This window comes from Vigna radiata, chromosome 5 (genome assembly GCF_000741045.1).
Source record: "Vigna radiata var. radiata cultivar VC1973A chromosome 5, Vradiata_ver6, whole genome shotgun sequence".
In the NCBI taxonomy this organism is placed as follows: Eukaryota; Viridiplantae; Streptophyta; class Magnoliopsida; order Fabales; family Fabaceae; genus Vigna; species Vigna radiata.
In genome coordinates, this window is record NC_028355.1 from 18,743,035 (window position 1) to 18,807,053 (window position 64,019).

General features: G+C 30.2%; 6 protein-coding genes across 7 annotated transcripts; 1 reads left to right on the forward strand and 5 right to left on the reverse strand.

Annotated features, from left to right (window-relative positions):
* Positions 1-13,405: 13,405 nt before the first annotated feature.
* LOC106759680 lies at positions 13,406-17,122 on the reverse strand. The gene is made up of 5 exons (XM_014642971.2): positions 16,684-17,122; positions 14,621-14,683; positions 14,388-14,450; positions 14,204-14,272; positions 13,406-14,102 (listed from the first exon to the last, which is right to left on the reverse strand). The coding sequence occupies exons 1-5, from the start codon at positions 16,984-16,986 to the stop codon at positions 13,869-13,871; spliced, it is 732 nt and encodes a 243-aa protein (XP_014498457.1). The 5' UTR covers positions 16,987-17,122; the 3' UTR covers positions 13,406-13,868.
* A 5,378-nt stretch (positions 17,123-22,500) lies between these two features.
* LOC106762002 (cellulose synthase A catalytic subunit 8 [UDP-forming]) lies at positions 22,501-27,914 on the forward strand. Its single transcript, XM_014645670.2, has 13 exons — positions 22,501-22,747; positions 22,883-22,959; positions 23,035-23,086; positions 23,170-23,317; positions 23,427-23,699; positions 23,964-24,309; positions 24,461-24,598; positions 25,159-25,284; positions 25,366-25,578; positions 25,821-26,055; positions 26,151-26,350; positions 26,478-26,831; positions 27,043-27,914. Exons 1-13 carry the CDS (start codon positions 22,570-22,572, stop codon positions 27,628-27,630), a joined length of 2,928 nt encoding a protein of 975 aa, XP_014501156.1. The 5' UTR covers positions 22,501-22,569; the 3' UTR covers positions 27,631-27,914.
* A 1,486-nt stretch (positions 27,915-29,400) lies between these two features.
* Positions 29,401-32,448, reverse strand: LOC106759692. 2 transcript variants are annotated; one of them, XM_014642994.2, is made up of 3 exons: positions 31,843-32,448; positions 30,978-31,694; positions 29,401-29,796 (listed from the first exon to the last, which is right to left on the reverse strand). In XM_014642994.2, exons 2-3 carry the CDS (start codon positions 31,625-31,627, stop codon positions 29,577-29,579), a joined length of 870 nt encoding a protein of 289 aa, XP_014498480.1. In that variant the 5' UTR covers positions 31,628-31,694; positions 31,843-32,448; the 3' UTR covers positions 29,401-29,576. The 2 variants fall into 2 exon arrangements, with proteins under 2 accessions (XP_014498480.1, XP_014498479.1); XM_014642993.2 differs by having other exon boundaries at positions 30,978-32,448.
* A 3,716-nt stretch (positions 32,449-36,164) lies between these two features.
* LOC106761950 (shaggy-related protein kinase eta) lies at positions 36,165-40,949 on the reverse strand. The gene is made up of 12 exons (XM_014645582.2): positions 40,772-40,949; positions 39,680-39,772; positions 39,497-39,556; positions 39,143-39,415; positions 38,981-39,055; positions 38,473-38,529; positions 37,942-38,082; positions 37,757-37,807; positions 37,568-37,663; positions 37,409-37,492; positions 37,178-37,279; positions 36,165-36,799 (listed from the first exon to the last, which is right to left on the reverse strand). Exons 1-12 carry the CDS (start codon positions 40,784-40,786, stop codon positions 36,704-36,706), a joined length of 1,143 nt encoding a protein of 380 aa, XP_014501068.1. The 5' UTR covers positions 40,787-40,949; the 3' UTR covers positions 36,165-36,703.
* A 2,399-nt stretch (positions 40,950-43,348) lies between these two features.
* Positions 43,349-47,276, reverse strand: LOC106761949 (nucleobase-ascorbate transporter 2). The gene is made up of 13 exons (XM_014645581.2): positions 46,824-47,276; positions 46,608-46,705; positions 46,110-46,286; positions 45,792-45,892; positions 45,553-45,628; positions 45,379-45,438; positions 44,922-45,106; positions 44,719-44,815; positions 44,366-44,511; positions 44,193-44,284; positions 44,024-44,101; positions 43,777-43,937; positions 43,349-43,670 (listed from the first exon to the last, which is right to left on the reverse strand). The coding sequence occupies exons 1-13, from the start codon at positions 46,912-46,914 to the stop codon at positions 43,458-43,460; spliced, it is 1,575 nt and encodes a 524-aa protein (XP_014501067.1). The 5' UTR covers positions 46,915-47,276; the 3' UTR covers positions 43,349-43,457.
* A 7,305-nt stretch (positions 47,277-54,581) lies between these two features.
* Positions 54,582-62,390, reverse strand: LOC106759750. The gene is made up of 8 exons (XM_014643081.2): positions 61,824-62,390; positions 61,671-61,731; positions 59,752-59,987; positions 56,353-56,554; positions 55,477-55,608; positions 55,273-55,367; positions 55,086-55,204; positions 54,582-54,911 (listed from the first exon to the last, which is right to left on the reverse strand). Exons 1-8 carry the CDS (start codon positions 62,160-62,162, stop codon positions 54,845-54,847), a joined length of 1,251 nt encoding a protein of 416 aa, XP_014498567.1. The 5' UTR covers positions 62,163-62,390; the 3' UTR covers positions 54,582-54,844.
* Positions 62,391-64,019: the final 1,629 nt, after the last annotated feature.

Here is a 64,019-nt window from a genome sequence, read left to right on the forward strand (position 1 = left end):
ACCCATCCGGTCATCAATATAAACAATAATTATGTTAAAAGATATTCATATATATAACAAGTGATACTTCATCGATTATTTTTTAATGACAAAAAAACCATTTATATATTATGTATTATTTTTTAATAGGTGTTTTTCCCGTAAAAAAATTGGCATTCGTCATTCTTATCGTTTTTCATATTTTTCTAATAATTATATGCTACTTTTTTCCTTTCATTCTGTAATTTCTTTCCAGGAAAGAAATGGGGCTTTGTATTTTATTCGAAAAAAATGAAATATAAAAATAAGATACTAAAAATATAAAGATTGTTATTGAATGAATAAAAATATATATTGTACGTGTAGTTTTGTCCGAACAAGCTAAAGATTGAAATATTATGTTATTATTTTAATTGCAAGTAATTTTTTTCATACCCTACGTAAACTAGGATACGCATATTTAAATAATAATTTTTTATGAAAAAATGTTTAATTTTATATGTTGAAACATTATTTTAAATTTTAAACGTCTTTTTTTAAGTTTCAATCAATATATCCTTTCAAGTAAAATAAGGAAAACGAACGTTGTTATACTAAAAATATAAAATAAAAACTATTTATTATATCTGTTTAAAAACTTGAAAGGATGTAAATGTTATTTAAGTAAAAATACAAAATATTCCTATTTTAAAATTAAAAGAAATATGAATATTATTAACCGTGATTGAAATTTTCTCTTTTATATAAAATTAAGATGTATATACGTTTTGACGGAAAGAAAAGTCACTAGTCTCTTTTATAGAGGTAAAAGGCAAATATATTTTCTGGTGAAGAAATGGTTTGGTGATTAGTGAGATGACTTTTTTGCTTGTCTTTGTATTAATATTAACATGTAAGTTTCTTATTTAAATATTTCAAAAGGATAGTCAGTGTTATTAAAAATTTAAAGATTCTTTTCAACAATTTACCATGTAATAGTCAAAATAAAATAGTTCTTCATTGTGAATAAGAAACCGAATTACTTTATGAAATTGTAACTTTCCCCCTTGAATAAACTTTTATAATTTTCACCAATACAACAGTCAAAGTGTGTGATATATATTATATTTTTGTTTAATTTAATATTTATAAATATGCAATTTAACAATTAAATAATTTTTAAATTATATTAAAAAAATCGTTTCTTAATCTTATTTGTGTGACCTCTCAAACTTAAATTGAAACTATTTTCGACATAATTTTAGCGATCAAAAAATTTATTGATAAAATAATATTTGTTAACAGATTTTACAAATGAAAAAAAAAAATTGTCGATAAAATAGATTTTATTAAAAAATTTAAAGATTTTAATTATCAATAAAAATATATCTTAATAATAAATCTATTAGTAAAATTGATCAAATAACTTAAAAATTTTATCACCATTGAATATTTCTATCAACAAATGTTATCAATAAAATGAGCGTAAATATTTCCACTTTAATTTTTACCTTGTAATAAAATTCATTAACAATTCAAAATTTATTATCATCGACGAACTTTTTTTTATACTTTAATTTTGACTGTAATAAAATTTTATTTAAATTTTGATTATAAGTAATGTAAACGTAGTTTTATTTAAATTTTGATTATATAGAAGATTAAAAGCTACGTAGTGATTTTATTTTGAATATTTTAACAACATTTTTTGATAATGTTTTAATATCATTTACGTGTTATTCTGTGATTGGTTCATGTTGGTATTTATGATTATTATTATTGATTATGGAATAACTTTGAATCATTAATAGAATGATACGTAAATAATGTTAAAATATTGTAAAAAAAATGTTGTTAAAGGATATTGTCTTTTTATTTTAGGTACATTTTTCATTAAGATTAAAGGAGTGACGTTCCTTTTTATGAATTTTGAAGTTTAAAAAAGCTTGAAGAAAATGACAAGGAGAAGGAGAGGGTAGATGAAAGCTTGTGATTCAGTCATTTGTCTTGTCTAGACACACTACATTACACACCACACAACAACTCAAATCGAGTCTTCATACATTGGAGTTTACGTACGACAACAACCAAAAAGGTCGGCAATCTTTGTTCCATTACGCGGCATATCTTTTTTTCTCATGCAAGAAACAAAGGACGTACCTAAAGCTTCTTCCTTTCACATCAATTCTTACATTATTTTAAACTTACACGCACTCTTTACCATAATTCTCTTTCAAATTAAGTAATCTTATTTCACCTTTAAAACTACTCAAACAGTATCAAATATTAATTCTACTTATATCAATTTTTCATAATCATAAATATAACCACATTCATTCTTGCTCATTCTTATTCATTACCTCTTCTTTTATGTATCTCTCTAATTTTTTATTATGTGGAGAACTATACTAGATTTCGTTGATTTCTAGGTCATCAAAACAATTTTATATGCTGACTCCTATTTTGGCTGTAAAAACTTCTTCTTTCTACATTCATTCTTAAGCATCTGATAATTCATATGAATGAACGATTAACTTATATTCATATACTGTCGTATTATAAATTAGAATTAGCAATTTAAAAAGAATAAATTTTTTATTGTTTCAATTACTTATTTTTTTTTATAGTTTAACTACGTTTTTCAATTACTTATTACAGCTAATTTTTTTATGGTTTAACTACATTTTTCAATTACTCATTAGAGCTAATTTTTATAGTTTAACTTCTGTATTTTTTATAGTTATTTATTAGAAATTTTGAAAATATTTTACTGTGTAAATAAATAGATTATTTTCTCACTATTTTATTTGTAAAAAAAATAAAATCTAACTATGAGTTTGTGTCAACTTTTTATTCTGAAATCACCAAAATATTGAATAATCTATCAACACTAACATTCTATGACGTTGAAATGCTGGGTCACACGTGTGAAACTGTTAAGTATGGAGAATTCTTGTTCCACCACGACATGTTTGTATTTGCAGGTGTGAATGTGAAATTGTGTCATGTTAGGTTTGGAATTGCATGTAGCTATAAAATGCATAATTTTACTTCTACGTTTTAATTTTGAATAGAATGAGATTGAAGTTTTTTTTTTTTCATTAAGTTTTTTTGAATTTATAATAAGATCATTTTAAAAAATTATTACTTTTGTATTGTATGACCTTGGACGGGCCGAATCAACCATCAAGGAGGGACAACCGATCCCAGTAAGTCGTTGTCAGCAGTAGCACGTGTTATCCAATCAAGACAAGTGTTACTTAGAGACGGACTAAACAAATGATCTCTAGTAGTAAAAATCCCTGAACTTCGTTTCTAACCAGGGTTACATGCAAGAATTGCTTAATAGATAATGGGTCATAATTGTGTCGTAAGTAGGATTTCACTAATCACAAACTCATCTATAAACTAGTAAACAAAAGTTGAAAGTAAAGAGACAGATGATTGCATTATTACAAATTTAAGTATTTATTGTAATCCAGTCGAATTGAACACTGGCTTGAGTTGGAGAATTTTTGACAAGTACTTCCAAACAATTTAGAATACAAACAAGAGAGAACTTTGACTAAAACCATTCAAAAATACCGAATGAACTTGAAACAAAATGCGAAAGAGTGTTTTGTGAATATCCTCAACCTTATACCCAAAACAACTTTTACGTAAAAAAATTTAAATTAAAATTTTTCATATTTCAAATGTATTTGTCAGCTCCTTCTACAAAAATAACCATACTTTCTTTTTCTCCATTTGAATTATATAACTCGTGGTTAAATAAGTTAATAACCAGTGACCATTTAGTAATTTATTTATTGAAAAAGCAAAAGTCAGTTTGTTATTGATCCATGCAAAATGCGAGTAATCAAGGCAAATCTATTTCGACCTAAGTAAACTAAAATACTTAATCTATCTATATTTTTCATTTTGAGTGTATAAATGGATCCACATCCACTTTGCATTGTCAACTCTAATGTTTAAGTTTTAAATAAATATTTTATTATCATAGTAATATTAATTTACATCTTCAAAGATAAAAACGACCTGTCACATGTCTATTATGATCAATTTAAATATTATTATGATTAATTTTCTCAAATATATTAACTTTTAATAATGTTATACAATAAATATATATATATATATATATATATATATATATATATATATATATATATATATATATTTGGTAAATAGAAAAGTAATTTGTGGTGATTGGTGAATTTGTTGTGCCGCTACTGAGTAGTTGTAGGATTTATAACATTTTTTTTTTAAATTAACCAATTAGTTAATGTTACTTCACATCACATAATTGAATACTCTTATTTGAGTAGTATTTAAAAAAATAACGAACTTTATTATCATTACTAATATGATTTTTTTCAGTTAAGTTAACGGTGATAATGCTATTATAGTGACATATAGAACATTCATTGTTTAAAAATAAGAACAAATTGAAAGAAAATACTGTAACAATAAAACAATAAAACAAAAATGAATAAACACTTATTAATTAACATCAATATATATTTAACACTTATTTTATATCAACAACCAATATTAATCTTATTTATATAGTACAATTTTGTGTTTAACATATAATAACGACCGCAAATAAGTTTTAATTTAGAGGTTCAAACTAATACTTCTTTTTCTAAAATGTGTGAAACATTATCAATTTAATCTTTAAAATAATGGAAATTTTGGCTTAATTTCTAAATGTACGAAAATGATTTAATTATACATTTGTTATTAAATTTTATAAAATTATTTGGGGATTAAAGTATAATTTTAAAGATTAAGTTAATATTAAATTCCGGAAACATTTTACTTTTAAGTTAAAGTGGATGGTTTGTAATTGTTTAACTAAATTTGACTACACGTGACACCTAATTGACCATTTAACCTAAATATATCTAATATTTATTATTTAAAAAATTGAAAAGTAATTTGAGAAGTTATCGCATGCGAAACACCTAGCAGATGCTCTTCCTTTCCTTTGACGGATAGCAACGTAATCAACGTCAATCACACCAATGTCAAACACAGTCCAATCAACAAAAACTAAATGCTCATTTTTTCTAACCACATCATTTCCTTTTCCAAAACGTCTATTTAAAATTATGATATTTTTACAATTTTTTTAAAAATTTTTGACAACTTATTTTATTTATTTATTTAAATTTATTTTAAAAAAATATTTGAAATAAATCAATTACAAATCAACGTACATATGTTATAAAAAAATTATTAGAAAATGTTGATAAAAGAACCTTTTCTATTAAAATTTTTCACAAAATAGTTAAAACAAAATTTTTGTCACCAGTTATCACTTATATGATAATTTACATATTTTTATGACGTTAAAATAATATATACATTTAATCACTCTTTATTGGAAATTGTGAACCTAGTACTTATTACAAGAATAGAACAATTCAAAAGACTAATTTATTAGGTAAAATATTTTACTTATGTGAGAAATCTTAATATTTTCACTCTTTCAAGGGGTTAATATAGAGAAAAAATATATATTTTAATATTTTCCTGTAGGTGGTATGTTTTATTTTTGGTTTTGTAAATCTCACTTTCAAATTATTCTGATTTGGGTGTGTACTTACGTTGATATCATAAAGTCTTAGAAGGGATGAAGTCATGGTCAGTGTATATGTCACTTTTATAAAATATCAGGTTTGGTATATCTGAAGGATTAGAATAATCCATATTAGTTAGTATATGATAATAAAAAAACAATGTATAAATTAGCACTTCAGGTAAAGAAAGAGATTGAATGATGAAAACAACTAAAAGAGGTTTGGAAGAAAAGGGAAAAGATGATACTTTTTGAGCAAATAGGAAAAAAAAGGAGGAAAGGAGAAACAAATGAAAAAAAAGAGAGAGACAAGGAAAAGGAAAAAAATTAGAAAACAAAAGAGGCATAGGAGAAAAGAAAAAATGAATGAAAAAAAAATTTAAAAAAAAAGTGAGGAAGATGTAATTACATATATGACCTTTCTTCTTTTACGATTTTAACTAAAGTTCAGAATTGTTTTTTTTAATCTTTTTGTGTGGTCTGTTTATATGTATATTTATTCATTTTATTTATGAAATTAAATATAAATTTTATCAATATCTTAATAATGAATTTGTAAATAAGTGATAATTTATTTTGTCTTGAGATTACATTTTTACTATTGAAAAAAGAGATTCATTTGCAAATGATTTTTCGATATTCAAATGAATAAGAAAATTATAATATTTATATAAATTGTGTATATCAATATCTATAAGAGTTTGAGTTTGATTTAAGTTATATTGTTTCATATAATATTTGGAGATTGGTTCAAATACTGTTTCATATAATGTTTTCAAAAGGTATACGTAGTTGGGTAAAGCAATGCTGATCAAGGTGAAAAGTGGAAAAATGAATATTAAGTTGACTTACACTTAAATATTTGGTTTATGTTCAAGGTGCAATTGTAAGTCAAGGTCCCCTTTTATCTATCTAAGGTGCAATAATACATTGATTTCTTTTTAATTTTTTTTTCAAAGAGAGACACGTTACAATCATATGTATATGAATATATTTTGTTTTATAAAAGAAACTTTATCAACACTTATCTATCGTCGTTTAATTGGCAATCCCAGTAACTCTTACTATCGATCATCTTCAAAAACTTGGATTAGAGAGAGAGTTTAGCCATGTTTAAGTAGAGAAGAAGAAATAGAAGAGAGTGTTCAACTAGAAATAAGACCAAATTATAATATATAAGTAAGATGCAAACCTCACCTTACAAACCGATTTTGTAAGGTTGAGTTAGGTCTAAACTCACTTTCTAATAGAGAGTATTGAAATAGTGAGGGAAGATTGGTGATTATTACAGGCTCTTTGAAAGAGAGGATTGGAGGAAGAACGAGGACAAAGAAGGAGTTACAATCAGGAACTTTGGACTGCACTGTTTGAAAGAAGCATTTGAATTGTGTGAATAGATGAATGAATGTGTGGTGGTCTTGAAAACTTTACATTACCTCGTTCTTTGTTTTATGCCCATTTACGTGTACGCTTTTTTAAGGTGCACTTTGTCGCGGAAAATGATTGTTGGGGTCAAAGCTAAGAAATGCAAAACGGTATATATTATATTATTATCTGAATGGGCTGAAAAAGTGGTATCCATCCAAATAATGGTGTTTGAGAGGGTTAAAAGAGACGTGCATTTTGTTCTTTTATCATAACACCAACCAATCGCAAGATGCTCCCTATCCCTTATCCTCTATATATATCTATACAATTCATAAATTACTTTTCTTACGTAACTTCCTTTTCTCTTTCAAACAAACAATAACATACTATTTTACTACACTCAGTCAACATGATATATCATTAATGTTTTCTCAGCTTCTTAGGAGAATTGATTGATGGGATGATATATGGAATAATTTAGAACGATATTTGATAAGGTAATAATGTTTGCAAGTTTTACATAAGAAAGGCCCCCCCTTCATTGCCACCATCTCATGTTCCTTTGCCTCCAAATTAGGCTTTCCTCAACTCAATTCCAGGACCACAAAACCACTCACAACCACTGTTTGGACCACTTTTTCACTCAAAATATTAATAATAAATATATCAAACATGACAGATTCATATCACTAAAAATTTCAAACTTGTGAAGAAATTAGTTTTAACATGTAGGATATAAGGGTGTAGCTGTAGGAATAGGTAAGGGACCAAGTGTCCCACCAGGTAATGTAGGTGACATGATAGATGAAGAAAAAGAGAGTATTTATATTTCATAATAGGAGCAAGCATGCATTCAGACTATATATACAGATGAATGAATAATCATGTGTCTGGTCGATGGAATTCACTGTTTTATTTTCTTCCTTTCAATTCTATTTCTGTTTTTGTTTGCTTTCTTCCAACTATAGTAGTTTTGATCTTCGTGTTGCATGTGTTTTTTCACGTCTTGTCACACCAATTTTCTCTTCTTTTTTTTTTTTTATGAAATAGAGAAAAAGTTAGAATCATCAAATAATAATATATATGTAGAGAGAGAAAGGGTTGAGTTGTTGAAAGTTTCTGTGATTTGAAATTACTATTGTTCTCTGAATAGGTTTTAGATCTAAATTTGACTATTGAGATCCTGGAAGAACATAGGCTTGTGATGATCATCTTTTCGTACTTTTGACCAAAAACTGTTTATTATTAATGGTTATTTTTTTATTAGTGAGTAACTAGAAAGTAATAGTATAATGGATGATTGTTATGTGAAATAGGTAAGTGGTGAATGTGAAAAGGGGGAGTAGGTAGGTGAGATGATATAATAAAGAAATAGGTTAAAAGAAAGAGAAAGATGAATGTGAGAATGGTGATATTCCTTATTTGTATAAGGAACTAGAATAGGACGAAAAGGGATGGTTGAGAGGAAACAGTTATACTTAAAGGTATACTAATTGGTAAGTATGCATTTGTAGGGTGAATTGGACATGCAATCACTTTCAAAAGTGTGCCAAAGTACCATATTTTCTATATTCTTTTGGGTCACTTTCTTTCTTCCATTTTAGTTACATGCCCTTGTTTCCCTTCTCCCAACCATTCTACAAATTAAATTTAACTCATTTTCTATACTCCTTATTTTAATCTCACATCATCATTCATCCAATCAAATAAGGCCCATAACCACTAATCCAGCCCATCAAAACAATAATACAAAATGGCCAAGTTAGGTGAAAATTGAAAATTTACTGAATCGGATAAAAATATTTAGTAAACTCAATTATTGTTGGACTAAACCCCTGTTAATTTGGTTAAAAAAATTGGGTGTTGCTCCCTACACCTCCCCAAGTGGGATCTATACCTCTCTAGTATTTTAATTTATTTCAAAAATATTTTACACCTTCTCACTATTTTCTTTTATTCCAAAAATACCCTACACCTTCCCACTATCTTTAACAATTTTTTTCTTTCTCTCTCTACATTAATGGAGCATTTACATGACTCATTAATTGAGCATTTACATCACTCAAATTTGAACTTGTGATATATTTTCTTAAATAAGTTTGATTCAGTCTTATTTTTGTTGTTGAATATATTTTTTTCTTTTCAAATTACTTAATAAATAAATGGTAAAATTTTGTTCTAAATTTCTAGAAAAATGTTTATATATATGTGTGTGTTTTTTTTACATATAATATCTATAATTTTTAACATTATATTATGTTTTAACTCACCGACATGTTTGACTCAAATAACATGAATAAAATATTTAATTTATTAGATAAATAATATAAAAATATTATTAAATACTTAAAATATAAAAAAAATTATTTGTTAAAGATTTAGAATTTATTTAGTTCTTTTGTCATTATAAAGTTAGTATATAATAATAATAATATATCATTATTTACTATTAATATTATTATGTTTATTATTTTGTATTTGCATCTAACTTTTAATTTTATAAAATGGAAATGGTGGAAGTACTAATATTGAAGTTTCCTTTGAATTTTATGTTAAAAATTATAGATATTATATGTAAAAAAAACACATATATATAAACATTTTTCTAGAAATTTAAAATAAAATTTTACCATTTATTAAGTAATTTGAAAAGAAAAAAAAATATTCAACAGCAAAAATAAGATTGAATCAAACTTATTTAAGATCATAAGTTCAAATTTGAGTCATGTAAGTGCTTCATTAATGAGCCATGTAAATGCTCCATTAATGTAGAGGAAAAGAAAAAGATTGTTAAGGATACTAGAGAGGTGTAGGGTATTTTTGGAATAAAAGAAAATAGTGAAGGGGTGTAAAATATTTTTAAAATAAATTAAAATAGTTAGGAAGAACAGGTCCAACTTGGAGAGGTGGAAGGAGCAACGTCCAAAAAAAATTAAACTAATTAAAGAAGTTAAAAAAAAAAAATACTGGTTCATTCTGGTAAGGTATTTGGCCCAATAAGGAATCAATAAATTGTCTTGTGAACATAATGATGAGAAGGTTAGAAGAATCTCGGAGAATTATATGGTTTTAATGATTTATGTCGGCACATAAAATAATTGTATTAATTATTTATTAAAAAGAAAGTTTCATTCAGTAATTATTAAGGAACGATGTTGAGTATAGGTAAGTGTATGTCTCTAGAAATGGTTTTGGTAGGTAAAGAATAAAGAGTGATTAAAATTAAATCGAGATTACTTCGGGTGCCAACAATATTTTATTTTTAAAAAAATTACTTCATTTTATAATTTTTTATAATATTAATATAAAAAGATAAATGTAAGGATTGTATTATGTTATTTCCACATGATTTAAAGGGGCTTCATATATTTTCCAATGAATTGCAGTGCGATAATCATAACAGGTTTCTTTAAAGTAATGATGATTCAGACTTTGAAATTTAGTATATAATTAATTTCAACTACATAGAATAATTTCTTGAGTTGGGCTTCTACACTTGTAATATACTTAATTTTCTGTTGATTCCTCAGATTTTATTTCCTACACCCCATCATTACTAAATACACTTTCATACTAATAATAAAATATTTTTCCTCACAGGACGAAAAAGAAAGGAAAAATGGTGTGAAGAAGAGGTAGAACTTTGTTTTAAGAAAATCTCTACGAGAAGTATTTTATGTATTTAAAAATGTTTATTCTAGAAAATTTATTATGGAAAACTCATTCTCAAAAGTCTTATATATATTTTGGAGAGATTATTCTGAAAAACTTATTTCAAAATGCATTTTTACACGTACCAAAAACCTGGTTCCACAAATCTTATTTCAAAAAGTCATATTCCAGAAAATTTGGAAATTTGGTTCTGAAAATATTTTAAATTAAGAAATCTAAAAGTCACTTTTATGAAGGGTATAAAGGCCGTTTTAAAAATTAGAGGGGTGAACAAAGCAATACTGGAAGTGCATAAATAAATTGTTAGGTCAATGAATCATTAATGCTTACTTCCTGTACTAAATTTTTTTATTCTTGCACCTTAATAAATTTATAATCTCCAATCTAGCCTTTGATTAAATAATATTAAAAATATAACAGAAGTTTTCAGTGTTTTGAAAGTCATTTTGAAATATAGATGTATTTCCATATACGAAAGTGACTTCTACAATTTTCGTTTTGGAAATTTGTTTATATTCCAAATTGAGATTTTCAGAGTATAAAAATTTGTATAGAACAAGTGTTCGAAAAAGTAACTCTGGCCTGAAAATACCTTCTCAAAATTTCTTTTTTATATTTTGAATGGTATTTCGAAATATATTTCTAATATCTAGAAATATTTTTTGAAACATCCAATTTAGAAAAATATTAAAAATAAGGATGCAGGGAGTTTTGTTATTTTTTAATGAAGGATAATTTGGAGAATATCACTTTAATGGGAGTGCAGGAAAGAAAAAGATGGAGGTTGAGGAAGAATTATCCTTAAAGCTTACGACTGTAGCCCATTTTGGGAACAATTTTAGTCCATTATAAAGTGCGTTACTGTATTTTTTTTTTTTAATGTGAAGTTAATTGAAATCATATGAATATGAAGGAGTAAAAATTGCTATCTAATTCATATGGTTTAACACGCTCAATTATATTAATATCTAAAACATATTATGAATAATATTAATTTCCATTACTTTTATGATTTGGGCAATGTTGTTGGTCATTACAGTTAACCTCCAAGAGTTCCACTTTTAAAAAAATTAAAATGTTTTTTAAAATTAGTTAATTTAAGTACGAGTTAATAAAATAGTCAACTGGTAATAAACAAAAATTATTCTATTAAATAAAATACGGGAGTCATTATAAACAAAAAAAAAGTCAAATACCCCAGAAAAGTGTTAACCACGACAGTCCAATAATATCAGAGATCATAGAGTATTGTTTTTCATTTTTTAAGGATTAAATTAAATCAAAATAACCCAACTTGATTAAATTTTAAATTTGTTATAAATTTGGATATTTTTGATTGATTGAGTTTTACATAAAGCTTGTCTTGCACTTCAGAAATGGAAGCGTCTTAGGCAAACTCAGTTTCTTTAAATGGGAGAAAGAATAAGAGATAACACCAAAACTCACCAACAATTTTTTTTTTTTTTCTGAAAAGAAGTGTACCAAAATCCCTCTAAATTATTTGGAAATATTTAAAAAAGAAATGAATAGAAAGTAGGATATGGGAGTAAAGGAAGCAGCAAAGAAAAGAAGCAGCTTCGAAGATGAGCCAAAAGTGATTGTTTTTATTTGTAATATATAAAAGAAGAGGTTTAAATCCTTGTTTCCTGGAAGTTGCTTAGAGGTAAAGTACGTACTATTATGAATTTGGCGGTAGCTTTTGTTGCTGGGGACCCATAAAAACTATGTAATGAACTTTTGGATTGTATTTAAAGTATAAAATGATTTTAAATTGTATTATATATTTTTATTTTGAATTGTATATAAAATTTAACGTCATTTTAAATTGTATTTAGATTGAATTTTATTAAAAATATGTTATTTTTTTAATTAAAAAAATATAATTAAGTGAATCATTAAGATAATTTATTTATGATAAATTAGGTTGAATTTAAATTTTTAAATTCACTGATAAGTAACCTTGATTAATGGGCTAGACTGACTTGGTTAACCCGCTTTTCCTCGCTTCCAAAGCTTAACAAAATAAAAGAATAACTAACATCATTAGATTATAATATTATAATTTTAGGAAATGATTATGATGAACATCTTTAGTCAGTATAAACACTACTACTTTACCAAGAGCATCAAGCAAAAACAAACATTATTTTTGCACAGAATACTAATCAATTAGAAAACTTGTCTTCTATCAGAAAAATTAAATTCCATTTTATACAGTCACAACCACCAAAGAAAACCTTTAGCTTTCCAAATCTCGAAATAATTTACAAATAAACCCCAAATGCTTATTTTAAAATGCAAATATCTAAAATATTGTTTATAGGTTGCAGGGTTAAAATTGTTAATACCAGATTCTATATTATACGCCGTATGTATCGCATCCTAAACTTTTGGTGATATTTCTAAAAAAGATACATTGTGGGCCTCCAATTTCAATCATAATGAAAATAGTTATGCAATGATTGATCCCACAAAATTTGTAATTGAAATTAGACGTGCCCTCAGTTTCAATCACTTCAAATTTCGAATTTACAAAATAACGTCGAAAACGACTTGGTTTTATTGTTTTGGACATACTTTTTTCTTCACTTAAGCGTGGTTAAAAGTATGTAAAAGATCTAACCTCACAAACAACCATGGTTAGCAGTTCCCTGTACTGTATACAAAGAAAAAGTAAGGGACCACTAGTAAAAGTGTGCTGAAATTTACGAGGTTAGATCTTTAATAAAGTAAAAGAGTTTGGGCGTGTCGTTTATCAAATAGAATAATAATACACGGCGCCACCATGGCAGTGATGAATAATCCTACAGAAAAACCACATCAAGTGAACCCATCCATTATCTGTCCCTTCAATTTCCAGGAGAGGCATGAATGGCACATGATTTTTTATAAAAGAAATGAAGGAGCAACCAATAGAACTGATGAATAAAAATATAGAATTGTAGATTAATTTTAGATACCTTCTAAAGGGGGAATCCAAGTTATTTAACCTACAAAAGAATGGTACATCTTACAAGATTGAAGAATTCCGAAAGCTTTATAAGAAATTTCGGAATGGGCGGAACCTGCAACCTTAGCATATCTCTACTCTACACCCTAATTGCCTACAAGTACCAAAGAAAATTTTCCCATAGAAACGTCTCTGCCGCATCATGTTCTCCACTGATTTTCTATTGGATGGCCTGTACATTTTTTCAGCTTTCTTTCCCCAAACACAAACAGCGCAACTGTTTCAAGACTTCTGCGCTCTCAACTATCAAAGCAAAAAAAGGTCTCCACTCATTCAACATAGAGCGTCAGTGCAAGAAACATCATCCGATGGCGTCATATTTAGATCCGGTATCAAGAAAAACCTTTCCCCGGTTGATTCTGATGCTTGTGAACGAGTATCGTCTTGAGTGGTACGTATTAGGGCCACCGTAGACACTATTCTCTGATGGGGTTGACCAGCAACCGTACACTGTGGTTCAACAGACGTTGAACTCGGATTCTTCTGAGATTTTGATCCGATATCGAGCTAAAAATTCAAAAAAGAAAATTGAGGTTAAACTTTAATCCAATGTGAGGTCGATCGATTCACTATAAACATTAAAAAGTAGAGAGGGCATTTGAACACACCTTCATCCTCTTCAAACTCTCATTTTTAGCTCTCTCAGCCTCAAAATTTGCATTTATCGTTGCAATTTCCTGCAAAGCAAGAGTGATGTCAATATTCAAGAATCATTTAGTCCCAAGTTATATGTGTGCCAAACTAAAATAAATTTATAGTTCTGGAAAATATGTGCGAAGTCCAGGGAGATACCTTTTTCAAAGATATCCTTTCCTTTAGCAGGGAGCTTTCCTCTTCCTTTAGTTCAGCAAAGGTCTGAAAAACGAGTAAAAAACAGCTATAAGCATATTCGTACAACGTATATGAAGAGCGAGAGAACGGCCATGCCAACGGCTTCTTGACCCAGAAATCATTTACTACGAATATACGCTCTTTGAAAGAGAATGAAGGCAGCAATTAGTAAGATAATAAAGTGCAATTTTTACCTTTTTTCTTCTGCACCTCTTGGTTGAAGCTGAGTTGCCAGTGTATCCACTTGTGGCAGTGGCCTGAAAATTGGCGAAATGACGAAGGATTAGAAAAATAGTGACATGAGTAACATTCGATAAAATCATAGTCGAAAATAAGGGGGAAAAGGGAGCTCTGGGGTTAAAGGAAAACAGAAACACTCATCTGTAGCAAAGCCATATGGATAAGCAACAGAAGAATGTAAACATAAAAATAAAAGATACAAGTATCTCAGCATAAGAGCCAGAGAAAAGGGTAGAATAAGATGACCGAGAAGACATTGACGTTGGATCAAGCTGAAGTGAAGACGTATTATTAGCTTAGAAAGGTCGCTTGAGAGGGAGCTAGATCTTTAGTATTTATGATAAGAAATATTAGTAATTTATATGTAATTATTTAAATCAAGAAGTCGCTCGGCTCCATCAATCATCGCTGCCATCTGTTCGTGCAATGGGCCCACCGATATAGCCCATTCATGATTCTTGGTGATCAAAGCCCAACTTGGTGCCATGATTTATTTAATTTATTATAATCGCACAAAAACTGATGAATTGAAATTAAGATGTGATTTTGTATTTGCAAAGGGTAAGGGTAGAAAAAGAAATATAGGGATGAAGAGCATGGTGCACGCTCTGGAGTGGAGTGGGCCAAGGGGGGCGGAAATGCTGCGTGTCTTCCCATTTCCCACCCAACCGAATCCTAATGTATAGGATTTTAATTTCCCATTTAAGACACCAACTTTAACTACCATCACCCCCGTGATGCTGAAACCCCATCCACCTCATAATGGCACTGTGTCGCGGTGTTCTCCTTCTCTATCAAATCTCATTTCAACACACGAGAACCGCTTCACATCCACACCAACAACTCTCTCCCTCTCTATCTATCCCACATTCCTAATAATATACCTAAAGGATAACTAATTACCATTATTTTAATTATTATATAAATAAATACAAGCGGTGCTTCTAATAAAGACACGGGTGAATGTGAATTTTCCACTTCAGCTCAGTGGCCACCGGCAGAAGCAGAAGCAGAAGCGATGCAGCTAACTCAGGAGCTTACAGAAGTCATGACACTAACTTCAACGAATCGCAGGCCCATGACATAGCCAAGCAATCCTTCCACAGTCCACATTCGGTTCGCTCTTTTCTGAACAGTACCCATCCCCATCTAAATCATGGGGTCCACAACCCCGAATTTACATTGACCAAAATACCCACGCTTTCCACTGCTATTTTTTAACGACTTTTGTCCATGTAATAATAAATATTTAAAAAGGATATGTGTTCTCGTCTCGGTTACGCCCACCCGAGTGGCCAAATTATTGATTTTGTTTTTTCACCTCGTCAAAAGTAAAAAAGGGTACCGGCGGAATATTAGTTGCACCTGGAAGGGCGTTTTCGTCAATCAATGGAGAACATAGAATGACAGGAGGTACCCAAAACAAAAACAGGCTAGAACAAAACGCCGAGTCTTTGTTCCAGTGCCCCCACGAACATCCCCAGACATTTCCGTCACCACAATATCAACATGAACACCGAAGGAACCCCAAAAATAATTAAAACCAAAATAAGAACGGAAAAATCATCCTCCGTAACGACAAGTGACGACCACAAGTGCGCGGAGGATATTAATTATAATTCGATTTAAAAACTAAAAAGAAAAATAAAAACAGAAAAATTGACAGATTTGCCGTCATCGTCTGATGTCAGCGGAAAATCGAAAACGATGCGCGATTGGAAAAGAAAAAAAAAAGGAAAACAGTTAAAACTAAAAAACACCACTGGCCTTTGGCCTGTGAATAAGGAGGTTAAGGGCAAATTTGTCAGACGCGAAGGAAACGTCATGCAGAAGAAAAGAATGTTTCGTGAGGCACGCCAAGCCATCTGAACCGCCGATAACTACCACGGAGGCGGAGGAAGTTACGCGCACGCGCAGTCGTAACGGTGTTTGGGTGAAACAACGGAACTCCGAGCACACAAGAGAGATCAGAAGAAACGGAGAGAGAGGGGGAGGAATAGAGAGAAAGAAAGATAACCTTGGATCTGGCGGCATGGTGTTGGCGGCCGGAGTCTTCGTAACCGTCGGCGGTGGCGGATGGGGAGGCACCGCTGCTCCAAGAGAGCGGCGTGGTGGGACTGCATCTGGTAGAAACGGCGGCGTCGCAGCGAGAGACGGCAGCGGTGAGCCTTGATCTTGAGCGGGGCTGTTTGACCCCCCAAGAGAGAGGGGGGCGGTGGTGGTGAGATTTGGTGGAAACGGTTTGCTTGAGTCGTAGGAGAACTTGGACGACGACGGTTTCGTCCGTCATGGCCGCCCTGACCCAGTCGTCGTTCAGCATCTTGGGGTTTGGGTGATAAAAGTCATGAAATGGAGACAGTGTGGTGTGAGTGTGGCGTGTGTGCTTATAAGAGAGAGAAAGAGAAGGAAAGGGGTGGCGGAGGTATTGGAAGAAAAGATGAAGAGTGAAGGGAGGATAGGTTTATATATAATTTATAATAAAAGAGAATAATAATAATAAAAAAAAAAGAATAATAATAAACTAGAGAGGGGGTGAGGATATTGTGTGGCGGTGAAGAAGGAGGAAGGTTATTCTTGGTTGGTCGTTTGTTCTTAGTTAAAAAGAAAGGGTTGGGTCGTGTATGAGGGTGTGGCCACTGTGCCCTCTCACTCTTTTCTGCTCTTTTCTTCCTCCTGACCCCACCTACTCACATCTGGCATGCCGTTCCCATTATTCCCTTATTACTACTACACATCATTCAAATCCTTCTTTTTTTTCTTTTTAACAATATCTTTTTCTTATTTTTTTTTTCTATTTTCCTTTTCAGAACCAAACAGGAAAATATTTAATAATTACCTATATATTTTAAATGTGAAGTTAACAAATAGATGGTATCATTGAATGCACTATTGTAGTCTGAAGAAAACAAGTCATCCTATTCAGTAGGAACAATCACAAAGCTTTCTTTTTTATCTTACTATACTCGCTTCACTATATACACTACATGACATCATTAAACTAAGTTTAGTGTCAAGGTTTTAAGGTTGATCATGAAATTTCTCATGTAACTTTATTTTTCATTTTTTTAATAAGATTTTAGGTTATTATAGGAATTTATTACGAGGAAATCAATGAAATATATACCATTTAATTGTCATTTTTCGTGGAAAAGTCAGATTGACAGAAGCAAAAACAGAGGAAAAAAGTCACGATAAAATCAAGACGCCCTTAGACTAAAAAAATAGTCAAGGGTAATAGGAATCATGAGTTGAAACATATATACACCTAATTAATATAATATACGTATCATTAAATGTATTATAATATGACATGTATTTTTCTTTTTTCAATGTTCAATTATACTATGCACCCAGTAAAGTAAGAAATTAAATAATTCAAAAAGTATTTTATAAATTGAATAATGACTGTTTAAGAAAAGTGTTTGAGTTAAATTATTTTAAGCTTTTAAAAATTTAACTTTTATGATGTTTTTCTTTAAAATAAGTTATTTTAATTTGTTATTTTTTTCTATTTATAAGTATTTGGTCCAGCTGTTAAGTAAAACTGAAAATAAACTAACCAAGCTACCCTAAACAAAGCTATTTGCAATTCGTGATGTCTCATCCTTAAAGATATTATTTTCATATGCTAAAGAGATTTATTTAAACTGAAATGAAAATGGAAATAAGTAGCAAAAGTGAAAGAATAAAAATAAAGTCAGCAAAATGCCGTTTTTTTAACCTGTAACCAAAATTTTAAACAACCCTGTCAAGGGTAAATGTACGAAAAGAAAACCGTGAATTTAACAAAAACAAAAAAAAAAAAAAAACATGTAAAATGTGGGAGTAATAATTAGTTTCCGTTTGATAACAATCTTTTTTTTTTACTTTTCACAAAAAAAAGACGTGGAAATATACAATAATTATCTATCTTTGTATAAAAGTTTTCCATCTTGATATAAATATTTATTTTTTATTTTTCATTTTTCATTTTTCATTTTTAAATATTTTTTTAATTAAAATAATTACTTTATGAATTTTATACTTTAATTACCTTTTTTTTAAATTCATATTTTTTATATAACCATATTTAAATTAAAATCACCATACATGTTATAATTATAAACAAATAATTACTTTATATTTATAATAATAATATTTTTATTAGTGTTTTTTTATTATAATTGTTTGTCTGAACCGACCATATTTTAAAAATGTGAGTCTGATAAATTTCTTTATTTTTCATACCTAAAACAGTTTTTTTTTCTCCTTTGTGGATAGATGACAATTTATTTCAAAATATATTTCCAATTCAAATTAGTAAAATACTTCGTATAACAATTAATACAATAAAATGTGAACCTAAGTCATATATCTTAATAAATCTTAAACAACATACTACTTACTTATATGATAATTATAGATTTGTGGATTTTCATCTAAAAAGAATCAGTAATCCATTTATTTTTAATCAAAATATATTAAATGGATAAGTAAAGATCGATTTGTGCTCGAACTAATAACTTGTAACTAGAATAGAAGAGATCGATTTGTGATTAAATTATCGAACTAATAACTTGTGACTAGAATAAAAGAGATCGACTTGTGATTAAATTGGTAATAGATGACCTGAGTCGACTAATATTGGATCATAAGTTGTGTACAATACAATAATAAAACCATTTATGCATTTATTCTCATCCTACCATTTTAGAAAGAATAAATTATAAACTTTACGAATAAAAGTTTAAAAATTAAAATTTTTATCCGTTTTAAATTATAAAGAATAAATTTTAAAATAAAAACTTTAATGTACATTTATACTTATACCATAAAATTGGAAACAATATCCATTCAACATTGGATAAATAATAAAATATTATTCCGAAATAAAGAGGTAAGGAAAGAGGCAGTGGATTAATGAGAAGTTGTGAAAAGATTACATATAAATTTATATTTAGAAAGTTAAAAAATATGGTTAATATAAGAAAGCAGAAGAAAAGAGAGAGACAGTGGTGAATGATTGGAATGGAAGAGTGCATGACAAGCCTTCCTTTCGGCGACTTCACGCCTCATTGTCACCGTTGGGATTTGCACTACCCCTATCTCAAATTTATAATTATAATATTATTTTATTTTAAACAACTCTCACTCATAATTATTATTATCACTGTAGTATTAATGTAATTCTTATTTTAAACTCCTGTTTTTGCAAATCATGCTTTTTCCCTCTGAACAAACCTAACATTCCAAACCACATCTCCGCCACCAAGTTCCTTTCGGACAAGAGCTCTCATCATACTGTTTTCTTCAATTTAAGATTCCATTTTAATTAAAATATTTTTAAATTGCAGTTTTTCAAGTCCAGGTTTACCACTAAGAAGACGACACCCCCCTCGTTGACCCAATAAGGCCCAAATGAAGCCCAAGATATTACAGACAATTCAAGACTTTTTCTTGGATGATGCAAGAAGAAATTACAAGGTTCTATAAGAATTTGCTATGATATTTCTCCCTTGTTTTTAGGAGTCAGGTCCAACATTTTTGTAATGTAACAGTTGATTGGGTCTTGGATATGGTTTGCCTTCTAACCCAACTGGTTGCTCATTCATATGTACACGTGTCATGCCATAATGTGTACAATATGTCTATGAATTAATTAATACAACAAACACCGTTTATATATTATTAGTTCATTGGAAATTTAATTCTTTTAATTTTCAATACAGAAATTGCAGTATATAACTATGTTTTTTTCTTTTTCATTTTTTGTATCCAAATCAATCCTATCAGTTAATTCTCCAGTATTAAAACAAAGGGACTCCTAAATAGAGAATCACCATTTATTTTTCAATTTATACAAGAAAATATATAATTAGTATGTTACAAAGTTAACTCTAAAATAAAAGTTTATAACAAATAGTTAATGATGACAAATTTGTGCTGTATAGAGTACTCTCGAAAAGTTATGAATTTTAATTCATTAATATTGACTAATAATGTCGGCTGAGTCAATGTAAATTTATTCTTAATTGTTAATTAATTTTTAAGTAAAGAGTTTTGGATTGACAACATGACATTAATGTATATTTTTCTAAATTTATTTAATTTAGTATCATTAAATTGATATTAAATAAAATTTATTTTTAATATTAATTTAATTTACATGAGTGAAGTTTAAGTTAATGAAAATAAGTTAAGAAGATGAAAAATTCTCATAAAACACTTTTATCTATTTTTATCTTCAACAAAAATAAAACAAACAAAAAAGTATACTAAACAAATAAACTTTAAAATCCAAAGAGTTATGTAGAGAAAGTAAAGTGAGATCAAAATTTCTTGATTGTGGATAAAGAATAAGAATGTGAATGAAAGATCTGATTGTTGATGAAAGAATATAAGGAGATTTATTTAAAAAAGTGAATGAGATGAAGGAATTATAAATAAGAAGATTTGTCATTAAGAATAATTTACAATTTTTTTTTCGTTATGATGGAGAAACACAAAAATATGTAAATTAGTGTTAACTTAAGAGATACTAACTTAAATAAATATCAAAAAGATATATTATGGTAGTGTTGGCGACACCAATTTAAATAAATGATAAAAAAATAATAAAATTAGTCTTAATCTAATTATGATCTTAATTTAAATAAATATAAATATTAAAAATAAACAATATTTATATTTTTAATATTTATTTTAATTAGGATTAATATATTAACATGACAGCAACAAAAGACATTTTTTTATTTATTAAAACATTTAAAATAGTTAGTATTGACTTAGAATTGTTTAAACAAACTCTATTAGTATTTAATATTAAGTAAACTCTATTAAGATAGGCTAAACGGACACTAATTGGAGATTAACACCTTTTATTTATTACAAAGTTTACCTCAACTCATAATTGACTAAACCAACTCTATTCCTGTAGTGAACATCAACTTAACATGTATTCTACTTATAACAAAATTAAATTTAATAATAATTTTAAGTTTTTAATTTTCTTTAAAAAATAATTAACCTTCTTTTAGTGCTAGAGTCGGTTAAGTACAGAAAAAAAAAATGTCATATTTTTATCAATGTTATGTTTTGAGAACTAAATGTTTTTTCCTATTGTAAGTCTTGGAAAAATATATTTAAAACGAAAATTATTCTTGTTCGTGAAGATTATAGTTTCCCCCATAAATTGGACACGTGAATACTTGTATACTACTTACCGATATATATAAGTCGAAGTAGAAGAGTATCTGATTATAGCTTTCTTATCCAAATTAATGTATATGACAAAAATAGTGTTGAAAGGAATTCTTACCAAGAAATTGAAAACATCCCCTACCTTAATCCCTACATCTAAGCAGCTATATTATCCACACTAATTTCATCGCAACTAATTTGCTTTAACACAATTAATCTGTAAAATGAAGAGAAATATTAAATAAAAAATTTCTTACACAAAATATCCATCGATAAGATTACGAATAATGTCACATAAATGTTTATAATAAGGTGTAATTTGATTTATTTTATGATATTTCATAGCAGAGCTATTTTAATATATAAACTTATAATAATTCTTTGGTTGCTGGTCAGTGGTCGTGAGCTTGTAGTTTAAGAGTTGTTAGTTAAAGACGTACCCAGCACAACCGAAGCCTTCCTTATACTTCCCGCAATAAATTCAAATGTTTAATTTCTTGGTATGAAAAAAACACCAGACGTTGCTTCTCATCTCTCACTGTCTGTCTCTGAATGTGCCTTTGTGTGTGAGCTACACAACGAATGACACCAACCTCCTAACCTCTGAAAATGATTCCACCACATTACCATCAGAGACCATCCTCAATGACTTTATGCTCTTTCATATAAAATTCCATCAGAGCATACACTGAAAACCAAAGGGTCATTCGGAGAACCACCAAAGATGATGGAATCCGGTGCTCACTTCTGCAACTCTTGTGGTGAACAAGTTGGACATGATGCTAATGGGGAGCTGTTTGTGGCTTGTCATGAATGCTATTTCCCAATTTGCAAGGCTTGTTTTGAATATGAAGTCAATGAGGGACGTAAGGTCTGCTTGAGATGTGCCACTCCCTATGCTCGTAAGTGCTAACTCTCCAATGTCTGTTCCTTCTTTCACTTCCTAACTCAGTTTTACATAAAAAGTTGTACGCGTACTGGTTCTTTATTTTTGGCTGAAATAGCCTAAGGTTTTACTCCTTTTGTATATTTCATAGATAGAGCAAAAGATAATGATGACACCAAGGCTTATGGAAATCAATCCACTATGGCTGCCCAGATCGATGTTTCTCAGGTAATTAATTAACCTTATATATTTAGTGTCAAGTTGTTCATGTTTGCACTTACAATCTCTACTTGCATTATGTAGGATGTTGGGCTCCATGCTAGGCATGTCAGTACTGTGTCCACAGTGGATAGTGGTAAAGAGAGACTTGGCCTACACCTTCTAGTATAGTTTCTTTGGTACTTCCTTTTGATAATCATGATCTGTTTTTTCTTGTAGAACTTAACGATGAATCTGGGAATCCAATCTGGAAAAATAGAGTGGAAAGCTGGAAGGAAAAGGATAAAAAGAACAAGAAGAAAAAGTCTGCACCTAAGGCTGAAAATGAGGCACCAATTCCACAAGAACAGCAGATGGAAGAAATACAGTGAGTTCAATAATGCGTTGTGTAACGTATTTTCTGCAGGGAACAATACAAGATATGTATGTATGTATATATAATGATTTGCATGGCTTCATGCTGATATATTTTGCAGGTCCTCAGAGGCTGCAGCTGCTGAGCCACTTTCAGCGATTATTCCAATCCCAAAAACGAGAATAACACCATACCGAATTGTGATAGTCGTGCGACTTATAATCTTGGGTCTTTTCTTCCATTATCGAGTTACAAATCCTGTTGACAGTGCTTTTGGTCTGTGGTTGACATCCATCATCTGTGAGATCTGGTTTGCATTTTCCTGGGTATTAGATCAGTTCCCTAAATGGTGTCCCGTCAACAGGGACACTTTTATTGACAGGCTTTCTGCAAGGTAAATACACAAAGTTGTGCAACATTTGGAAACTTTGTTCCTTGTACTTCAAGATTTGAAATGAAAAATCATATTGAAATGGATTGAAGAATGTTCGAGTATTTCTTTCTTTCTTTGTCAGTTTAGATTTGTGAAAGGTGATCTATACAAATGAAATGAATGGATAATATACAATAAAATAACATCTAAGTTTAATTTGAGAGTGATATTCAGTTAGTTTATATTTTGGATGCTTGAATTTTCACTTCTGTTCTTTCATGCCAGATATGAAAGGCCTGGTGAACCCTCTCAGCTTGCTGCTGTGGATTTCTTTGTCAGTACAGTCGATCCTCTAAAAGAACCTCCATTGATCACTGCTAACACAGTGCTTTCAATTCTTGCTGTGGACTACCCTGTGGATAAAGTATCCTGTTATGTGTCTGATGATGGTGCTGCAATGCTGACATTTGAGTCCCTTGTGGAAACAGCTGACTTTGCAAGAAAATGGATTCCATTTTGCAAAAAGTTTTCAATTGAACCACGTGCACCTGAGTTCTACTTCTCTCAGAAGATTGACTACCTTAAGGACAAAGTACAACCTTCTTTTGTAAAGGAACGTAGAGCAATGAAGGTAAGCATTTAAAGCTCCATATATTTACTATGACCTCAAAGTCAGGACAACCTTGATAAAACAACTATAAAACATCTGACTTGCTATAATCACCACCCATTTTTTGTTCATAGAGAAACCTCTTCATGATTATCTTTGCCTTTTCTTCCAGAGAGACTATGAAGAGTTTAAAGTGAGAATTAATGCTTTGGTAGCAAAGGCTCAGAAAACACCAGATGAAGGATGGACTATGCAAGATGGAACCTCATGGCCAGGAAATAATTCACGCGATCACCCTGGCATGATTCAGGTACATTAATTCATTTTTTTGTGTGATCAAATCTCATTTCTGACATAGTCAGATGCCTGATTTCTGCAAATTGGCTACCAAATTATTTGGAAGGAGCAAACTTGGAAGTCTAAAACTCCAGTTTAATGGAATGCTATGCAAAGCTAATTATCTACTTTGTGTAAATTAACACATATTCAGCTTTCAATATGCTTTCTTGAATGTGATTAGTTTTTTAAAATTATTATGGCATCACCAAGTTAAGCCTTATGTATTTTTCTTCAATATCCACAATATTTGTTCTCACTTTTTCTTTTGATGAAAATGAGTGCTCCATTTGAACGTTCATAAGCATTTGGTTGTTCTATTCTTGTAATCATCACTCTATTTTGCATTCTGAGCAAATAATAAGAAGAACGTTTTGAGTGATTGTATGGAAAGTGAGAACCTTCTCTGTTTTTGAAATATTGACTAGTTCTATTGATCAATTATTGGAACAAGTGCATGCCATACTTCTATATGCATCTTCATTGCAAAAAAGAAAACTGAAATCAGAGCAATTTTCTGTTTGTCATTTGCAGGTTTTCCTTGGACACAGTGGTGCCCATGACATAGAAGGAAATGAACTTCCCAGATTGGTGTATGTTTCCAGAGAGAAAAGGCCAGGTTACCAACACCACAAAAAGGCTGGTGCTGAAAATGCACTGGTATGGTAGATACTTGAATTAATATTCTATACAAGGTCATTAAAATTTTATAATGGCTGATGCTTATTTGCATTTATACAGGTGAGGGTGTCTGCAGTTCTCACAAATGCTCCCTTTATTCTCAATCTTGATTGTGATCATTATGTGAACAATAGCCAGGCTGTTCGGGAAGCAATGTGTTTTCTGATGGATCCAGTAGTTGGTAGAGATTTGTGCTATGTGCAGTTTCCCCAGAGATTTGATGGTATTGATCGTAGTGATCGATATGCCAATCGCAACACAGTTTTCTTTGATGTAAGTTCAAAACTTCATTCATATTGTAGGCTCAGAATGGTTGAAAATTGAGCATCAAACAAGTATTAACAGCTTTGATGTGTTTTCTTTTTGGAATTTATCTGTTTCTATGTCCAGAAATTGTTTCGTTGTTAAACAATATTGTAATGGTGTTGAATAAAGTGCATCCGGTTATATAACTTGTATGAAGTAAAAATCATGGACACACATTTACAGTAGTTTCCGACATTGATCTCTTTCAGGTTAACATGAAAGGTCTTGATGGCATTCAAGGACCTATGTATGTGGGAACTGGATGTGTTTTCAATAGACAAGCACTTTATGGTTACAGCCCACCTTCCATGCCCAAATTATCAAAATCATCATCCTGTTGTTGCTGCCCCTCAAAGAAGCAAACCAAAGATGTCTCGGAGCTTTATAGAGATGCAAAGAGGGAAGAACTCGATGCGGCCATTTTTAATCTTAGGGAGATTGACAGTAAGCACAGTTAACTTTGTGAGTAAGTTTTACTTAAGAACATATAGCAGAGTCTTGAATAAGGAAAATGCTTCTTGCTTCTTTTTCTCCTCCAGATTATGATGAATACGAGAGGTCAATGCTGATTTCACAAATGAGCTTTGAGAAAACATTTGGTTTGTCCACTGTTTTCATTGAATCTACACTAATGGAGAGTGGAGGCCTGCCAGAATCTGCTGATCCATCAATGCTGATCAAAGAGGCCATTCATGTTATTAGCTGTGGATATGAAGAGAAGACTGCATGGGGAAAAGAGGTTACTCTCAAATGCCAATGCTCTTCACCAGTGATTGTTTTTGTTACCACTTAAAATATCATTCTAGCTGCAACTACTACATTTCCCTTTTTTACTTATTTGATCACATGTTTTTTTGGTTATTCAGATTGGATGGATCTATGGTTCAGTGACTGAGGATATCTTAACGGGTTTCAAGATGCAATGCCGTGGATGGAGATCAGTTTACTGCATGCCCTTAAGGCCTGCATTCAAAGGATCAGCACCAATCAATCTTTCTGATCGGTTGCACCAAGTTCTTCGATGGGCCCTTGGATCAGTTGAAATCTTCTTCAGTAGACATTGTCCCCTCTGGTATGGTTTTGCAGGAGGTCGCCTCAAATGGCTGCAGAGACTTGCTTACATAAACACCATTGTATACCCATTCACATCCCTTCCTCTCGTTGCTTATTGCACTTTGCCTGCAATTTGCCTTCTCACAGGAAAATTCATCATACCAACGGTAATTCCTTGACTGTATTTAAAAGTGCTACAAATTACTAATGCATGATAGTATCTATAGAACTCTAGAATATATATTTGTTGTTACTCATTAATCAGTCGTTGAATCCTTAAGATGAAATGTCATTATTATGCGTAATGTGTAATTACACAAGCAATGAAAAGAGTCTTGACAACAGACCAATAATGTAAAACTTGCTAATTTGATGCAGCTTTCGAACCTTGCAAGTGCCCTCTTTCTTGGACTTTTCCTGTCCATTATAATCACTAGTGTGCTTGAGCTGCGGTGGAGTGGCGTGACGATTGAAGCTTTGTGGCGTAATGAGCAGTTCTGGGTGATTGGAGGAGTTTCAGCCCATCTGTTTGCTGTGTTCCAAGGATTCCTGAAGATGTTGGCTGGTGTTGACACTAACTTCACTGTCACCGCCAAAGCTGCTGAAGACACTGAGTTTGGTGAACTATATATCATCAAGTGGACCACACTCTTAATTCCTCCAACCACCCTTATCGTTATTAACATAGTTGGTGTTGTGGCTGGCTTTTCTGATGCACTTAATGGAGGATATGAGTCTTGGGGACCACTTTTTGGAAAAGTTTTCTTTGCCTTTTGGGTTATTTTCCATCTCTATCCATTCCTCAAGGGTCTCATGGGTCGCCAAAATCGTACTCCAACCGTTGTTATTCTGTGGTCAGTGTTGTTGGCGTCTGTCTTCTCTCTGGTGTGGGTGAAGATTAACCCTTTTATCAGCAGAGCTGACAGTTCAAGCATCTCCCAGACCTGTATTTCAATAGATTGTTAAGTCACACACACTACCTACATAAAAGTTTTGACCATATCTCAAAATATGGATGATGATTGATGATCATTTGAGCCTCATTAGTTCTTTGCTGAAATGTGTAAGCATGTTAAAAGTAAGATTGTAAACATCCTTGTTACTTCTTTTCCATGCCTTGACGAATTTCTTGTGTAGAGAACAAGCATTGATTGATTGTTTTAATGTAAACTAGTCACTTTGCTTTCCACTTACATATTGGAATGATATGGACAAAATAAATATTAGAAAAATATGTTTTCGGGTTCTCATAAATATGATCAAAATTTAATTGTCATTCAAATTCCTTTTTTTAGTTCTCATTATAGATTTTGAAGTTTTTTTGAAAATAATTTCTTCTATTAGTTGTTGAAAATGTAAAATGTATATCATCACACACATATAAGAAATTATTATCATTATAATATCATAAATTAAACATATAATACAATACTTTTAATTTATGTTGTTATAATAATAATAATAATGATACACATATACATATAATGATACACATATAAAATACAGTTTTAATATCATATATATATAGTGCATAAGAGTTGACAGTGGTCAATAAGAAGAAAAATAAAATAAAAAATTGTACCATGTAACTAGACATAATGAAAGAAAAACTATTTTATCTTTTTATATAGTAGTATATTTAACTTTGAGGAATATACCAATGTGAAATGGCTCAAAAAAGAAATAGAAAATGAAATCTTAAACCGTGTAAAAATAAGAATATAAATAATCCAGGAAAAAAAAATCTATTTTAAGATTTTTAATTAAAGATTATGTCAATTTTTTTAATGTAGATTTGACTGATAATTTATTGTTAAATCTCTTGATGAACTTCTCTAGAAGATCCATTTTAGTATCAAAACTGAAAATTCATTTTAATAATAAACTCAAACCAATATAGTATGACAAACAAAATTTGTTCATAAGATCTCAAAATGTTCATCCTATTATGCTCAATATTCTTAATTATGGATTCTATTCAAAGGTCTCAGTCTCATTAGTTTTCACACCGAAAGCTAGTAAATCATCAGTGTCATATATCTTGGACCTAACACTCCACAATTTATATCTATGAATAACAATGTTACTCTTTCTCTACGACATCGCCTCCAACCTTTAATTACACGACAACCACCTCAAATTTTGACCAACTGTCATGTCGTAATTGCTGGAGTGGTCGAGCCTAACGAACTTTCCATCTGTAATTAGCCGACGAAGCCCTTGGATTATCCATCAAACCAGAGATGGACCCTCCAATTTTTGGACCTTTAGTTCTGTCTCTATTACAACTCATAACAATTTAGGAAGAGAAGTACAATTTGTTGTTCTCCTCTTCAATGCCTTCTCTTTTCTTCTTTTTTTAGTTTTTTTCTAATTCTAGTTAGCATTTATCATTATGTTATATTATATTAGAAATAAAACATTTCTATTTTTATAATTTTACTTTCCTGATCTTTATAAATAGCAGTGTCGTGTAAGGAAACGTTGATTACGAAGGGACATAAATCCACATTACCTTAATCCAAATTAAGTTTATATTTTAAATGCAAGAATTGGTTTATCTTACAAGAGTGAACTTGTAAATTCTATCATTTATTTCTTATAAAAATATTAAACATAGTAAAAAACAAGTTACAAACATTGCTTCCAAATATTTGTTTGTCAAGAGAAAATTTTGAATCAATTTAGGTAGCTAACCCAGGTTTCTAACTTTTACAGCAAAAATTTATGTACTTGTTTTGCAGCAAAAATCTTAATTTTTACAATATTATTGCCACCAAAAGTAAAATATACTTTCGCTGTGTGTGTATTTACCTCAGACAACACAAACAGACACTCCAAAGAATGTCAGAAACCAATCATTGGTAGGAAGGAAGAGTTGAAGGCAAAAATTATGTACTTCGATTCATGAGCTAGAACATATTTACACGAAAAAACCACGGCAGAACAAAAGCTATCACCAGGCATGCCATCAAGAAGTTACAAAATGGCTGTCCTCGCCAGCATCCAACAACTCGTGGGGATGAATTACCATCGTTGTCCATGAATCTTCTTTCATTCCACTCTTCTATAAACCCATTTCTGCTAACACCTGAAACATTTTTTGCAGGCTCTCCGCATATTTCACATAACCTGTGGTTTAAGAAGGTAGTTAATAGTAATAAAAGGTAGCACCTTTGCAGTCACTTGCTAGGACCACTTTTAAAATTGGTATTTATTATACAATAGAAGTATAACAGAGAGCAAAAGAACCCCAGGATCATGCAATGGAAAGTTTGGGGGAATCAGAATCATCCAATGGATAGAATGCAACTACTGTTACATTTCAGGTCAATGGGGACTGATCGATATATCCCTATAATATCTAATAAGAAATCATTTTGTGGGTGATAAGACTAACATTTCCTAATCTATGTCCCCTATGTCATCTGAACATGGAAACATTATCCAAAAGGATCTTCATCGAGACACTTATTCAAATATCAATGACCCAACAAGAATATGACAACCAAATTCAATAATTTACTACTTGCCAAACCGCGACTTCATCACTTGATGCATCTTATGGATGTCACGTAACCTCAATTCACAAACAATAGAAGAAAATTGCTAATAATGCTCATGCCTAATCCACAATCTTATACCCTAAAGGAGGAAACTCCACTGCGTGTTTGGATGCACTTCTCCAATTTACTCATCATAGAATCCTGATCAATATGCAAGGAATGGTTGTGTGGGTGAAGTAGTTATGATAGTGATTGGCCAACTACAGATATATCAATCGAAGCAAATAGCAGCACGCTATGCTACCAAGTTCACTAATTGTAATGGTGGTAAGCAAATTCAATGCCAATAGCTCAAACAGAGGAATCTTATGAAGGCAAAATCAAGCATAAGCCCAGTCATGGATCTGGAAAGGGTTTGAAGGAATACTGATTATGATATTGAAAAGTCCTACTTTTAAAATCCTGTTCTAATGTAAGAACACGTTCCCAAGGATGCCACTGACCTCTAAAGATCAAGACAAGTCAAGGAAAGACAAAGATAAAGCCTATCCAATATTATTGTTGAATTAAAAATGTTTCATATTATCAAAGCACTAGTAAACAGACACAAACACAGCAACAAAAGGGAAGAGGAATATGTGTTATCAGAAATTGTGCGAAACAGTATAAGTGACAAAAACTTATAATTTGGAATTCAAAATAAGCAGACAACATTTAAAAGCATCGATGCAAATCCTCAAAAAGCACACTAATTTTATTGTTGATCTGTAAAAACTAGAACCAAACTAATTTGACAAGAACAGATACCTGTTCCCCTTGAGCTTGAACCACGCCTCAGCACAGTGAACGTGCGCGATGCCTAGTTCATCTTTACATGCACAACCAAGTTGAATCAAATCTACTCTTGTAGCACTATTAGCAGTGCCAACAATTGTTACATCCGGTGATTGACCAGAAGTCAGATGGCAAATCCTACAAATTGTTTCACCTTCAGAATTGTCATATAACTTTTTGTGGCTGCTGCACTTTATATCAATCACACATGAACTTTTATCAGTTTCAGACACCTCTTTTGCTGCTTTCATGGACCCCAAGCTCAACCCCGGTTCCTCAACTTTTACTTCCAATTTCCTATTATCTTCATTCCTGTACTCAGTCCGAATAGACTCAATCACAATCACACTTTCAATCACTTCTTGATTAACCAAATGGTTTGAATTACAACTAGTTCCCTGATCAACTCCAGGTAACTTATCACTGAAACTTTCTCGACCATGCTTGTCTTGGCCCTTAACTTCCTCCTTTAGCTCCTTATCAGATCCTGAATTCGCATCGACCCGTCTCGAAGTTCCAGCTTCTTCACTTATACTATCGCTAGCAATTGCAACCCGTTCAACCAAATGACTTAAACTCTTGTCATGAACCGGATCCAATACCTCACCTCTATCTTGATCCATTGACAAGCCGTTCACTCTCAAGATACTCTTACAATGTCACAGTACAAACCCCACCTAAAAAAACTTTCTTTTTTTTTTTTAAATAAAGAGGATGAAAATGTGATCAAATGAAAGGAGTAACATACCTATCCTCCAACAACCCACTTCTTTGTTGGGGACACAATCTCTCAATATATTCTTAAAAAAAAATCACACTTTTAGAAGAAAATGTTAACCTGGGATGTCGCCTATGGGATGGACGACCTCACTGTCCAAGGAAACAAGCCCCCAAATAGACGCAAAGAGATGGGCTTTACTTCAAAATATTAAATTCCACAAACAGTTCATATCGTCTGACATGTTTCAATCCAACTCACGCCAGGAAAAACCTGCGTGATTAATGGGGGAAAATAGGAGAAAAATTAGGAAAACAAAGAAACTATAAAAAAAAAAAAAAAACAACAGGACTGGGAGATTGAGTGCAATGGAATCCTTAGATTATTTAGGGTAGAGATTCAAGAAAAGGAAGGAAAAAAAAAAGATGACTTTGTCTTTATTGGGAAATTTAAGAGAAACCCTGGTACTGTTGTACCAAGATAGATACGGATGACTGTACATTAGAAAAAAAATAGCATTTATTCACTTATTATTTAGTAAATTAATCGAATTGCAGAAATTTTGTGATTGAAGATAATCTGGGAAAAAGAGTTTGCAATGAGCAAGTGGGTGCACAGTGTGAGTGGTGTGGGTGGGTGAGCTTTGTCTACTTTATATGATAGATAGTGGCTTAAGCAGAAGCTCCTACTACATGGCTGTGTGAGAATATTTTTTATGGAACTTAAAAAATGGTAACAAACTACAAAAACATATTTGGACTCTTCCAGGTTTTACATAATAATGGCGACTACTACTGACCACTGGTCTGTTAGCCACACCGCAAATATTATCCATTTACTTTAATTTGTTGTGTTCCCTGTATCATGTTAATTTGTTGTTCTTTTTTGTTTGTCGTTAATTATTAGTCTTTATATGCGTCTAGTGTGTACTTATTGTTATATTTTAACAATGTGTACTGAATTATAATAGATAAAAATACTTAAATTTTAAGTTTTAAAGTAAAAAATATTTAAATAATTTTCACTCTTAAAACTAATAAAGTCTGACAGAAATTATAAAAGATGATTAAAGTAATTAAAAAAAAAAAAGGAAGAGAAAATCGTGATGTGTATTGGTAAGATATAGACGTTTCCAGCTATTGATAACGAAACACTTGGGAAAGTAATGGAAGGATACAGCCGTGTGACTGTGTTTCACGTTAATTCATTCAATCCCTTTGAACTACACTAATCATAAGCAATTAAAATTATATGACCATATAATGCGCAATGGAGATGTGTTTCTACGCAAACCATGGATAAGAATGTTCATAAACAAATTTATTTATATATCAAGTCAATGTTTTTAATCATCAAATTCTTACAAGTCAATGTTTTTAAGGATGTGTCTAAAAATATATTTGAGGGAAAGTAAAAAGATGTATTTAAGGATAAAGTTTTTGTATTTTTTTAAGGAATTTTGAGATAAATGTGAGTAAATTTGAATGAAATTTGTGAATGATTCAAATAATGTGATAAATAAAAAAATTTAATAAATTAAAATGTAAGATTATTTATTATTATAATCAAAATAATATTATTGTTTATTATTGTTTCAGTGTAAATTTTGTGGCACCGAGAGACTAACTTAGCAGACACGACTAGAGCGTGAATAGAGTGTGAGTGGAACGTATGTGGCTTTTAGTCCTGGTTCTTTATTTATAATTTCACATCAAGCTGATATTAACTCAATAAAATATAAACAGAATAAAATATAAACAATCTTATCTGAAAATCTGGTTTGTTGATTATGATCTGCTTCTCTATATATTCAATTAGATATTTTTTATATCTTCAATCAAATATTTCTGACTCATGTTATTTTCTGTTGGACTATTAGTCTAACCATACAAACGCTGCTCATTTACAATCTAATATTGTTGAACTCGTTTTGACAAGTACTGAATCTAGCTAAACCGATCTATATGATATTGTAACCGCTTAGTTATAATATCATATTATACAATTACTATTATAGTTTAATATTATCATTGCTATAATATGTTATAAGACAGAAAATTTTATTATGATTTCATTCGTAAATATGTTTCAAATAAAAAAAAGTTAATAGAAACAACGGGATAGCGTTTAAGAGAGATAATTTTTCTTTATGATTAGATGCATAATGCATGAGAAATCAAATATAGAAAAACAATTATTTATTGTCGCGAACCAAAATGACTCACTTCCTTTACTCTTTTTTTTTTTGTCGGAGAATGGCTGGGCCGAGACTTATGTGACCCTAGACTTTGAAAATGCTAAATGTATGGGCCCCATAATTAGAGAATCTTTCCTCGGTGAAAGAGATGTGATTTTTGGATACAAAAACTTTATTAAACAAAATCTAAAAAGTAAATCAATTTTTAAAATGATAATAAATAATTTTTATGTCAAGAAGAAAATAATAGCCTATTTTTTTAATTTTATTAATATAAAATATTTTATAAAATTATTTTTTACTTACACTAGGAAATATATACAAATCTCTATATCTTTTTTATATTTAACTATTAAAAAGACAATTATTTCCTTTTTTTTCTCCTTGAATTTATTCTTTTTTTTTGTTTGGATAAAATTTAAATTGTGAAAATAGGAAAGAAAAAAATTTTGGAGTTAACTTATTTAGATGTTAGCATAAAAAATTACAAGAGACAAGATAAAAATGTGTTATGTAATTTTTTAGTTTACAGGATAAAAAGAAAAAAAAAAGACTTCGCATTAGTCTGTCTCAATTATCAATTTAATTCATGAATGTTTTCAAGTCTTACTAAATCACTTATATTAAAAAAAAATCAAGTATTTTACTTTTCTTTCTAAGTAATTATCACAAATATTATTTGTACAATAGTATATTTGTAGACTTTATACTCACTCTTAAAGATATAAAGGTTACTACAAATCACAACATCTAAGGTAAACATATATAAAATATGAGTTATGATATTTTTTTTTTAAATTAAAAAACTATTTTTTAATTAAAAACACCGAAGAAGGATACAACAATTTACACAAAGCTTGGGCAATTTGTAAAGAGATTGATGATTAATTGTTGGTTTTCATGTTAGTAAGTGTTTTATTTATGAGTTTTCAAAAATATAATATAATAGTTGAAAGAGATATTGATGTCGTATTCTGTTGTTATTATTATTATTAATTAATTATATTATTAATCAATATATTTCTCTCACATATTTCTTTGATCATATAAGTTATTTTTATTCTTGAGTTATTATATATATATATATATATATATATATATATATACACACACACGCACTCATACTGAAGAGTGGTAATATGATAAAATACAACTCTTAAAATCAAGATCAATATATTATATAATATAATGAGTCTTAAAAATAAAATAAATGAATATCAACAAAACAATATATTTATAATGAAAGGTATATAAAAAAAACTATATTACATAATTTGTTGCAGTCAGTTTTAAATAAAAGTTGTATAATGATTTAGTAAACGTATTTGATGAATTAAAAGAAAGAGTCATAGTTACCAAATTTGACCACAAAAAGAGAGGTTTGAACAACATTTATGCCTTTCAAATCCACATTAGTTTACGTTGAAATTTGAATATTCGATTAAAGTAGTAGAATCTGAACACATCACATTCGTGTCTACAGTAGTATACTTAAAACAACATGCATAAAAACTTAAGTCTTAAAACAACTACTACATACATGGACAAATACAGAAAAATCACTTTCTCAGTAACAAAATCGAAGACACACCATTCTTCTATGGACAGACAAAATCCATGAAGACGCAAAAGCATCTCACGTACTGCAAATCTTCGATTTGAAACTGCACTTCTCACTGAGATCTTTCAGCCTCTTTCTGCCACTAACATACTGTTGTTAAGATATTCTCTGTAAAGAAACACTATCCAATGACATCTTTTTATCGGAAATTCTCATTTTGTTTGTTCCAATGAATCCCTCCTTATTTTTGTCCTTGGTAAGATTAACAGCTTATTTATGTTCACTGTACAAGCCTTTTGATCAGATTGGAATCAGTTCAAAGTCTTCCATCATTCTGTACATCACATGTTAAAACTCAACTACATGTCCGTTTCAGGAAAGTTCCACCCCACATATGGATGGGGAATTGGAATTGTATTCGTTCTCCTTAGAACTGAATTTTTCGTTGTCTGTTGCAGAAAATTCTTAGTCCTTGCCACTTCTGAAACACCTGTTTGCTAGTAGTTATATTTAATATAAAATAATTGAACAAAAATTATGGATTCAGTTACTTTATAGATTACATCAAGGTTAAAATTCAAATTCTACGAAAAAATTCAACGTTGCTGGTTATATTTGGAATATATATTTTGTATGTATAAATAAATGTCAATATAAAAATCACGAGAACTGATATTACCAAAAGAGCTAAAAGTTTCAGGAAATCAAATTCATGAAATAAATATGAAATTTGGAACATTAGAAAACAGCATTGAAGAAACAGATAGATAGCACATTACATTTCACAAGGAAAGGAACTGGGTGTGCAGCATTGCAAAATGAGGCACATATTAACATGAGGAAACCAAAGCAAACTCAACCAACAACCCCACCATCAAAACTCTTCTGGGACCCTTCTCCCCTCTTTCCAGCCAAGGCTTTTTAGTTTTCCCCGTACAGTTCAAGCATTCTAAGTTCTGATATGACCATTTCAGGTCAAGTATACTCCTACTATATGACATGTAGACTTCGACAATAAACAAGGCTATATTTTCCTGGGGAAATAAAGATCCACCGGTAGCAATAGAGAATCAAAAGGTAATACATATACTGACGGATCAACTGCAGCCATCCAGCTTCCCAAATCTCAGTCCCGATTCAGCTTGAAACTACATTGGCCAGGCCACAGAACATGGTATTTAGACAAAAATAATGGTATCCCACTATCACCCCTAAGCTTATCATCACGATCCTCCAAGATGAACAAATTGCAGCCCTATTTGCCTCTTCACATGGTCAGGTATCAGCTTATTAACAAGCTCAGGAGATGCTCCGGTTAACTGTCAAAAGGGAGAATAAAAAATACAGTTGCCCATCAGTTATGTTTAGCTTGGATGTTTATCAGGATTATGTAAGTATTGTTTTGTGTACCCTAACAGACAAACACAAAGAAAGCCAGTAAAGAGAACACTTCAAAATTTATTTTTTACACAGATGGGTTCAGGATGAGCATCAGTTGCCTGATGCATGAGGAAATATTCAGATTACCAGGCAGCCCTAAAGCATCTGTCGATGTACAGACCCTTATCAGGCTTCAAGATTTTTTTTAACTTTTTTTATAATTATTATCAATTCTATTCCTAGTCTTGAATTAGTCTGTACAAATAATTTACTAGCAGAGTACAAATATGACCCAAAAATATGTTTTAAGGACTTACTTCCTGTTTGAAGTTAAATAGAGGGGGGAATGGACGACCATTTGGCAGGCGAGCATTGGGTTCTCGGAGTTCATCAAAGAAAGGATGAGCACATGCTTCAAGCTGCATAACAAAAATATTTTTTTATAAAATTGCTTTGCAAGTTTTTCTAGATAACAACATTCACCAGTTAGTTTATCAAACTCAGGACAGATATAGGCTGAGATTTGAATAGGAGCCAGCCCCACTTACCGCAGTGCACCTAAGACTTGGGGAGTATTGCAATAGCCGAGATGCAAGATCAATGGCTTCTGGAGGCATCTTTTTGTGGAATATCTACACACAATTTCGAGGAGTTAGAATGCCAGGAATATTTCATGCCAATATATGAAAGAAGAGAAAATTATAGACCTTGTGCCATGGATGTGCTTTTATCTGTGGAAACCTAAAGTCATTGTAATTGGGATTCATACAGCGCACTTCCTCTCGAGTGGGTGTACCAAGCACCTAGAATACAAAATTTTATAAAGGTGACTGATGATGAAAAGGAATAATTACATGACTAATGAAACATAAAACACATGTTAACACCAATTGCACCTTTATAATATGTACGAGCTGGTCTACAGCATTTTCACCTGGGAATAATGGCTGCAAAAGTTCAAATTGTTTCAGATAACTCACAGGGAGCAGATAATCAAGAGAACATTTACATCACTTTGTGATAGATTTACATTATAGTATTTAGTAATACAAATTAATGAAAACAAATCAATAACACAGACCTGGCCCAAAAGAAGTTCAGCAAGGACACAGCCAGCTGACCAAATATCAATTGAACTTGTATACTCAGTGGCACCAAATATAAGTTCTGGTGCTCGATAGAATCGCGAACATATGTATGATATATTAGCTTCACCTTGGACCTGATGAGACAAGATTGACGTTTAGTAAATGATCCTCAATAATACATAACTGGAAAGCATACAGAACATAACAAAAACCTCCCAAAATTTTAAAATACTTTCTTTCCACAAAGAAAAATAATCAAAATGCTTAATACAATATAAAAATAAAAATCTTAAAACAAAGCTTCAAAGCTTGATGTTGACCTGACCAATACATGAACACAAGGGACTATAATCAAAAGAGCATAAAAATCAGACCCTCTTCATCCAAACTGTCAAAACTTCAGGGCAACTAATAGATTATTGGTTGACACTAAGTTATCACGACATCAATATAAAAGATGATGATGCCTGGAAAAAATGGACAAAATTTAAGTACATAAAAGCAAAATAGGGAGTTCAACGTACTAGAACTTTTGCACTTCCAAAATCGCATAGCTTCACTTGGTGTGTAAGAGGATCCACCTGGAATGTACACAGAATGACATTTAAGCCATAAATAATTACTACTTGCAAGAACGAACTGACATATATAGGGTGCGTATACAAGTGAGAGGAGCAAATCCCCAACCACATAATTCAAATGAATGGTCAAGATAAAAACTAATTAGCACAATCTTAACCATCCATGTATGATTGTATAGCCAAAATTAACTCCTCTCACCATATTACACAGTGAGAAAGCCAGTTTTGTAAGTGTGAGATTAGAGAGAACAAATTTGAGCCGTACAACAATAAATGAATGGATAGGATTCGAAGTTTTTTAAAGTCACATGACCACATAAAATAGTCATGTGATTTTTTTCAAAAACTCAGATGACTCAATATTTATTTCTCAAACCATCACAAACAAAAAGGCTCTTCATTAGATACACCCGCATACACACACAGGCACAACAATGGCATATCAACAAACCAGTATATTTTGAGGCTTCAAATCTCTGTGACAGACTTTGGGAACAGTGTGGATATAGGCCAACCCCCTGAAAATCTGCATGCATTTAACAATCTTGTAATATCAGACACCGAGCAAATAAATCAGAGATATTCATGAAATGCCAGAAAGTATGCAGCATACCTGATACATGTAAAGTTTGACATAGATGATGGGCATTCTCTGATTAGCATTGCTATAGTGTTTCAAGACTCTATACATGGACTCTGGAACATATTCCATTACCAAATTAAGAAAAAGTTCATCTGTACTTGTAGTGGAAAAGAAACAATGCTTCAGAGTGATCACATTTGGGTGATCCATCACACGCATTAACTGCAGTTCACGATTCTTGTATCGCCTGTCTTGTAAAACCTTTTTAATTGCCACTGCTTCCCCAGTTTCCAAGCATTTTGCCTAAGAAAGTAATGATCAGCACGAGGAAAAATAGGTAGAGATAGCAAGAGTAACGAATCTAGTATTGAACAAATAGCATACCTGGAAAACAATTCCAAACGACCCAGTTCCTACAACCCGTTCTGCCATGTAACTAATAGTCTGGAAGAATCATTGAACAAGGCATTAAACTCACATTCGAGGAAAAGTGTCGTAAAGGTGCTTTCAATAACCAAGCAAAAAATCTAAATAAGACATCATATCAGGGATTTACAAAGATAATACCTGTTTAGGTTCCCCATTTTTGCCTCCAATAGTTGTAGATATGATGTGACCAGTGAGAGAATCATTGCCATTGATGACAGAGTTAGACATCTCCTGTTAAAATAGTCATGTTTAAAAGAAGTTATAAAAAATATAAGAATGTTAACCTTCTTCACAAAATATTTCAAAATGGGTTTGGTTTCAGAAGGAAGCTAAAATTTGGAAGAATATATTTAAACAATTAGCAGACATTAAAAAAAAAAAAAAAACACTAGGTAAAGACTAAGATCATCTACATGATACAAAATTAAAACATCACATTTCAACAGTTCATCGAATAACTCGAGTAAGTTTCATAAACGATATGGATTGGGTAAAAAACCAGGTTAGCAACTAAAGGATATATAAGCTGCAAAAACAAAGTAAATACGAGGAACCAAGAACTATAGCATCACTAAGTTCATAGGACAAACTTCAATTGAAAATGTTGAGACCAAATATTTAAGGGTAAATAACGTGTTGCGTTGCTAAACTAAATTAAAACAAGCCACCATCAATCAGCAGAGTACAAAGGTGTGAACAAAGATATTTGATCAGAATCAGAAAAACAAAATCCAATCTGGTGAGTAACTGGCAAATGATCATAAGTTCAGACAAACAGAAAACCAAAATCGTTGACACTTGGTAGTTCAACATCAACACAAGATCATAACAAGCACGATCAGATACCGATACAAGTGTATGCAAAAAAACAAATCTCAGAGTCTCTCCCCAAAATATATAAAATGAAACCTCGCAAAACCCATAGATCAACCCCAAAATGAACCAGAGGGGTCTTCTTCATCAAGCTCGAAGACCATGTTTTTAGAAAGAAAATCGAATTCCCCCAAAAATAACAAACCCTAACTCCCCCTTTGTTAACTGTGCAAGCAAACAAAAAGAAATAGAAACACAAATCACACATCCCAGACAAAAAATTCCAGGTTCATCCTCTTCAAAGCAGAAATCAAAAATACATTTTCAACTCTCCCATTTCTGGGTCACTCAGTTTTCTCACCAACCAGACAATACAAAGAAAAAAAAAACACATTTTTTTTCCGGGAGGAAAAGTACCTTATCCTCAGCCATGGCAGAGGGGAGAGAGAAGAAAGAAGAGGAATCTAATCTAAGAATGGGAGAAGAAGAAGATGAGGAGAAGATGAAGGAGAGAATGATAAGAGAGAAGGGAGAGAAGAAAATTTCAATGGAGGTCCCAGCAAGAGAAAGACAAGTCCATGTGATTCCAGCTCTCCTTTCTTTCCTCTGTCTTCTTTTTTCTTTTCTTTTCCATTTAATTTTTTTTGGACTTTTCCCAATTTCCTTGACTAACTTTGCACATTAGGAAGACCTCACTGTTAATCATAATCATTAGGTATGCTAAACAAAAATCATTATTAAAAAATGTAAATAAACTATCAATAAAAAGAAAAAAAAGGTAATGAACAATCATAGCGCTACCTTCTTTTCTTTTTTGAGAATAATCAATAATGATAATTGAGTTTCATGTTTTTTCCTTTTTCTTTTTTTTTTCATTTTAACCTCGGCCGAATTCGTCTTAGAATGATTGTTGCATATGATATCATTGCTCCTGCTTCATACATCACCCTAAACAATCAATTTTTTTAACATATTTGTAAATTGTTTTTCCTTTTATTTCTCATTAATTATTGATTTAGAAAAAATAAAAATGGCAAGTTGTCATTGATGAGTTATCTCACTGTAAAAGTCGGACGTAAAAATATATTTATTCTAAAAAAAAATGTAAACATCACTTGACTCATTAAAAGTCTATGACATGATCCAAGTCAAATTTACACTAATTAATTAATCAGAGTCAACTTTCTAAAAAATTAATCAATATAATTTTTAGACTTTGATTTTTCTTTTCATATATATGCATTTAGGTTTAACAAAATAGATTAAAAGTAACATGTAAACGTTTTCACAAAATGGAATTTGGTAGAGTAGATTATTAAAATTTTGGAAACATATAATTATTGTGATTTGATAAAATCTTACTTATAATGTAATGTCGTTGTAAAATAGTGATTAAATGATGGAAGAGGTTTGGAGAAGGATATGACATTTGTGAAAGTTGTAAGGGATGTTTCCCATGAAAGTGATTCTCCAATGGAAAATCTTACTCACGTCAATTTATATCCCAAAGTTACTAAATTTTAGGGACATAATTTCTGAAAGAAAATCACAAAATATATATGAATGATTATTCTCAAATGAAAACTTTAGGACACTGATACATTAAAATCCTAAGTTGAAATAATTTTATTATTGTTATGAAGGTGATGATTAATAATAATAAATTATTTCAAAGCAAAAATAACAAATAAAGATTTTGTAAATTTCTATAAAATCAATTAACGTTTTTTTTAGAAATTCATAAGAAATAAATTTCCCCTACGAAAGAAAAGAAATAATAATTTAGAGAATGTGATAATAAGGTGTGATAACTTTTTTGTGTGTGGGAAGAAAGGAGAAATATTGGTGCATGAAGTGAGATACAAATTAGATGAGGATTGCGTGGAGCCTTATCAAATTAGGGTAATTAATGATAATTTGGGGTAATTGTTTGAAATGGTCTAATAACAATTTTATTCTAAAATAACATATTGAATCAGTTTGTTAATGAAGTTATGTCTAAAAAGTGTGGTTTATATAAAATAAATAGGTGAAACATTCCATTAAAGTGTCATTTAAGTTACACCACTATTTCTTTCAAAATATATATATCTTTGCAGAAAAAAGATTTCTGTACTGTATATTTGAATATCTTTGTTATCTTTTGATGTTTTTATTTATTGTATTTTTTTATATGAAAATATTTAATTATTAATTTAAGTGTTTAATAATATAAATCTTTCTTTAATTAGAAAATAGATAAAAAAAATTATCATATTTATTATTGATTTTTGTTTCATTTAAATAATTATTTTTTTTTGTTGTTAAAATAATTTTCACTATTTTTTGACTAATTTGGTGTTTGAAATTTTTTTTATTTTCATCTTATCATATTTTAATTATTTATTTGTTTTTTTTGTATAATTTCATTTAATGCTCTGTCATATTGTTTACACATTTGAGTAGTTTTATTTATTATTTTAATATTATTATTTGTTACTTATTTTTATCATGTAAACTATTATTTTTTAAACTTTTTCATTTATTATAACTATAATTTTATCACTATAATTATATAAATAAATTTTTACTATAATATAATAATTTAATGTAATTGACATGTCAATTTAATAAATGTTTTGATTCTATCTATTTTTAGTATTTATAGTTTGAAATATATTTAAATATAATTTATTTTTAAATATTTAATATCTGATAATCATTATATTATTGAGTACGAGTATATGCACCCTTTAGCCTTACTCATGTGAGATGAAATGAGACAAAAATTTGGATACGGAAATGAGAAAAAGAAAATCTTTAGTGATGGCATGGAGTAAAGAAACTCTCCCCACCTCATCGGTTGCCATTCTTGTAAAAAATAGTATAATTAAACCCATAAATATATTTGATATACTGAATCACTTCTTCTTTTTTCAATTACCTTTTGTTTATTTTATTAGATTGAATTTTACCATATTTTAGAAGAAATTGTAAGCAGTTAATGCAGAGGTGTGTGATAAATTTTTCCATATAAAAATATCAGCAATATGATACATACTCAAACACGAACCACATGGAAACCTTGTCTGGAAATGATGTTTTTCGATAGTATACAACATTCCTACCGAGGAGGGAAAAACCGGTTAAGGTTGAAAGGAAGGGTATAAAACTCTTCATTCCTGCCATCTCCATTAAAAGTTCTAAACTTGGCCCACCATGGCATTCCCCTATCTTTCGCACTATCCTTGTAGTCAAGAGTGTTGTCCAAGAACACAGCAACAATCAATGCAACAGTTGGAGATGAGAAGAATATAGTATTAAGGAAATCATCGAACTGAAATAAACCAATGGAAACACAAAATAAGTATGATATGTTCTAGAAACGATAATACATTTGGACCTGGTGCATGTATTTTCTTAAGACGAAACAATAAACTCACCCATCCAGCCCTTGTATGAGTAGGACCATGAAGGGCCTTTGAACTGTATTCTCGGAAATACTCAGGAACAGAAAACCCTAAGAAAAGGGCTACACCAGTAATAAAGAGGTTCCTCATTGAGTTCATGTTAGTGAACTGCAAGAATGATAGCCCCACAGAAGCTGCAAAAATTAAAATTGTCATAAAAGGAGAGCTAGGAAGAAAATAAATGTTTAAACTCAACCATAGGTGAAGTGGTGATACTCACCCACAAGACCAAACAGAACACAGTACAGTGCTGCAAAAATGGGGAAGGGTATTGATGCAAATAAAGCTCCAAATTTTCCTGAACAAGAAATACGTTAATTGTGCACCGTAAGTGATAGCTTCTGAACAGCTGCAGAAAGGATAAACATACAACGTAGTTTGCCACTCACCTAACATTGAGAAGAATATCATAAAACCAGCTGAGATTTGAATGACCCTTCGACTCCCAACACGAGTACTTCCAAGTAGCCCCACATTCTCTCTGTCAAGGATGATGGTCTCCTAAGAGAATCAATTCGTGGCACATAATATTGAAAACTATGAAAAACTGAGTGGCACTTACACAGAAACTGATGAACCAGTGAGTGTTCCAAAAAGGCCATTCAGCAATATTCCAATTCCCTGCCAACCAATACCACGGCTTAGAACATGAGCAGGAGGTGGTGTTGCACTCGCCAGTCTTGATGCAGCTTTGTATGCCCCAGTTGACTGTCACAATTTTGAATTTCCATTAGTACCCATCTTTAGTAACAAAAATGATATTAACACATTTTGTAAAACCTTGTTTTCAGTTGAAATTTATTGAAAATTAGGAAATCCTGTGAATAATTTTTAACCAATAATACAGAATGTGTTAGAAGAAGAATGTCAGAGACTGTGTTGCTAGTACTCTTCTTTCAATAGTTATGCATTGACCTCAATTAAGGAGACTAAGACAGCAGCCATCATCCCAAAAGCATGACCAGCATCAAATGTTGGAGCACCCCACTCAAGAGGGTATGGGATCTTTATCCTGTGGCAACATGTTGAAGAGTCAATGGCAACAGCTCAAAAGTGTAGCATGCACCTAAATTATGATTAAAAATTAAACTCTTTTAAGAGATGTTTTTGGTACAAACCATGGAGCAGAAGAAATGAGGTTGGCCCTGTCTGTTCTGCAATTATGTTGGGTTAAGTCAGGACGGTGTTTGTATGCTCCACTAGCTGTTAACAGATGTGCATATGCCCATATCACTGTGGTCGATATTAGTAGGGCAAATCGCTCTAGTATAGGTAGCTCTCTAGTATGAAAATTTTTCAAGTACTGTAAACAGAAAAGGTCGTAACATTGTTATTAATTGTAGTATTGTCAACAGAGAAATATCAGTAAACATTAGACATGCACAATCATACCCTTCTGTGACCCTCCCCACATTGTTATCATGTAAGATTTCAAATTCGAAGTCATAATACCAAAGAATATTTCTGTTAAAATCACTTCATTTTAGAGTAAAGTGCGAAAAGTTCACTTAAGATATTTGGCACAGGTTACTTTAAATAGCTTACTTGAACTATCAATGTGAATTTGATTAGTACCTGAGAGAAGACTACAAACAGAATCAACATGGGAATTCCAATTTCAACGCAGTGACCGACCTGAAAAAATTCCAAAAACAATGGTAAAGAGCAAGAGCCAAGGAGAGATGGATTATATTTTTTAACTCAGATCACAGACAAATTGTATCATTAACAAATAGGTTATTATTATACCACAGGGAAGCCTCGGTCAAATAACCCAAAACCAGCTAATGCAATTACTGGAACCATTCCAAGAGGACTGAAAAATCTGTTAAATAATGCAAAAAGAATATAAGTATTTCATGCGTGGAATAGAGAATGTGAAGGTGTTATCTCAGAAAGTGAATACTCAACCTAATAAAACCAGTTTGTAATTTGAAGATTGTAACCTAATAATCCCAATAGGAAGAATTTCAGTTATGAGAGTTTACCTAGAACAAATGCCCCATAATTGACTAAAACCCAAAATAATTTGTATGCTTGATGCCACTATCATTGCCCCTTGTACTGCTCTCATGGTGCTAAGAAACCTCTGCAGAAAAATAAAAGGCATCAGAGTTTAATCTCTTACAATAAACTCCAGTGCTTAAACTCACATTCTATTCAATGGAACTTTTGGCCTATATTTTGTTCAGAAGAATTACACGTAATCTTACATCAAAATTGTTGAAGTTGTATTGTGCACAACTTTCAGTATAATCGACTTATAATTGAAATGTGGCAACCAAATATTAGAGAAATGCACAAACCAAATGTGGGTCCTCAATCGTTGTCAATGAGGAATCGTGAATTATCGATATAATGGGGACCATAAATGCATAAGACCCTCCTATCACTGTTGGCAACCGGGTTCCAAAGAGTGTCTGCAGAAGTGTATTAATTCCTTCAACAAAAAGCAGGGTCTGCACCACCCTCACTTTATCATCCTGAATCATTGTATCAATGTTTGAAATATCAATATCAATTCTCTGTATAGGACAATGCAAATTAAAACTAAGACAGCGAAGATATTTCACTTTCAGGATCAACAATTTTCTTCTTTGTAGGACCCACCAGCTCATTTCAGCATATGATTACGATATGCCTAAACAAAATGCATAAAACAAAAACACAATACAAAGGAAAAACAAAAAGTTCCACCGATCCTCCTCAGTAGGGAATTTGCAGCATTTTTCACCATACATAAAAATATTAAGAAAAAAAATGAAGAAACAAAGAAAAGGGTGTCGAAGTTGGGAATGACTTACATCAGTTCCACCCATCAAAGGCACAAGAAAAGAAGGAATCATGACGGCAGTTCCTAAGGCCAAAATGTAATGCTGGAAACCCAAAACTATTGACTCCACTGTTAACAGTAGAAAGCAAGTACATCACTCTCATGAAACACACAAAAGAAAAAGATTCAATCTTTGAATGAAGCTGAAAATGCAGTTGAGGAAGGATTAGACTAAAGGTGACCATACCCCATGAAGGGTTTGAGTCTATGCAGTACTCTAAGCCTTGAAGTTGGTCCATTGGTGGGTGGCTTATCTCCTCTGGCTTTGGAGTTGCCATGATTCCTTTGCAACTGTATTTTTGCCTCCAGACCTCAATGCTTACTAAAGACAACCTTGAGAGAATGAGAGAAAGAAAGGTAGATAGAAAGCTAGAATCTTTAGTCTACAGTGTGAGAATACTGAGAGGGAGAGTTAGTCAATGTATGAAGTTGAAAAAGTGAAAAGAAGGGCCAATAGAATGATGGGAGCAAGAGAGAGAAAGAGAAATATATATTTTAGATATAGAAAGAAAAAGAGTGGGTGAGAAGAATACAGAGTAAATACACAGTGGTAAGAAAATGGTGTGAGAACAGAACAGAACAGAACACAACTGAGGAAGAGAAATTGCTCTGTTCAACACAACCTCAATCTTTGTCATTTCTTGAGGAACTTCCAAAATTCTGAATTAAAATGTTACCGTTGCCTTTCAGTTCTTATTAACTTTTGGAACTCAGATTCTGCAGAACTGAGTTTGCAAGTGCATGATGATCCTGAGAATAATAATTAAAAATTTAAGGCAAAGGTGAAAAATTGACATTAAGTACAACAAGGAAGGGTAAATGTGAGGGTTCTAACATGCTGTTATTGTTGGTAATTATTTTGTGTCAAAACGTTGTTTCGAACACAAAAATTAATTTGGCCCGTTTATTTAAAATAATAACCTGTTTAGTATAATTTATTTATAATTCTTACTTTTCAATAAATTTTAACTAATACTCTCTTTGTCCTTATAATATTATTATTATTATTATTATTATTTCTATATTTTAGTTATTTTATAACTTTAAGATATAATTGTGTGTTTTTTTTTCAATTATGAGCTATTTTTAGATTAGAAAAGAAATGACTTTTGTATAATAACCTGGTTATTATTCTTCCTTGAAAAAACACTAGTTATTATATTTAGAGATTTAAGAAAAGAATGTAATTGATAATCATAAAAATCATGGCTTTAAAAAAAGAACAACGTAATGAAGCTTATTAAGTTATGATAAACGTAAAAAAAATGAAATTATGAGTTAAATTAAAAATATCTTTGGTTTTTTATAAATTTGTTGAACTTATATCTGAAGAAAAATGTAAATGTAATCAAGAATATTTTAGGAAATTTTGCTGCAATTAACTCAAGCTTTTTATTTTTTTTACTATGAATTTCAATGGAGTATTAATACTGTGTATTATTCGAGATTCAAGTCGAATAATAAAAATAAGTATTGCCATTAAAAATGTTATATTTTAGATTATCGAATTTTATTTCAAAAGTATTTTCTCCTGAATTATCTCTAACTGAAACTTTATATTAAAAAAAAAGAGTCATAGAAACATATTAAAAAAAAGCATCGAAAATACAATCTGAATTAAATGAAAAGTAATTGGGAGATGAATCTATAAATAAAAAGATTTTATGTTTATGATCAATATATAACATTTTTTCTTAGCATTGAAAGGAATTTTTCCACCAAAGGCCTAGGTAACTATATGCTAGAAAAGTAATTGTAAAATAGAGCAAGTAAAAATGTTAATTTTAAGTCTAAATTCTACATTAGTTTTTATCTCTGTGAAACGTTCACTACATTTTTTTTTTTGTCGAGTTTAAATGTATACACGATCGAATAATATGTTCAAAGTTTTAATAATAATTTTGATATTATATTAAGAAATAAACTTTAAATCTAATTTAATTTTATGAAATTAAGATAAAATTTGTATTATTTATATATTATAAATTAATACTTAAAAAATAATATAAAAACTTGTAAAGTAATAAATTGTGATATTTTAGTTTAAATTTATATACGGAATATTTTTAACTTTTTTTTTTCAAATTATCGAAACATATTACAAACATAGATTCCATATCTTGTATATTGTGTTATTTTATATGACTAGCTATCTATAGTTTATTAACTGTAATATTAATTTTGTTTATTTACTAGTAGAGAGTTTAGTATCAAAAAATCCTTGTAAAAATATTAAGTTATTATTTTGACATATTAAACATTTACGTAACATCAATTTAACTATTAAAGAAATTTATTTTAGTGTTATATAAGCTTTCTTAAACGAAATTAAAACTACTATTAAATCATGTTATTACGTTTTATGCATGTTAATGAAAATTCTAACTAATTGGCTAAAGGCATTTGCTGAACACGCTCTCCCTTAGCAAAGAATATCATTTGTCTTCATCAATTTCAGTTTTTGCCTTGCAATCTTTTATGGAAGATGGGGATGTATCCAGTTTACAACAGGTTATTAATTATTTTATTTTTTTCAACCCTAGGATTTAATGTTTTAAATATTTTTAAATAATTAAATGATATCAAACTTTTGATATATATATATATATATATATATATATATATATATAATTTAATATTGAGAATGTATAAGAAATAAAGAAATAATAAATATCATAAAGTTTTATCATTGCAACACTAAATTCTCTTTAACCTAAAATAAGATTAGGTGGTATAACTTCATCTTAAGAGATTTATCTTGAGTTTTGATGGAGTTAACTCAATCTTATCCCAGATATTTTTAGCTCGCATTTAAGTTTAGTCAAGTTAAATCGAGACAATTCAAAGTTAAGTGAAGTTGAGACAATCCTAATTCATATAGAATTGAGTTTATTTCAATCTAGGTCAAGGCAAATTAATATGTTATAAATGAAGACAAAATAGTCATACATAGGTTGAATTGAGTTGACTTGTTCTTGAATTAAGTCAAGTGTATCGAAGTTCATGTAGAGACAAGTTGACCCAAATCTAGGTTGAGTTAATTGTGTCTAAGCTCATCTCGAGACAGATAGACCTAAACTTTAGCTAAGTCAAGTTACAATAAAACTCTAAGTCCAATTCAAATAGAGTTCATGAATACAATGTTGGGTGAAACTCAAATTTGAGTTGAGTATTATTGAGTTCAAGTTTAATTAGGCTTGAATAGAATTGAGAAAGATTGGATCGTCAAGTTAAGTTATGTAAGTGCTTTATCAATATATTGGATAAAGAATATATCAAGTTGAATATGGTTAATCTTATGTCAAATCTATTATTCCATGTCAAATTTAGTCTAATTGATAAAGTAAATTTAGTTCAACTTAAATTAAACAGTAAATATAAAAATATAGGTTATCTAATTAAAATTGATTTATCTTATAAATTCAATACATTTTATTGATTTCAGAATAAATAAAAACTAAAATTTTAAAGATTTAATCAAAGATTATTTATCTTTGATTTATAATTAAGAAGAGGTTAACACAAAAACTAATCAAAATTCGTTTTTTCATTTAGAAAGAAATTAGAGGAATTTTTGAAAGAAAATGTAAGTAATGAATCATATTATCCATGTAAACAACACAAAGGAAATCGGTAAAAAAAAAATCTATTAAAAGATAACCTTAGTACTATTTTGGAGGAGAAAGAGAAAGATCAATTGCTAAAAAAAAAAGTCAATAAATATCACCTTATATCATTAGACACCAATGATAGGTGAAGGAAAAAAAAAATCTTTTAATAAAACTTCTTTTATAGAATATTCAAAGTGTTATTTTTCCTTCAATGGAAGTGATTTAAAGAATGGAGTGAGAGACATTACACAATGCATTCCCATCCCACATGATGAAAGGGGTCTGAAAAAGGTGTAGTAAGTTATCTTTATGAGAAAAAAAGTGAAGAAAAGAAGAAAAAATAATGGTAGAAAGTTACGTCTTAGGGCAGAATTCTTAAACATATGGAATTAAGAAGCAAAATGATTAGTTAGTCATAAAAAGAGGAGCCTTGGTGGAATGAGAAAGAAAACTATATACATAGGAGTACTTGCAACTTCTTTCTTTCTCTTTTCCTTTTTATGTTACTTTCTCTTTTTCTCATACAATGGAAAGAAAAGCAAGGAAATCATGATTTTGGTTTAAACTTGATAGGCAAATTGAAAGGAAGCATAAGGTTGTCAGAAAATGTGATTAGAGATTGAAGATGAACAACATTAGATGTTGCATTCACCATCTAATATTATTCTGTTGTGTTTGGTCTTACAATGACAGATCAATAGGGTAAAAGTAAAAGATGGTTTTTTGACTTTGAGTTCCCCCACAAAAGCACAGCAAGAAAATCTTAGCATGTTCCATATTGTCCCACATCAGATTATCTAATGCTAACTTGTGTAAATGATATAAATATTTAGCTTAATTAAAGTTTAATAAATTTAGCTATTTTAATTAACTGTTTATTTAAATTTTTATTATTATAACTTAAAAAATTTGTTTTTTTTAATTGAGCATTTTTATTTGTCATTAACCACCGTAGTATAATTATTATTTTGCATTGGTATTTACTTACTTGTTTTTGTATAAAAAATAAAATAAAAAAAATTAATTAACATAAATTTAAGTGTTTTTAATTAAATTTCTATTAAAAAACTTTATATTTTATGAAGAGTCTTAGTGATTTTATTTTGTTTTTAAGTGAAGTAATATAATTAAGGCAAGAGTGTTTCATTTTTTTCCTACTGTTCAATATCACGAGTCATTGCTTGAGATGGTAAGATCAAAGGGCCATGTCACATAATGGCTGAAACTCAATTAAAATATGCAGAAGTTTTAGACATTAAATATAACGAAAATTTAAATAGGTATTTAGTTAAAAATACCAAAAATTATAAAAAATTTAAAACGTAATTGTTCATTTTTTATTTTCATTAAGAATGACAATACAAAATAACGATTAAAACAAAATCAAATAATAGGAACTTAAATTTATATATATATATATATATATATATATATATATATATATATATATATATATATATATATAAACTGAGTCTTTAACTGAATAACTTTTTTAATAAAAATTTAATTAAAAATAACAAATTATAAAGAACTTAAATTTTACTTAGTTTTAGCATTTTAAAATAAAAATAAAAATATATCAAACACTTTTCACATAATAATCTTAAATTCTTGCCAATTAAATTTTCGATTAAATATAAAACTATATATATATATATATATATATATATATATATATATATATATATATATATATATATATATATATATATATATATATAGACCGAGTATTGACTCAAGGAACGAATAATCATAAAAGATTAATTCATATGATCAAATTTTAATTAAAATAATTACATGTGAATATCATGCCATCAGAATTATTAAGTTAATATATAATATATTTTTTCTTGTTACATTAGTATTAAATTTTTCACTATTTTTTTTTTCTAATCCAAACAATGACAAAATTTCACTTTTCTTTCTCTTGTACTCTTTTCTACTTCTTCATTCTATAATCTAAAGAAAATATAGAGAATATGTTCTCGTGAATGAATTATTTCTCTTTAATTACTTGAATATCATTACAAATATGATCGAGTAACTATTTATCACTTTGCGTTATAAATCTATTAAGAGAAATGACTATTTGATACACCTAAATTTTTTATATTCATTTAATACTATTATTACTTACATTTTATTCTTTTTTTCTTAAACTATAAAATTTGTATTTTTTGAACCATTTTATCTTTGTATTCTATGTCAAATGAATGTAAAAATATGTCATAGTATTATTATTCATTTATTACTACTTTTTTTAATTAGGAAAACCGTATGAAATAAAAGTAAAAAGGATTGATTTCATTTTTATTTATAAAGCAGTAATATATCTAAATTATTATTCTGACTCTTTGTAGGAGTGAAGAGATCCATTCTCTCCAGCACATCAGTGAATCCAGGCATTAAGCATTAAATGTTTATTAAAGAATTTATGCCACCTTTTTTAAAATAACATCTTGCTCAATACTTTTTAAAAATAATTAATAAGGATTAAATTTGATAAAAAAATTATAGTTAATTATAACATTAAATAAATTTTAACTAATAATCATTAATACAAATTTACTTTATTTAGAGGACAAAAATATTCATAAAGATTAAATTTTACAAAAATTTATGATTAACCGTAACATTAAACAAATTTTAGCTTTAATAATTATTAATGAAGTTTTATTTTATTTAAAACACAAAAACACTCATAAGTGTTAAAAAGTTATTGTTTATAATATTTTTTTTATGAATAAATAAGTAAAAACATAATTAAATAATAAAATAATTTTATGTCATCAAATTTAGTGTTTCTCCGTTATTTATACTGTTCGGTGAAATTTTATAATCAACTTTTTTATTCATCCCTCAATTTAACTTTCCATTATATTTTTAAGCACATAACAAAATCATAACATTTTGGACTTTAATAAAAAAGACGCTGTAGAAATATTTTCACAAACATACCATTACCATTGAGATAATCATAATCACCTCCATCAGTAAAATAAATTAAAAAGACAAAAAGAAAAAAAAAAGTTGAATAATGATCACCTGTGATGTAGAGAAAATTTTATATTATTAAATAATTTGTTAAAATAAAATCATTTAATGATTTTATATTATTTAATACGATACTGAATTAGTCATTTCATTATAAATATTATTGTATATAGTTCTAAATTTAATTTGTCTTATTGTACTGTATTCCCTTTAAACCAAAACAGTGTTATAATATTCATATTTTTAATATCATTTTATTTAACTACATTACATAAGTTAAAATTATTTTTTTATTTTATTATTTTATTATTTCAGATAAATTATTGTTATATAACACTTATAGATATTTTTGTTTTCTAAATAAAATAAAACTATATTAATAATTATTGAAGTCGGTATTTCCCTTGAAAAAATTACTGTCAAGTCAACCAATTAAACTTTGTAATATGATTGTAAAAATTATATCTAACAGTTTATAATTAGATTACAATATAAAATTATTTTAGATTATCTGCATATAAACTATGATATTTATTAAATTAATAAAACAAAGAAGCAGACTATTAAAGAAAAGAAATAGCTGGAAAGCAGAAACAGACTGCTTTTTGAACTGACCGACTGGATTGTATCCTGCTACATACCTAACTGGGACCATTCCCTTTTGTCTTCCTATGCTAAACCTCGTTTTTTGTAAAAATGCCTTTTCCTAATTTTTGCCATAAATTCCTGCTTAATTACTGTAACCACTGATTCTATCCAACAACTATTGTCAATATTTTTTTATTCAATTGAACAAGACCCGATGACATTAATTACATTTTTCTAAGCACAACAAAATATATTAACAGCACTACATATATTAATTCAAACATATTTAGTTGAAATCTATTAAAAATCTTAAAATTGTGAATACCTGATCCTCTTTAAAAAATCTTTCTTATAACATCGAGTCCTAGCACAAGCGCTATATATTGTCAAATATTTAAAATGTCTGTAATAAGCCTTTAATAATCCAAACTAGAAGGATGTTGGAATGAAAATTAAAACAAACTATTAATTAACACGTTATGAGAACGTATTAAACGCCCTTTATGCAGCTTGGGTATACAAAAAAGAAAACTATATATATATATATATATATATATATATATATAATATAACTTTCATTCTCTTTTTCCAGAAAAAAAAAAAGTATTAGAGAAAGTAAATCTGGGTAGTAAATTTCCTCAGGTATAAGATATGCAGGTCCAATACTGGATATTCACACAAGAATCCACACTGCTACTATAAGGTAGTGCAGGGAATAATGACTAACCAAGTTAATAGACTAATAAAATATGTAAGCACTAACCAAATAATTAGACATTAATAACGAACCACCAATCCATCAATCAACGAGATAATGGGATAAGTACTGGAATTGGAAGAATAATTCCAGCTAAATGCTCAGTTAGAGTGAGAACTTTCTTTTAAAGTTTGAGAATATACAGTAGGTGCCAACTATCATTGCCAAAGTTAATTAAAATACAAAAATGTTTCAGAAAAATCTCAGCAACGGCTTACTTATATGTGATGTTCGCTACAACAGGCCACAATGAATGGCTCACGATCTTCTTTCCAACCTCCTTTCACTAGATCTTTTCTCCTCTGCCTCCCGCCGTTTTTGTTGCCTGATCAACAAAATATCATTTATTGCATCAAACAAAACAATAACACCACAAAAGTGTCTGCACAAAAAAACGTCTCAAACCAAAAATTAAACCTTAGAAATTGAAAGCATAACCAGAATCAAGATAGAACTACAATGCATATGAAAGTTCGAGGTTGTTAGTTAAACAACTTACGCAAATTGCATGTATCCACCACCAGCATTAGCAGCAGATAAAAGTGCTGCATGAGCCCCAATAGTAGATACAGAATCCTGCCCCGAAGAGGGCAGAGGATTTTTTCTATCACCATCCACCTGTCAAAGAAATTTCATAAGCACAAAGGAGAATATCTCCGAAGTATTGCGTGTTTTAGAAAAAATACCTTATCCCATTTTGATTTTTTATTTTGTCTACCATCTCGAGAATCAGCTGTAGGAGGCACCAAAGGCAAACCACTTGCAGTCACAGCAGAAGCACCTATGGCAAAAAAAAAGTCAATAAAAAAAGACTGTAAGAATACAGATGTGAAAATCTTCTAAGGAAGAACTTCACAACACTGCATAAATAGATTGAGAGGTTTCTGAACCTGCAACAGGTATGCCAATCCTAGGAGCGCTAGCTACAATTCCTGGCTGCGTGCCCCCTGCAATAAATTCAACTTTCTGTGCTTTCTTTTTCTCTTGCTCTTTCCTCTCACTTTCACGCCTCATATCAGCTTCTGCTTTGTTATAGTTAAGAGACATGACATGAGCAAAAAGGAGTAGTCAATGGAAAAACGCAATAACAGCTACAGCATCAATGAATAAAGTAATCTGTAGCATAACAAGTATTACAACTAATTACAAATGCATGCCATGAATGATACAAAACCTTAACATACCAAAAATAGTAGCTCAAATTAAACAAGTATTTTGTTCACTTGGTAAAGACCAACAAAAATTTGACTACAAAAGGGTGCAGGAAAAAACCCAAAAATCAGAGGCATCTTTAAAGTAGCTAACAAAAGAAATCACGATTTCTCTTAACAGTTATTCACAATACTTGGTTTGGTCAAATATACTTCACCACCAAGAATGACGTGATTACTCCAACCAAAACAAGCTTTAATAAGTTACTCCTGAAAGTCAGCCTGGACATTAACGTATCCACGAAACAGAGAAAACACTTTCTACGGTTGAAAAATTAAAGAAAATTCTAAAATTGAAATCCAAAAAATATATACAACACAACACATTCTTCAGTTAATTTAACCAAAAAAATATTTAACATTGAAATCAAAAAATACGTGGGAGGTCTGCAATTTACTTGAAATTGACCATCAGTTTACAGAAATAAAAAGCCGACAATCACCTGCTTCTCAGAGAAAAAAAATGTAGATAAATCTAAACTATACAGAGACACTGGCAGAATGGATAATAAAAGAGCAAAGTACACTTGAATCAGAGAAGCTGCAGTTATATACCTATTTCATCATAGAAGTCACTTGAATCATATCCATGAGGGTCAAATACATCTTTACTGAAGCAAGACCCAATTTGATCAATATCCTGGTACCTCACTGCATGCAGTAAGAAGTCAGGGTTTCGATAGTCCTTCCTGTTACGAACTTCTGCATTAAAACTTTTTCCAGCCTTCTTGTACTCCAGGAATTTATTTATTTTTCTCTGTCATAAAATAAAAGTAAGAGTCAATGATGTAATGGGAGTTCAATGTCCGAAAGCTACTAAACCATCAAGAGAAAGCTAGAAAATGGAAACATCCTAGACCGCTAGATCCTATCCACTACCCAGAAATACAATGTAGCTTGATTAATGAATGCAATGTCCAAAAGCTATACAAAGTTGGGATAGGAAAATTTTCTTCTTTTCTCCCACTTTTGTTGAACCAGAAAAATAGGACTTTGATAGAACATTTAATACAAATATTTCTTTGACATTGTAATGCATAAAATTTGAATGTCTTGAGTTGTATGTCATACTTCCCCCAAAATACGAATAGGAGGGTAATTTGCACATTAACCAATTAAACCAAGCACTTGAGATCGGGTTTAACTTCCAAAGAAAAAAAGTCCCTGAAATAAACGAGACAAATTTAAAACTTGAGCTTAGCTTGGTTAAATTTTCAAAGACTGGGCTTGGATCATTAGCTTGTTAATAGGTTGATTTTTTTCTTTATTGAATTTCTTTTTAAATATAATTCAATTATTAATAATTATTGAATAGATACCTTCATCCTGAAAAGTAAAATAAAATCATTAATAAATTTATATTTGTAAAGATGAATTTAGATTGAAGATGAAATCTTTAATGATGAAAATTTAAAAGTAAATTCACAACCATCTACTTAAAGTATAATTCCTGAAAATTGAATTTAGGAAATTGGAATACGTACAAACAAGATGTTAAAAAACAAAATTATAATTTTTAAGAATTTTTTTAATAGATAAGTTGCAACTGTCTAAATGTATGTGAGCTATTCAAAAGCCGTTCATGTCAAACCTACAAAAATTAAGTTTGGCTCCTTATTGAGCCTAATTATAAGGTTGAGCTTATTTGCATAACTGAACAAACAAGCTTGAGCAAGCATTTAATAAGTAGAGATCTGAAAACTCACAAATAGCTCGATTCATTTATGACCCTAGTAGGCAGCCCAGATATTCACATTCTCAACAGTAGAAGAGGAACCCATATTAAGGCAAGAGGAAACTCATTTTATTTCAAACAAGATGGTTTCCTTTCTTATAAAGCCCACAAATTTATCTTAATTTAAAAATGCAATATATGAAATTCTAAACCAAGTCCTTAATGCTCTGTTTCGGAAAGTGGAGAGAAATAGTTTAATGAAAAATTTCAACAAGATTTATCTAATGAAATCTAAACTACTACACTCTCGGATCCAGATTCAGCACTGCAATTCTGTCTTCACACCTGAGTTTAGTTCAATTCCAATTTTCTAACATCAGTAAAAGATCATCACCTTCCATTCAATCACAAAAAAAAATTTACTAACTATTCAATTCCAAAAATCTGCTTGCAAAGAAAAAGGTACCATGCAAGTACGGGTGTTAATTGGTTGGACTTGCGAGCCAACCTATCTTATCACATATTTGAACCGGGTTCGGTTGAAAAATTGAATTTTTCCTGACTATATGTTATTATTATTGTTTAATCCTAATTAATCAATTTATTAAGTTTTTATTACTGTCATAGGAATATATCAATTATCTGGGCAAAAATATTAATTTTACTCGCAAGTCTAAGTTGGATCTTTATTTGATTGAAACAACCTATCTTATCACATATTTGAACCGGATTCGGTTGAAAATTTGAATTTTTCCTTACTATATGTTGTTATTATTATTGTTTAATCCTAATTAATCAATTTATTCAGTTTTTATTACTGTCATAGGAATATATCAATTATCTGGGCGAAAATATTAACTTTACTTGCAAGTCTAAGTTGGATCTTTATTTGATTGAAACACCACTTCAGCAAAAATATTTTTTAAAGTTAGATGTTTTGAGCTATAGAAAGGACAGTTAAGAATGTTATCCAAATCTTTGTAGATTGATGTGTAAGGTGTTGAGCATTTCAAAAACAATTGTTGCTATTGAGTCTGCCATTCAGCATGGTGCTCACGAGGTTAACAAGTATCACTCTACTCTTCTTTCTTACAATGTTTGAGCACTAATTTTAATCCAAAATTGGTTACATTGCTTTGAAAATATTGGTAATCTATATATATATTACTTTTCAATGCTTTCTTCGCATTTCTAAATATATTATTTGCTAATATTTTTGTTTTCGTCGTAGATGAAGACAGTGACACTTGAGATTTAAGACTGATAAGAAATATTCTTGAGGGCTTGATGATCCCTCTAATTATAATCTATTTATAATGAAAATCACAAGAGTACATGGAACACCAAGAGTCTGCACTAGAATACTAGGTACAGAACTAGGTACTAAACTAGGTACAACTCATTAATTATTCTACAGACTAGCCTAAATGATGATACCTACATGTAATGATTCTAACAATGACAATGTTCAAAAATAAGAAATTGTTCTATATTTCACAATTCATGATTCTAATGTTGTCCATGGATAAAAACAACAAAGCACACCTTGACACTTTGGTGTTTAGATGATTAGATTCTTACTTTTGGTTGTTCACTAATTTCAATTACTTAGGTTGACATTTTGGTTTTCAAGACTTTTAATTTGGATAAACATTATTTGGAGGATTTGGATGCTAAATTATTTTAAGAATTCTATTTGCTACCTATTTATGTATTTGACTTTTCGATTAGGTTTTTATCAGCTAATAAATGTTAGAAATTATCATATCCAATTCAAAATTGTTTAAACTGTAGATAATTTTTATGTTTTTGAAACTTAGTGAGTCAACACCTAATCTACCAACTGTAGTGGGTTGAACATGGTTGAAAATTTTTTGGTTCAACAAAAAGTGAATCAGATTGAATTAACCCATCTGTAACTCAGCCGTGTGAGCCAGGTTGGCTTACTTAATCCATATATGCAAGAGAACATTTTTAGTGTGTGAACTGACTTGAATAAATCATACAATTAACCCTAAACTCACTATTCTTACAAGCAGTTAAAGTGATTCTGAGTGCAATTCACCGTATTAATAAATGCAATCTAAATCCATGGCTTTAGAAACTGTATAAAATTGGATAAGAATCTTATTATTCTTGTGACTCTACTAATTGTGATGCCACCACAAAGAACAGAGGATAGGACCAAAGTAAAAGCGGTAAGCAAGACATTCTACTTTATCACACATCAAAGTGATTCAACAATCTGATAATAATTAAACCATTTTAACAGAACTTACTTGTAGGTCCTCTGACCATTTAGTTTTGGGTGGGGGAGGAAGAAATTTATCCAATGGATCTACATATCTTTGATCATCTTGATCTCTTTCACCCAATTCTGCATCATCAGATTTGATGACATCATCATTGTTCAAGGTATCAGATTTCAATGGTTCAGATAACTGAGGAGTGTTAGCATGATTGCTAGGTGTCGAAGCTTGGACTGTTCCTAATGGCGTTCTCTCCAGTAAATCCCCTGCAATAACATGATCCATTAGGTACTAGGATGCAAAAGAAATGCATCTACAGCAATAGTATTGTAATTGAATAAAAGAAGGTAATAGCATCTTCAGAAAATTGAATATAAGCATGCTATTATTCTCAATGTATTTACACGGCCCTTTGAAAGAAAAACAAACAGTGAAACATAATAATCAAAGCATTCTCTTTTATCAACCTCATTCACAAAAACAATCAAGTAAGGAAGGACCAAGGTATACGGAATATTTCAAACCAAGAAAAAATTGTTATATAACTCAATCCTGATCCATAAGTGTCAAGGAGGAAAAAATATTACAAATATGTATGAACCAACCACTGTTTTTAATCTCAGGTATCTGCACAAAGCCGCCAGCCTCCAAAATGTTACAGCAGGATAGTAGGATAGCCACTATTCTGAAATAGTTAGAGTCACTAATAACCAAGAGATTTATATGGAACAATCTCTTAGATATGTTGCTCAAAGGGAGTCTTCTTCAATGGTATTTCTTTTTCTATGTCGTCTATGTAAATCATTAATAATTTGGTATGACTCGAGTGCAAAAGCAAATATTTTCACTAAATCTTTATTGATTATATCAGTAACAAACTTGGTATATACGATTTGTATACACCAGTTTAAAGAGGAGTGTTAGATATATTATCTTTATATTATTTTTATCTTTTATCTTTAGTTAGTTTGTTATTATTCTTTATTTGCATTTTGAACTTAACTGATATTTTTTTCTATTATAAATAGAATATCTATGTATATATTCAACATAAGAGAGATTGTCCCATACATAGTTTTTACTATATTAATCATGGTATCAGAGTCATTGTTAGATCTTATTCTAGCGAGATTTATAGTTTGTTAGACATATTTTTTCATTGCTATCCAACCACCTATTAATGTCTAGTCCTATGTGCATGATGTATATACCTCTACATGAGGAGAATGAGTTGAAAGTCCTACACCTAGATAAGACCAGTTTGCACATTTTCATTCATTCTTTCATTCCTGCTTTCATCTTAATTTTCCTTCTATAGACATTCTTAATTTCATGTTCTTCTTCTTCAACCTTTTCTTCTGCCACCAATCAATCATCCTTTTCTTGGTTGCTTTCTTCGTCTCATGTGGTGGTGGCATGAACAAAATGGAAAGAGGAAGAAACAGTGGTGGATATGGCAATTGAAGAACATGTGATGGTCATTACAGAAGGAGAGAAAACAATGCTCGGTCTAAAACCCTTAATGCATATAATGGTAACAATAATGAGAATAATGTGAATAGGGAAAGAATAAACGAGGAGAAATGAGAATAATGTGATGGCCATTGTACTTCTTTTTGAGAGGCTGTTTCCAGATTTGACCCTAACATCAAATAGTCACAAATAACAACTTTAACATGGTGCTAATCCTCAGCTCTTTTGAAAAGAAAAATCTACTAATGAATTTGTATTAGTCCAAAATTTCATTTGGAATAAGCAGCATGACAAAACTACAAGGCAAGGCAATATTGCAGGACATCAAAAAAGACTACTTAATTAATCCCTTTTTAACATTTATTATCAGCAGAATCATGTTTGGGAAGCTAAAAAATAGGATGATCAAGCAAATTGAACCTTGCTAATCAGTTAGCTAATATAATAACTCAATGTCGAACAAAAATTAAATTCACCATTGGTGATATGAAGCTGGTCCCCAAACATGACTCGACCGCTACCATATATCTCCCCCTCCTGCAATCAGAACCAGCAAACAACCACATTTACAATCCAAACTATCTAGTTTAGGAGAGTGAACACTGTTCAAATAATTGACAGAGAGGTACCTCAGGCTCAGGTGACATCGCAACTTCGTCATGCCCATAATCAACTATCGTAAGCGCCCCTTTCCGACTAATTCTAGGTTCCTCCGGCGGTGGAGAAACAAAATTGTTATTCTGCGGCGTTGAAGCCCCCTCATCAGCGGCCTCCTTACCTGAATCAAGGACCGCTGTTCTATTGGCAGAATCTTCCTCCGCTGCAAATCTCGCATCTGCCGCGGCATCTTCTTCCATACCTATTCTTGCATCTTCTTCTTCGTCGTCGACCTCCATTTCATCGTCTTCCTCGTCGTTGTACATGGACAACAACGCGATTCCCTCTGAGTGCTTCTTCTTGGACGCCATGGAAGCTAACTAGGGTTTTCTGGAAGGAATCAGGGGTATGGTTTTTCTAAAAAGGGTGAATTAGAAAGAAGGAGAAGTAAGTGTGAGGAAGCTGAAGAAAAATCGATGTGGTTTTGGAGAAATTGCAAAGGGTAGAAAAAAAAAGGTGGGAGAAGGGAAATATTTTCAGATATAATAGCTTTCAATTCGCCATAAAAGAAACACAGTCTGTAAACAGTATTGGGTTTTAGGATACCAGAAAATTGTAATAAAGCTGTTCTAATAAAAATAGATTTTACTAGAAAGATATGTATTCATAACACTCCATAAAATGATAGAAAAGTAATTTGAAGTGCATTTTATTTTTTTGTTAAATATATAGCAACTATTTAAAAATCATATTAAACATATTATTAATTAATTTGAGCATTGGAAGTGTGAATTTTGTAGTAATATATAATGATATGTAATATTACAAATACTTGTTAATTATTAAGTATTTTATAAATTAGCAACTATTTCAAAATCATATTAAACATATTATTAATTAATTTGAACATTGGAAGTGTGAATTTTGTAGTAATATATAATAATATGTGATATTACAAATACATAATAACTTTTAAGTATTTTAAAAATTTAGGTATTTTTAATTAAATTACAATTAAAAGATTATCCTATCAAATCTTTCAATTATTTTTTGTTTTAATGTAGGTATCTTACTGTTTTATTTTATTTTTAATGAAACAACATATTCATATTTTTCCTTTTTTCTGCCTAAATCATCTATTAAATTATTATTGTTTATCTTCAAGTGTTTTTAACTCCAAAATTGAATTAAAATTAAAAAAATAAAAAAGAAATTAAGTTGATTGTAACATTCGTAAAATAAAACTACCAAAATAGAATATTGATTATGATTTATCAAAAACTATTTAATCTCAACAAAGAATATTTTACACTTGAAAAACAACATTTGATTGTTGTTTTACTCTCAACCTCACACTGAAGCGATGGAAAAGACGTCATTTAAGTGATCATTGCAAAAGATAAAACATGCACAAAGACAAACAACACAAAAGCAAGGTAAACTGGTAATAAAACAGTTCATGATAAATATAAGGGTTAAATATGTTTTTAGTCCCTATACTTTGGGACGATTTTAGTTTTAGTCCATTTTCAAACTATGGTACAATTTAGTCCTTCAACTTTAGAAAACTCTGGTTTTAGTTTTTTTTTAACTTTATTTGTTGTTTCAAACACGTTTCATTGTAGCATTTGGATTGTTTACACTGTTTGACACATTTTTACTTCAATGTTAACTAAGAAACATGCTTGAAACAACAAATAAAGTTAAAAAAAGTTGGTAAAAAAAACTAAAACCAGAGTTTTCTAAAGTTGAAGGACTAAATTGTACCATAGTTTGAAAATTGACTAAAACCAAAATCGCCCAAAAGTATAGGGAGTAAAAACATATTTAACCCTAAATATAATAAAAATTCAATCATACATTATATTACACACATAATATATCATACATCCTAAATCATATCACAACTTTAGACTTGACTCATCCAAATGTAGTGTGATTGTTAGTTTGTGCATTGTAATGGTAATATAGCTGGCTGAAACCAAACTACCATACAAGGTTAGTCCATTTCAGTTGCCTAGGGTCATGACCAAAGCCTATAAACAAGAACCTTTCGCTATTCCCACCACATGACTCACCCCTCTCTACTCGAGAATTGATGATCATTAGAGTGTTGGAATAGACCACCAGTCCAAAACTCCACACATTCAAACAATTACAGCAACAGACACAACCATGTAATCTCTCCCCGAGTCATGAAATTATGTCCAACAATCATTCACTTCATT

What these genes read in the sequence shown, in the direction of transcription:
- LOC106759750 (XM_014643081.2), bottom strand. Translation starts at nt 62,162, where the DNA reads ATGGCGTCCAAGAAGAAGCACTCAGAGGGAATCGCGTTGTTGTCCATG. An exon ending in TGACTTCTATGATGAAATAG is followed by an intron (nt 55,609 to 56,352) that starts GTATATAACTGC and finishes ATAACAAAGCAG; the next exon opens with AAGCTGATATGAGGCGTGAA. An exon ending in AAAAATCAAAATGGGATAAG is followed by an intron (nt 55,205 to 55,272) that starts GTATTTTTTCTA and finishes TTTCTTTGACAG; the next exon opens with GTGGATGGTGATAGAAAAAA.
- LOC106762002 (XM_014645670.2), top strand. Translation starts at nt 22,570, where the DNA reads ATGATGGAATCCGGTGCTCACTTCTGCAACTCTTGTGGTGAACAAGTT. An exon ending in TGTGTCCACAGTGGATAGTG is followed by an intron (nt 23,087 to 23,169) that starts GTAAAGAGAGAC and finishes TTTTTCTTGTAG; the next exon opens with AACTTAACGATGAATCTGGG. An exon ending in AGGAACGTAGAGCAATGAAG is followed by an intron (nt 24,310 to 24,460) that starts GTAAGCATTTAA and finishes CTTTTCTTCCAG; the next exon opens with AGAGACTATGAAGAGTTTAA.
- LOC106759692 (XM_014642994.2), bottom strand. Translation starts at nt 31,627, where the DNA reads ATGGATCAAGATAGAGGTGAGGTATTGGATCCGGTTCATGACAAGAGT. An exon ending in TTCAAGCTCAAGGGGAACAG is followed by an intron (nt 29,797 to 30,977) that starts GTATCTGTTCTT and finishes CTTAAACCACAG; the next exon opens with GTTATGTGAAATATGCGGAG.
- LOC106759680 (XM_014642971.2), bottom strand. Translation starts at nt 16,986, where the DNA reads ATGCTGAACGACGACTGGGTCAGGGCGGCCATGACGGACGAAACCGTC. An exon ending in AAAGGATATCTTTGAAAAAG is followed by an intron (nt 14,273 to 14,387) that starts GTATCTCCCTGG and finishes CTTGCTTTGCAG; the next exon opens with GAAATTGCAACGATAAATGC. An exon ending in AGAGTTTGAAGAGGATGAAG is followed by an intron (nt 14,103 to 14,203) that starts GTGTGTTCAAAT and finishes TTGAATTTTTAG; the next exon opens with CTCGATATCGGATCAAAATC.
- LOC106761950 (XM_014645582.2), bottom strand. An exon ending in TTGGAAGTGCAAAAGTTCTA is followed by an intron (nt 38,083 to 38,472) that starts GTACGTTGAACT and finishes TTGTCTCATCAG; the next exon opens with GTCCAAGGTGAAGCTAATAT. An exon ending in TATTTAACTTCAAACAGGAA is followed by an intron (nt 36,800 to 37,177) that starts GTAAGTCCTTAA and finishes CCCTTTTGACAG; the next exon opens with TTAACCGGAGCATCTCCTGA.
- LOC106761949 (XM_014645581.2), bottom strand. Translation starts at nt 46,914, where the DNA reads ATGGCAACTCCAAAGCCAGAGGAGATAAGCCACCCACCAATGGACCAA. An exon ending in CTTTGATGGGTGGAACTGAT is followed by an intron (nt 46,287 to 46,607) that starts GTAAGTCATTCC and finishes ACAATGATTCAG; the next exon opens with GATGATAAAGTGAGGGTGGT. An exon ending in GATATTCTTCTCAATGTTAG is followed by an intron (nt 44,102 to 44,192) that starts GTGAGTGGCAAA and finishes TTTCTTGTTCAG; the next exon opens with GAAAATTTGGAGCTTTATTT.